The sequence below is a fragment of the Heteronotia binoei genome, chromosome 15 (genome assembly GCF_032191835.1).
Source record: "Heteronotia binoei isolate CCM8104 ecotype False Entrance Well chromosome 15, APGP_CSIRO_Hbin_v1, whole genome shotgun sequence".
NCBI classification, from domain to species: domain Eukaryota; kingdom Metazoa; phylum Chordata; class Lepidosauria; order Squamata; family Gekkonidae; genus Heteronotia; species Heteronotia binoei.
The window spans coordinates 49,801,320-49,873,408 of NC_083237.1; positions in this window are offsets into that span (position 1 = coordinate 49,801,320).

The window sequence follows — 72,089 nt, forward strand, 5'->3', positions numbered from 1 at the left end:
CCTCACAGGGTGTCTGTTGTGGGGGAGGAAGTTAAAGGAGATTGTGAGCCGCTCTGAGATTCGGAGTGGAGGGCGGGATATAAATCCAATATCATCTTCTTCTTCTTCTTCTCGGTAGAAGCATGTAGCCTACTGTGCAGCAAATGAGACTCTTAACACCATAAAGAAACATAGCTTCACCACCAGACCTACAGAGCAGCTGCAAAGTCAGTTGGACATACATGGACACATGAAGATGCCTTATACCGAACCAGGCTTTGGGTCCATCAAAGTCAGTATTGTCTACTCAGACTGGCAGTGTCTTTCCAGGATTTCAAGCAGAAGGTCTTTCACATCACCTCTTACCTGACCCTTTGAATCAGAGATGCTGAGGATTGAACCTGGCGTCTTCTGTATGTCAGGCAGATGCTCTACCATTGAGCCATGGGCCCCTCATTTGAAGGTATCGAGAGAAAAACAGACCAGCTATTTAGCTCATTGTGGCCATCGTACAATGCAAGTTCGACTACAGAAAGCATTCACCATGAAATTCATGGCATCTTTAGGTCAATCATGATTCTGAGATGTACAACCTTGGATTTCCACCGACTGTGATCTTCATCCCTTCCATCGTAGTATTTTTTTAACAGATTAAAAACAACAGCAACAGCATTCCCCAAAGCAGATTAAAGTAGAACTATTTAGTGACAGCCACTAGCTTTATTGAGCATTAGTCTGATATGGAAGGGGTTATTTATCTGTCTGTGTTTTGAAAATGGTGTTGCAACTATAAAGGCATCATCAAGAGAAGGAGTTTATTTCTCTCTAGACTTCTCCGGCTGCCAAATGGTACTTCAAAAAAAGCTCCACTGAGCTGAATAAACACCACTAAAGGGGGAGATTAGAAGACCCTTTAAAACGACTCTTGGGAAACTTTTTTCAAGCTAATCTGTCTGCACCCTTGACATAATATAAAGATCCCAAAATAATTTGAGTGCTGCGAAGTCATAAATGCGGCCGGTCTTGGCTTTTAAATTAACAAGAATGTTATTTACTTCTGGGTGATGGGATACAGTACAGCAATTGCCAAGCCATTTCCATTAATTTAAGTGCAGGTTCTTGTTATTAAAAAGGGGGGGGGGGAGGAATCTTACTGGCCTTTATCCAGGGAACCACGGGAGCATCAGAAGACGTCCCTCTGCACCTGTGGATGATCCCTGCACAGTGCATGGAGATTCTTTTTGGCAAGGCAGTGGATTAGCATGCAACAGTTAGCTTGTTCTAACAAGCATGTACACGGACGCACACAGCACTTCGCAAGCTGTGAGTCATGGCCTTAAAGCGGGGTGCAAATGGGTGGGCCAGGTCCCCAACACCACTGGTGGGAGATTGGGGGAGGGGGGAGTGAAGTTGCGAGATCCAGGTTGGGAAACTGCTGGAGATTTGAGGGTGGAACCTGGGGAGGGCAGGGACCTCAGTGGGGTACAACACCATAGAATCCACCTTCCAAAAAAGCCATTTTCTCCAGGGGAACTGATCTCTGTAGTCTGGAGATGAGCTGTAATTCCAGGGGATCCCCAGGTCACACCTGGAGGTTGGCATCCCTTGTGGCAAAGCCTCTGCAAATGGGTCTTGGACTTTTGCTGGATTTTTTTTTATCTCTCTCTCTCTGTGTATGTGCACATGAGTCCCTGGAAGTCACAGCTGACTTCTGGCAGCCCCTACTGCAACTTGGACATTTCAGATGTTGCTTGCCTGCCTCTGCATCCAGGCCCTGGTATTCCAAGAAGTACTTACCAGGGTCAACCCTGTTTAGCTTTCAAGATCTGATGAGATCAGGCTTACCTGGGCTATCTAGGGCAGGACAGGCTTTTGTAGTGTTAATAACTTATTTGATCATGTTCTTGTTTTTAAAAAGTGGGCCACTGTACCAATAAATTTGGACTTGGGCATCCCCATAACAATGAAAACAACAACAAAAAGTTGGAACTCTGCTGTCTCTAGAGAGCCAGCATGGTATAGTGGTGTTGGACTAGGATCATGGAAAGCCAGGTTCGAATCCCCGCTCTTGCCATGGAAGCTTGCTGGGTGACCTTGGGCTGATCACACCCTCTCAGCCTCACCTACCTCACAGGGTTGTTGTAAGAATAAAACGGGAGAGAGGAGAATGAGGTAAGCTGCTATAGCTCTCCATTGGGGAGAATGGATAGGAATAAAGTAAATAAACCGAATAAATGCAATGTGTATGTTGAGGGTCTCCAATCTTAACAAAAACAACTCTGTGGTCTCAGGGCAATCTCCAGCAAATTGTTTCCTATAAATTGATTTTTTTTATCATTTATTTATTTATTTGCGTCCTTCACTTATATCCCATTTTCTTTCTCAATGGGGAGCCAAAGCAGTTTACAACACCATTCTCCCCTCCCCCATTTTACCTCCACAGCAACAACTCTGCAAGGTCAGTTAGGCTGAGAGCTTGAGATTGGCCCAAGAGGTCACCCAGCAAGCATTCATGGCAGAGTGGGGATCTGAACCCAATAGGGTTGCCAGGTTCAACTCAGGAAACATCTGGACTCCATATTCTGGAGACTTTGGGGGTGAAGCCAGGAGCAAGGCTGTGACAAGGAGTTCTGGACACATTCCTTTTAAATGCCTTCCTTTCTTTGGAAATAATGGAGGATAGGGGAACCTTCTTTTGGGGCTCATAGAATTGAACCCCTGGTCCAACCTTTTTGAAACTTGCAGGTGTTTTTGAGGAGAGGCACCAGATGCTATGTTGAAAATTTGGTGCTTCTACCTCAAAACAGACCCCCCCCCCGAGACCCAGAAATCAATTCTCCATAATAATAATGCCCAGTTGACTTTTCCCTTCCCCCCCTGCTTTCTGATAACCCTGAAGCAGGGGGAAGGCCTCCAAACTGGGAGGGTCCCCTGTCCCCAACTGGGGATTATCAATACAGAAACCACTGTGTTAAAGCATTGCAAAAACTCATGCTATATGATTCACTGCACATTTATCATAATACACTCATTACATTTCCTAAATTCCTGTTTTCTTGTATCATTCAAAGTTCATGAAAATAATTATCCACTCCGGATGCTTGAAAATAAACAATAAGGTATTAATCCCTGCTGTATCTGTATATTCTTTCTCAGACGCAGGAGATACTGTAAGGAAATAAATTCTCTTTCCAGGCAGAAATCCTCTGATCCAACCGGTGCGGTGACACAAAACTGGCTGTAGTTGTGTTTCATTCCAACTTCCACTTGGCCGCATCTATTAACTGGGAACCAGCGCTTAAGGCAACAGCTGTCATTCCCAGCAGCTTGTCAATTTCAATTAGCACAAAGAGGTTTGGGAGAATGCTATAGCATGAGTTTTTGCAAAGGTTTAACACAGTGATTTCTGTATTGATAATTATCTATACGCTGTGGTTTCCTGTGTGTGCTGACTTTCCCAACTGGGGATTGGCAACCCTAAAACCCAACACTCTCAGCTCCTAGTCCAATGTACTAACCCTGTGCATGAAAATGCTGCCTATTTGCTACAATCTACAGAGTTACCCCTTTTTTGTTCTATTGAAGTCAATTGACTTTGAAGGGCGGAACTGGTTGGAAGATGAGGATGTAGCCACAGACTGCAGGGAGTGGGGGGGGGGGGGGAGAGTTTACCAGAGAGTTACGAAGTTACATAGACAAGCAGACTGTGACTTTCTTTCCTGTTTACTCTCCTTGCCTCTATCCCTTTGATGTGAAGACTGATAACACTGAGAAATTGCCTTCCTTCCTTCCACTCTCTCTCTCCCTCTCTCACACATGGAAGAAGAAGAGGAGGAGGAGTTAGATTTATATCCCACCCTTCACTTGGAGTCTCAGAGTGTCTTACCATCCCTTCCTCTCCCCTGTGAGATAGGTGGGACTGAGAGAGAAAGCTCTGAGAGTACTGCTCTTGAAAGAACAGCTCTTTCAAGAACTGTGACTGACCCAAAGGTCACCCAGCTGCCTGCATATGGAGGACTGGGGAATCAGATTAGAGTCCACCAGATTAAAATCCACCAGTTTTAACAACTACACCAAACTGGCTGTCTTCTTTGGCATGATGGAGGCAGGATGCCTCTCAGCATTTGGACCCATTCAAGGTGGTTAGATTAGATTTTAGCTCTAAACTCTACTATCTAGAATGCAGTTGCTCAATAAAAGGAGGATTATTAGTCTGGAAACTGACTAGTGGCTCTGTTTTACTTTGTACCTCTGCCAGCACTCTGAGAACAAAAAGATCTCTGTTGAATTTAGTTCTTGCATCTGCTATATGAGATTGAAAACACAGGCCTACGGCATAAGGCTGTTGTAAGGCTTACTAACAGGTGCATTAAAGGCCTTGAACATTTTAAACAGGAGTCTCCAGGGCCATGGCACCCACTGACACCTTTCCTTGTACCTACCCAGGTGTTTTTAGAAAGGGGGGGGGTGAATGGGGCTTTTGACCAGCAGGGCTTCTGAGTGGCCATTGAAGATCTTATTGGCCAGGCACATTTTTTAAAAAAGAAGAAGGAAAAGAAGAAGACATTAAATTTATACCCCACCATTCACTTTGAGTCAGAGTGGCTTACAATCTTCTTTGCCTTCCTTCCCCACAACAGACACCCTGTGAGGTAGGTGGGGCAGAGAGACCTCTTGCAGAAGCTGCTCTTTCGAGGACAGCTCTACAAGAGCTATGGCTGACCCAAGGCCATTCTAGCAGCTTTAAGTGGAGGAGTGGGGAATCAAACCCTATTCTCCCAGATAAGAGTCTACGCACTTAACCAGTACACCAAACTGGCTCTCTATGCTAAATGGCTTTGGCAGCTATAGTCACCACCGCACAAGGCTCTTCTCTGTGTTTGTATAAGAAAACATTTCAAAATGTTACATTCATTTTAAAAGAACATAAGAGAAGCCATGTTGGATCAGGCCAATGACCCATCCAGTCCAACACTCTGTGTCACATAGTGGCCAAAACATAGGTGCCATTGGAAAGTCTACTAGCAGTGCCAGAACTCCAGAAGCCCTCCCACTGTTCCCCCCAAGCACCAAGAATACAGAGCATCACTGCCCCAGACAGAGTGTTCCATCTATCCCTTGTTGCTAATAGCTACTCTGTTTCATCTGTTTATCTAACCCCTCTTGAAGCTGTATATGCTTGTAGCTGCCACCACTTCCTGTGACAGTGAATTCCGCATGTTAATTTGGGTGAAGACAAACTTCCTTTACTCTGTTCTAAGCCTGCTGCTTATTAATTTCATTGAGTGCCCACAAGTTTTTGTACTGTGAGAAAGGGAGAAAAGTTCTTTCTCTTCCTTCTTATCCCATGCATAATTTTGTAAACCTCTATCATGTCACCCTTCTAAGGTTGGAATTCTAGCAGGAGCTCCTTTGCATATTAGGCTACACACCCCTGATTTAGGCAATCCTCCAAGAGCTTACAAAAAATAGCCTTGTAAGCTCTTGGAGGATTGGCTACATCAGGCATGTGTAGCCTAATATGCAAAGGAGCTCCTGCTAGAATTCCACCCCTGCACCCTTCTATTGCCATTTCTCCAACCTCTTTCACCTTTCTTCATAGAGAAGGTGTTCCAGCCCCTTAATCATTTTAGTTGTATTTTTTTAAGCGGAGCTTCTGCCCCAATAGCAACGTATTTAGTGAGCACTCTTTTGGTGAATTGGATAGGTGAAACAGGTGATCACAGAAATACTCTCAGCAATTCTTGACATGCCAGCACCCGGGGAAATGGTGGCAGGAATCATGGAGATTGCTAGGAAGTGATAACCTTGAATGTCTGTTCAAACAAGAACTTGATCATTATTCACTTTATTCCTGAGGACAACTGAAACCATATTTTGTAGCGGGGGGAAAAATTGTGCGAGATGGGACCTGAAAGTATTCTTCCTCCTTATTGAAAGTCTGGAAACTTCAGAAAGAAAGCTCAAGCTGGATTGTTTGGAGAAAGCCTGCTAGACTAGAGAAGTCAAATTGATCTTAGGGCTCCCTCTACTGTTGGCTTGTTGTGACACAAACAAAGTCAAGTTGGTTCCACAATATCACTACAAGATCAGAAATACATCTGCTGCCTTAATATAGCAGGGGAAACAAAGAGAATCCCAGAGACTATCAGATGCCAATGCACCCTTACAATGTCATGGGAAATGAACTAAACAATTAGAAGTCTTGCAACTATTTTTAACAGACAGTGTCAAGTCTATATTCTGCCACACAAGCTAAGAGTTTCCTCAGTAATCTGTGAGCAGCTGTTGGCCAAAGTTATCAGCCAGTTCCACCTGTTATGCAACATGGGGGGTGGGGGGGGGGTAGAAACTACCACATGTTTAGTTGAGGCTGCGGGCATGCATTTTTTTTTATCAGGCCTCCTCTCCAGTGACCTCAGATCTGAATGACCACCTAGAAGGGACCCAATTGGTTGTTTATCGGTTGAGGTGCCAGTTAGCTGTTATTGTTCTGGTTATTTTAGATGAATTTTAACTTGTTAATCTAATTTGAATATTGTGGATTTTTATGATGGAGTCCACTCTGAGCCTGCTTGTGGAGAGGGCAGAATACAAATCAATCAATCAATCAATCAATCAATCAATCAATCAATCAATCAAATAAATAAAATGAAGTAGAATATTTGTAAGGACCAGACACATTGCCTAGTCTAGTCTGCATGCTGTTATTTGGCCATCACAATAAATTGGTCATGGCACTAAAACTGTGGGTCTCTTTGCTCACTCTTTCCAGCCCTATATTTTAACTACTGTTCTTCTGTGCTGTAGTTTGTTTCTGGTTTTAATTATTTTATGATGTTTGTTGTATTTTTATAATGCTTGCTTTTACTGTTCGCTGTCCTGATGGCCACGATGGGAGACAACAGCAAGGCACAAATATGATTTATTTTTTTGGATTTATTAGACCACCATTCCCTGCAGGCAGGGCTCAGAGCAACTTATAACAAAAACAAGTACAATAAATAGTTTGAATGCTAAAACCTACATTAAAACACATAAAGCATAGCAGATTAAACAGTGCAGGGCCAGAACTCCAGAAGCCAGTTTCCAAGATAATGGACAAAGATTTCGACTTCCACAGGCCTGCTAGGAGGTTACATCTAGATTAGATTACTGCATGCTCTGCTTACATCTAGATTAGAATACTGCAGTGCATTCTACGGGGGGGGGGGGGGGGGGGGGGGCGGGCCTGCAGCCATAATGTTGACTGGAGTGGGCCATAAGGACCATGCCATCCCAGTCTTGGTCCCAGTCAACATTGGCTCCCAGTTTGTTTCCAGGCACGATTTAAGGTTCTGGTTTTGACCTTCAAAGCCTTATATGGTTTGGGATCAAAATTCCCGAAAGCAGGGCTTTTTTGTAGAAAAAGCCCAGCAGGAACTAAGTTGCATATTAGGCCACACCCCCTGACGTCAAGTCAGCCAGAATGGCATTCCTGTGTGTTCTTGCTCAAAAAAAGCCCTGCCCAAAAGACCATCTACTCACTTATTAATGTGCCCAACCACTACAGTCATCTTTGGAGGCCAGGCTTCAGGTGGCCCTATCTTCTGACATTTATCAGGTGGCAATGCGGGACACGACCTTCGCATTCATGGCACCAAAGGTCTGGAACTCTCTCCTCAAAGAGATTCACTTGTCCCCCTCTGTTGCTGTCGTTGTGTAGGTGTTAACAAATGTTTTTTGCCGGTACACTTCAGGCACTACTCCTTAAGCAATGGTGGAAGAAAAATTCTGGGAGTGGTATTGAAACAGGATTTGGCACAAGATCTTCATGTCCCCCTAAACCTTGTTTCTCCATAATCTCTTTCTCCACAGGTCTCTTTCTATCTTCATTTGTTGGTGGAAAATGCCATCAAGTCACAGCTGACTTACTGCGACCCTGTAGGGTTTTCAAAACAAGAGACATTCAGAGATGGTTTGCCATTGCCTGCCTCCATGTTACAACCAGTGGTGGGATTCAGCAGGTTCGCACCAGTTCTATGGAACCGTTACCTAATGCGCTATCGGTTCTATAGAACCGTTTGTTGGTCGGGCACCCTCGGATCAACGGGGACTTTCCCCTCTAAGTGCCTAAAACTCACCAGTTTCTTTTCCCCACCAGACTGCAAAAAAGCCCAAGCGAACAAGTTAGACGCGCGCCCTGCCAGGAATTGCGTCTCACTCCCTCCAGCCCCTTCCAGCTTCACCACTCCCACGTGTGATTAAAACCCAGGCGCCGAGGAAAAAGCAGCTCAAGCTAACCACTGCGGCGCCTTCTGGGACTCGTAGTCCTTGCGCTCGGTAGCGCAGCAGGCAGGAGGCTTGAAAGACTACCAGACCCGGCATGCCCCTCGGCAAAGAAGGGCTCCGTTCGCTCGTGCGCGCTCGCGGAGTCAGGAAGCCCTGCCCACTTTCATTCCTGGAAGGATGAGTAGGCGAAGGTCTGTGGGCTGCAAACGCTTGTGGGGGCGTCGGGCTTGTTTGGTTTTTTTGCAAATGGCAGTCAAATTAGGTGACAGATTTTTCTTTTTGCAGAGAGATAAATATTGGAGCGTGTTGCCATGTATGCAAAACAAGGCTTGATAGCCGGGCTTTTCCCCAGCCAACGGTTGATCTGTTCAGATGGGTTCTGTGGCATGCGTTTGGGTGCCCCAACTGTAGTAGCTTTCAGGTGATGGTAAAAAAAACCCTCTGCCTGGACATGTGAGTCCTCCACCCGTGTTTGCTCAAGCTTGTATAACCAGCTTTGGTTGGCACACTGCTTTTTTAGGGAGGCCAGCCTTTTAAGCTCACATTGCCAGAGTGACACTTCATTCTGCAAAGCCGGGGTGTCAAACATCTGACCTGGGGGCCGAATCAGGCCCTCGGAGGGCTCCTATCAGGCCCCTGAGCAACTGACTGTCATCTGCTTCCTTCTTTCTCCTTTCTGTAAAACAGCTTGCTTTGCAAGGCTCCCTCAATTGCACAGGAACTGCAGAGCAAAACTTCTATTTTCTCCATTGGCTGAGGCTCCTCCCTTGGGGAGGAAGGAGGAGGAATAGCTTGCTTTGCCAGGATCCCTCAATCGCACAGCAGAGATACTGAGTGAAGCCTCTCTTCCTTCTATTTGCTGAGGCTCCCCCCCCCGGTCCCCTGGGGAAGGAAGGAAAGAGCCAGAGCTTCCTTTGCCCAGTTCCCTGGATCCCGTGGGAGAAATACAAAGAAAGCACCTTTAAGACCAACAAGTGCTAATGCTTTTAGCATGTTTTAAGTTTTTTAGGAAATATATTTGTGTTTGTGTCCTTTATAAAGTTTGTATCTTTGCTACCTAATCTTTAAATAGGAACACACATGGCCCAGCCTGACATGGCCCAGCCAGACAAGGTCTCCTTTATGTCAGATTCGGCCCTCATAACAAATGAGTTTGACACTTCCATAGCAGTCTGTACACTGGTTGTAACGGGCTTGAACCTCCCACCCCCACCCCGCTTCAGGTTCCACTGCAAGATTCTCTAGTTTGATTTTGGTTCTCTGGCTTGACACATTGGCTTGTGGTTCCTCTGGGATTACTGAGTTCTGTAAAAGTTCTGCTGAACTCGCTGTCTGTCAGTGATTTCTACTTGCAGACATGGGGGGGGGGGGTTGCCCTGGATGCAGCTTGCAGGGTTTTCTGTCCCCCCTTCCACTGGAAATAATGTTCAGAGGCCCATAAAATTGGACTCACTCCTTGGTCCAATCAACTTGAAACTTGGGGGTTATTTAAAGCAGGGGTCCCCAACCCCCAGGCCATGGATCGGTCCCGGTCCGTGGTGTGTTAGCATCCAGGCTGCACAGGGACAGCACTCTTGGCTTCCTGGGTCACAGATCTGGGAAGCTGAGAGCGGTGGGATGGATCAGCGGCGTGTGCTCTCCTCCAAGCCCTGCTTCCCAGGCATAGAGGAGAGCAGGCTTGCTCCACCACCCCTTTTGCCCACCCACACAGCCTCACTCCAAAGACGGTGGTGGACGAAAGAGGCAGTGTGGCCTCACTCTGAGGCTGCCTCCCCTTCCAGGGGAGGTGGCCAGAAGCAGCCCCAGTCTCCCCCGTATTTAAAGACCCCCATGGGGGCAGGGACATGGGAGCAGGGTGGCCTGGGGCAGCAAGAACCCCTGCACCACTCCCCACAGTCCGTGGAAAAATTGTCTGCTACAAAACTGGTCCCTGGTGCCAAAAAGGTTGGGAGCCACTGATTGAAAGGACAGGCACCAGCAGCTTCCCTGCGATTGTGGTGCTTGTGCCTCTAAAAGCCAGTTTGGTGTAGTGGTTAAGTGTGTGGACTCTTATCTGGGAGAACTGGGTTTGATTCCCCACTCCTCCACTTGCACCTGCTGAAATGGTCTTCGGTCAGCCATAGCTCTGACAGAGGTTGTCCTTGAACGGGCAGCTGCTGGGAGAGCCCTCTCCAGCCCCACCCACCTCGCAGGGTGTTTTTTGTGGGGGAGGAAGGGAAAAGAGATTGTGAGCCCCTCTGAGACTCTTCGGAGTGGAGGGCGGGATATAAATCCAATATCTTCTTCTTCTTCTAAAAACAACTCCCCCGGCCACCTGGAAATCTTTCAAAACAACTGTTCGATTTCCCCAGCCATTCCCCATACAGAATAATGGTCCTGAAAAAACTGGAAATGGGGGGGGGGGGGCCTCCAAATCCAATTACCATACAGGTATCTGGAATTCAGGAATATTGGAATTACCAATATATTCCCAGTCCAATATACCTGAACCTGAAAAGGTACTTTTTTGGCACGTCCCACCCAGGACCCTGGGAATTATATTGTTATGGACAGTTGTTGGTATTTATGGCGAGAAAATGGTTGGATCCAACACTGAAGAGGGAAAAAATCAAACATTACTAAGGACATAGGTGTATTAACAGCAGTTAGTGACTAGTTTACCAGGTTTCTATCCTGTTTATCCTTTCTATCAAGAGCCAGTTTGTTGTGGTGGTGAAGTGTGTGGACTCTTGTCTGGAAGAACTGGGTTTTATTCCCCACTCCTCCACTTGCAGCTGCTGGAATGGCCTTGGATCAGCTATAGTTCTTGCAGAGGTTGTCTTTGAAAGAGCAGCTTCTGGAAGAGCTCTCTCAGCTCCACCTACCTCACAGGGAGTCAGTTGTGGGGGAAGAAGATAATGGAAATTGTAAGCCACTCTGAGACTGATTCAGAGAGAAGAGTGGGGTATAAATCTATGGTCTTCTTTTTCTTCTTCTTCTTCTCTTCCTCAAAATTGTTCAAAGCAATTGTTCAAATTGTTCAAAGTTAGGAGCAATCGTGTTTTATTTAATTGGCCAGAAGAAGAAGCCAAGATTTGTTGCAATCAGAATTCTGGACTGGGAAGACTGAAGGTCAGATTCCTGCAAAACTCACAGGCTGATTTCAATCAGTCACTATCAGTGCAATCCTAAAGCCATTTCCCTATGCAGCCCAGTTGCATAGACCTGCGTGAGAATCTGAGTTAGATCTCCTAAGGATGGTGCTGTGTCTGTCAGCCCCACCTACTGCACAAGGTTGTGCGGATTTAAAGGGGAAGGCTAGTAAACCATGTATAACATCATGAGTACCTGAATACAAAGATGGGCTACATCAGGGGTAGGGAAATGGCTAAGAAGTTGAATGCATTTTTTGCCTTCACTGTGGAAGACGAGAAGTGTTTGCCCGCTCCAGAACCACTAATTTTGGAAGGGGTGTTGAAAGACCTGAGTCAGATTGAGGTGACAAGAGAGGAGGTCCTACAACTGATAGACAAATTAAAAACTAATAAGTCACTAGGTCCGGATGGCATACATCCGAGAGTTCTGAAAGAACTCAAAGTTGAACTTGTTGATCTTCTGACAAAAATATGTAATCTTTCATTGAAATCTGCCTCCGTTCCTGAAAACTGGAAGGTAGCAAATGTCACCCCCATCTTTAAAAAGGGTTCCAGAGGATTTCCGGGAAATTACAGGCCAGTGAGTCTGACTTCAATACCGGGAAAGTTGTTAGAAACCATTATCAAGGACAGAATGAGCAGGCACATTGATGAACACGGGTTATTGAGGAAGACTCAGGATGGGTTCTGTAAGGGAAGATCTTGCCTCACTAACCTGTTACAGTTCTTTGAGGGGGTGGACCAAGGGGACCCAATAGATGTTGTTTACCTTGACTTCCAGAAAGCTTTTGATAAAGTTCCTCATCAAAGGCTCCTTAGAAAGCTTGAGAGTCATGGAGTAAAAGGACAGGTCCTCTTGTGGATCAAAAACTGGCTGAGTAATAGGAAACAGAGAGTGAGTATAAATGGGCAGTCTTTGCAGTGGAGGACGGTAGTGCCTCTCCCCAAAATACCCTCCCAGTTTCAAAAAGATTGGACCAGGGGGTCCAATTCTATGAGCCCCAAAAGAAGGTGCCGTTATCCTTCATTATTTCCTATGAAAGGAAGGCATTGAAAAGGTGTGCCATCCCTTTAAATGTGAGGGCCAGAACTCCCAATATGGAAATATCTTCAATAAATCTTTCTTTAAACATAATCTAGTTGTCTTTACCTCTTTTACTGTTCTTATTGCAGTATTTAATGCGTGAATTATTAAACTACCTTTCGGTATATCTTTTGATATAGTTAAAATGGTCATTAGGACATAGAACCTGTTGTTAATTTATTTGAATCCCACCACTGGTTACAACCATGATGTTCCTTCAAGATATCCCATCCATTTATTAACCAGGGCCAGCCCTGCTTCACTTCTGAGATTTGGTGAGATTGGTCTAGCCTGGACAATCAAGGTAAGATTCTTCAATTAGTTGGTCCTGCTAACTAGACAGATCATGAAGAGACCTCAGGTGTCTCTTGGGTGGTAAGTTTGGGTGAGTAGCAGCATGGTAGATGGACACGACCTGACCTGCGCAAATTCTTTTGTATGCAGGGGTGGAATTCTAGCAGGAGCTCCTTTGCATATTAGGCCACACATCCCTGATGTAGCCAATCCTCCAAGAGCCTACAAGGCTCTTTTTTGTAAGTAAGGATTAGCTACATCAGGGGTGTGTGGCCTAATATGCAAAATAGCTCCTGCTAGAATTACATCCCTGCTTGTATGTGACCCACTGAAATGAAAGCAGATTCCTTTCACTTCAGTCATATTTCTGCAGAAGAATTGTCCTTCATGTTGATCAGTGGGCAGAAATGCCATTGGATTTTTCTCTTCAAGTACTAAGACACCTTGAGCCCTTGTCCATAATTCTTCAAGTGACCAAACTATCACAATATGCATTCCTTTTGACGGTTGTTTCCTGGTTGCCATTGCGTTCCAATGGGACAACCCATTAGAAGCACTGATTCCTTATTCAAGGCAATATCTTTTGACCTTCAAGGTCAAATGACTTAAATCTCAACTCCCTCAAGGGATAAATAGTTGTGTTTAGGACTTGTGGGTCATTTTTTACTTGTTCCCTTTCACAGCAGCTATGCTAAGGAAGCTGCACTGACCTCCCCCTTGAAATGGGGATGTTTCCCTACAGCCAAAGCTGGAGAAGCTAGAGACTGCACCTGTCAAAGGGAGTCCCAAAGTCCATGGGAGGGAAAGGGTCAGTAGTATTAGCCTTGCAAAAATGTTGGAATACAAGCTATGTACATTCCAGCCATTATGGGGTTAACTGTTTGTTTACCTGATAGAGGAAGTGATGCATTGTGACCTAAACCCAAATGTGGGCTGATTCTTATTTTACCCGTGAAAGATGTGATCACAACATTGGTCAGAGAGGATGTTAGGTGTGAAACACTTTGATCTTGTATGCAAGCTCAATTGCTCTTGTTCCTGGTGAAATGCTTTTTGGGGAGAAGAACAGTTGAGAACAAAGGATGTAGCCATGTAGTCAGACATAGTTAGACTAGCTGGTAAGCTAAATTGTTTTTCTGTTTTATCCCAAGTACCCTATCCTGATGTTTTCTAGTAAACTTTATTTCTTTTGATAAGCTCAAGCCTGGACTCCAATTATTACCATTCCTAGCCTCAAATTAACATGTATTTCCCAACAAATTGGTAGCAGAGGTGGATGGTTCCAACAAATGGTTGCAATGGAGCATGGTTTATATTGGAGTTTGGCATATTGGAAAGTGATTTTTTAAAAGTCAGAACAGGCAGACAGAGAAAAGTATTTTAAAGTGACCAGAAGCTGTTTGAAAAGGGCCGTATTTTTCGCTATCGGAAGGACCAGAGGAACAAAAGACCCACCGGGAGCCTAATTCCATTGCTTGAGGCCGCTGAGCGAAGATCTGCATTTCAAATAGAAGCTGGAACCACTGCATTCCTTGACCTGCTTTCTCCTGCCAACCTGGGAAGCCTGAATTCAACAATGTCTGACACAGAAGGGGAAAATCCCTCAACATCAACTGATGAAAGGAACGACGCCCAAGGAAACGCAATGGAACGTTTCGTGAGTAATGACGTAATCAATGTGAAAATTCCATGCTTAAATGCAAGCAATTTTAGATTCTGGTCAATGAAAATGAAACTGCTCCTTCGTGAGAAAAATTGCAATGAAGCAATTTTCAATGAAAATAAGAATGAAATCCCAGATTTTGATATTGAAGATAATCGTGCAAAATTATTAATTCTGAGTGCCATATCAGAACAAGATAACATTTTAGTCCTGGACTGTGGCACAAGTGCAGAAATGTTTAAATTCTTAGGAAAGCAATCATTTATGCCTTCTATGACTCAGAAAATATTTCTCAGAGAGAGACTGCACAGTTTTAAGATGAATGAAACAGATTCAATGGCTACCCATCTGAATAAGATAATGGAAGTAGTTTCAGAGCTTAAAAGAATTGGCGCCACAGTGGAAGATGAAGAAGTGATAGCTGCTTTATTTAATTCTCTTCCTAAAAACTATAAAAGTACTGCATCCTTATTGAGGATGAGAGACAAACAGGAACTTGACTACATTTTGGAATACTTGAAAGATGAGGCCAGGAGGAGGGAACTTTTTGAAACTGAGAATAAGATGTCTGTACTTAGAGTGCATCCTGGGAAAAATGAAATTTTATGTCATTTTTGTGGTTTACGAGGACATTATCAGTTTTCTTGTAGAAAGAAATTAAAACAAAAATCAAAGTACAAATGCTTCTACTGGAGCAGCAACACCCAATGGGCAAGTGAAGAATAGCAACCAAGAAAAATGTGATTTTAAACCAGCAAAGCCAGCAACCAAGGCTAAGCAAATGTCTGAAAGGAATCCCACATATACAATTACTGAATCAAATGCAAATCTTGAGAATCATTGGATGATAGATTCTGGAACTTATTTTCATGTTTGTAAAGATAAGAAATCTTTTGTGGAATTGGATGAGGACAGCTGTTCTAAATTAGAGCAAGCCAATGGACAAATTCTCAAAATGGAAGAAAGTGGGACTGTAATCTTAAACGTTATGGATGAAAGTCAAGAAATTAAAAAGGTTACACTAACAGAGTGTGCATATGCCCCTGAGGCAGTCAGCAACCTAGTTTCAACAAAGAGAATTATCAGAAGAGATCATGAGATTGTACTCGGAAAAGAAAATGGAAGTATTATTGATCCTGAATCTGGAACTGAACTTATGCTTGATGTAGTCTTCATTATCTAAAACTTGTTGATGATAATGTTGATGATGATGATATGCAAAATTATGCTGAAAATATTTCTGATGTAACAAATGTTATTGGGCCAGTGTATAATACAATGCAATCTGTATGTCAGCATAACTCATGTCTTCTTAAATGGCACATAACTATGGGACACCGTAGTGTGCAAAGTGTGCAAAAATTGTTGAAAGAATGTAATATTGATGTTATTGATTGTGATCAAATGCAATCTGGTTGTGATATATGTTTAAAGGCAAAAGGTACCGCCCCAAGAATACGGGCAAAAATACCGTACACAATTAAAAATTTCTAGAGATGGTATTCTCAGATACTGCAGGGACAATCAAAGAATCGGCTGGTGCAAGCAAGTACTTTTTAACATTTATAGAAGCTAAGTCAAGATATGTCTACGTTTACTTGATTAAAAGCAAAGATCAAGTTTTTGACAAATTTAAATCCTATGTTGCTGCTGTGAGAAATAAATTTGGCAAAGTCCCAGAAGTATTGTTCACAAACAATGGAACTGAATACAGTAGCAGTGAGTTCCAAAGGTTTATGGAACAACAAGGCATTCAACATAAAACTACTACACCCTATTCACCACAGCAGAACGGTGCAGCTGAGAGACTGAACCAAACAATTATGAAAATGGCCAGATCAATGCTAATGCAATCTGGACTGCCAGATTACATGTGGGGTGAAGCCATAAATACTGCAGTTTATTTGCATAAAGAATTCCATCCAAAGTGACTAATAAATCGCCGTTTAAGATTTGGTATGGCAAACGACCCGGTTTGAAACATTTAAGACCTTTTGGTTGCAAAGCATACGCGTTTGTACCAAAGGAGAAAAGGGGAAAACTAGACCCCAGAGCAGAACTTGGTATACTTGTAGGCTATGCTAATGGTGGAAGAGGATACAGAATCCTAGACCCTAATGCACGTACTTTCAAAGAATGCAATGTCGTATATATAGATGGCAACAGTGTTTTGCAAGCTCCTATAAAAGCTGAATTCACAGTACAGAATCCTGTAGAGAATGTTACCTTTAGTGAATTTGCTATTTGGCAACCTGCAGAGACCACCTGTGAGCAGGCAGGTCCACCTTCACAAGAAAGCACTGAATCAGAAGGGGAAGTAGGAAGTCCAAGAGAAGCAGAGACAACCACAGTTACTGTGAGAAAGTCAGTAAGGAGCAACAAAGGCGTACCACCACCAAGACTTGGAATTTGTGCAACAGTACAACCTGTCAAAGAACCCTCAACTTGGAAAGAAATAAATCAGCTACCTGATCCAGAAAGAAAGTAATGGATGGATGCAATGAATGATGAAATGAAGTCTTTACATGAAAAGCAAGCTTGGACACTTGCAAACTTACCTCCTGAAAGAACAGCTATTGATTGTAAATGGATACTCAAAGTAAAATACAATCCTGATGCACGTGTGGATCGATACAAAGCACGTTTAGTAGCAAAAGGATACAAGAAAGAACAAGGAATTGACTATACAGAGACTTTTGCACCTGTGATAAGTCATGTTGCGTTCAGAATACTTCTAACAATTGCAACCTCCAAAGGCATGCAAGTTGAACACGTGGACATTAAAACAGCTTTCCTCAATGGAGACTTAACAGAGGAAATCTACATGGAACAACCTGAAGGATTTGACGAAGTTGGAAAGAAAAAAACTTGTGTGTAAACTTCAAAAGGGAATTTATGGATTAAAACAAGCCGCAAGAGGTTGGTCAGATAAGCTGACAGAACTACTAAAGAAGCAAGGATTTCCACAAGGGAAATCAGAATCCTGTTTGTTTACAAGACTAAAAAATGGACAATACCAGTACATATTGACTTACGTTGACGATCTGATTTTACGTTGCTACAACAAGGAGGACATCAAAGAAATTGCTGATGAGCTAAATAAAGATGTGGAGGTCAAACAACTGGGGGACATAAAACATTACCTTGGAATACAAATTGAAAGAGCTGAAGATGGAAGTTTTGTGCTGAACCAAAAAACACAAAATCATGGACTTTATTGAATCCATGGGAATAAAGAAACATGGAAACATTAGTACACCACTTGATCCAGCATACTTAACTTTGCAAGAAGGAAAATCGCTTGAAAACAATTGTGAATATAGAGAAGCAATTGGAAAACTACTGTGCTTAAGCAGAATCTCGAGACCAGATATTTCTACTGCTGTTGGAATCTTGAGTAGAAAGACAAGTTCACCATATTATCATGATTGGAATGCCATAAAGAGGCTGGCAAGATACCTGTTTAAAACTGATGATTACAAATTACTAATTTCAGCAGTAGTCTACAAGGACGCCAGCTTTGGGAGAAATGAAGGAGATGGAAAATCAACAAGTGGAAATGTATTCTTCTATGGAGATAGTGTGATTGACTGGAACACTAAGAAACAAAAGATTGTAGCTCAATTTACTGCTGAAGCTGAATGTGTGTCTGCTCAAAGGGTATGCAATGAACTGGAATGGATTATTTTTCTTCTTAAGGAATTTGGAATAGAGGAACCTAAACCAGTACTCATGTATGAAGACAGCCAAGCATGCATAAGCATATGCAAAGCTGAGAACATAAAACTAGACAACAAACATATTGTCATCAAGTGTTTACTTGTGCAAGAGATGATTAAAGAAGGACTGATTGAATTACAATACTGCCCTAGTGAAGAAATGATCACTGACATCATGATGAAGCCACTTGACAGACTGAAGTTTGAACGACTATGTGAAAGTATGAACTTGATTGAAATTGCTAATGACCGAAATGTTGCATAACTTGAGAAGGGGTTTGTTGGAATACAAGCTATGTACATTCCAGCCATTATAGGGTTAACTGTTTGTTTACCTGATAGAGGAAGTGATGCATTGTGACCTAAACCCAAATGTGGGCTGATTCTTATTTTACCCTCGAAAGATGTGATCACAACATTGGTCAGAGAGGATGTTAGGTGTGAAACGCTTTGATCTTGTATGCAAGCTCAATTGCTCTTGTTCCTGGCGAAATGCTTTTTGGGGAGAACAGTTGAGAACAAAGGATGTAGCCATGTAGTCAGACATAGTTAGACTAGCTGGTAAGCTAAATTGTTTTTCTGTTTTATCCCAAGTACCCTATCCTGATGTTTTCTAGTAAACTTTATTTCTTTTGATAAACTCAAGCCTGGACTCCAATTATTACCATTCCTAGCCTCAAATTAACATGTATTTCCTAACAAAACATTCAAAGCATGAGTGTCTTGTTAGCAGATGCATTGGAGAAACTCAGGCACAAATTCCCAGCATTAGCCACCACACAAGGAGCGCATCAAAAACCACTGCCTACTCTGGAAAAGATTATACTGCCCAAAAGAATGTGCATGATTCAGCTGCTTCAGAAAGATGTAGCGTAAAATATTCATAGATCTGACAGACTTGCTCTTAACAAAACAGCACTTAGCTAAATAAGTAAATTGACCAAATGTCTTATGCAGTTTCTAATTCATTATTTTTTGGGCAATAAAATGTATGAGAAGAAGAAGAAGAAGAAGAAGAAGAAGAAGAAGAAGAAGAAGAAGAAGAAGAAGAAGAAGAAGAAGAAGAAGAAGAAGAAGAAGAAGAAGAAGAAGAAGAAGAAGAAGAAGAAGAAGAAGAAGAAGAAGAAGAAGAAGAAGAAGAAGAAATCTCTCTGGCTTCTCCTCCCACCCCCAGTTCTTCTTAACAGTTTTGGATGGCCACCATCCTTTACTCCAAAGGCTCCACCCCATAATATATGAGAAAGATTTCCTTTTGTGGCTGAGCAAATAGTTTTTAAAAGGCCTGAGTTTCCCTCAGACTGCTCTACTAGGTAGAATGAGGACGGTGAGAATGTACCCCTTACCTTTAGATGTACTGGAAATGGAATAAGTATCACAAAAGTCGTACAGAAGTTAATCTTGGAACTCAAAATCTGACATGCACTTCCTCACAATTTAAAGTCTTTTCTCTCCAACACCCCTCCCCCGCCCCGGCTTCAGCCAACAAGCCTTGTGTTTATACAACAGAGACAGTAAAATGAAGGAGGGTTAAAGAGGTGGCCAAGTTTAGCTCTAGCTTTAGTGCCTTGGAGTGAGGGAGGGGGGAAAGTTTTCTCCAGAGATGTGTGAGACTTTGACAATGCAGAGGGTGCACTGTGGTGGGGAGGGAGCCCATAAAACCTTTTGAGGGGAAAGTCTGGTGACCAAGAAGAGAGGAACTTCAGATCTCTTCTCTTTAAAGTCTTGTTGTTTTGTCTGGGTGAGCAGATTGGTTTTGTGTGTTTGTGAATGAGTTTCCGGTCTTTTCTTTTCTTTCTTCCCCCTCAAACCAGCTAATTTGAATTTTGGGGGGGGGGGGGGTGTTTTTAAAAAGAGCAACACTTTTATGGAACCTTTCTCTCTCTGTGTGTAGAGGGAGGTATGCATTCTCCTTTACTTGTTTTCTTCTTAAAATGGAAAGGATCAACCAGTCAGTCACTCTTGTCTTAGAGCCGCCCTCGCCTTTTGGAGCCATAGCCTTCTTCGCCACCATTCCCAAAGCTGCACCGCCAGACGTCTAGCTGATGAAATCCTTGCCTTTTGAGCTAATCCGGGTATTAATTCTATAGTCCACCTCTCCCTGCCAAGTAAGTCCCACTCAACAGTGGAATGAACTTCACGAACAGGCAACTTGGAACCTTCTCTCCGGTTTCATCCTGTCCAGGTTTGAATGAAAAATAATGCTGAAACTCTTACTGCAGCTGCGTTGTCTGAAAGGCTTTATTCTCTCGCCTCGGTTGCTTCCCTGGTGAAGGGCTAGCGAAGGAGGGAACGATTCTGTGCATAAAATTGGGAAATTGTCTAAGTTGCTGGGTGCAAAAAGTAACATTGTGTCTGTCTGTCTCGCTCAACATCTGCCAACCAAATTTGGGGAGGGTTTGCTTGCTTCGTTTCCCCCCACTTTTTTTTTTTTTTTTAAGCAGAAGGGTGGGTGCCTAGAGATGGAAAGCATTTGGTAAAAGAGGGACGGAGGTCTGCATATGTACAGGGAAGTCTCAAGAAACGATGCCCGTAGTTTAACGATTGTGCAAATGTACTTAATTGCAGGACCAGAAAATTATTATTCTTGTATAGATGTCTTGTGGGAGCATCGGGATAACTCGGTGTCTTCTGTCTGGTTTCTACCGGGGCTTGGCTTCTAGGAGCCAAAATAATCGTGAAAGAAGAAAAGTAGGCCATCTACGTGCCAAAGTGGGAAAAGATCGAATGAATGCCGGAGTGCTAATAATCCTCCAGTGGGTCTTGTCCAGATTCTGGTTCAGGAATTGTTCCAACTATGCAACTTTGTGGGCGTGGGGATTTAGATCAATGTTGAGAGACTCACTCAACGCATTACTCCCCTTTCTGTAGCTTCTAACGCAATCCAGCAATGCCCCAGGTGCGCCATCCTCTGTAGCTTAGTTTGGCTGGATCTTATATACTTTCATAGTACTCAGTGAAGTCTTTTAAGGGTAAATGAGCCGCCCTCCTTACAATGTAAGATGCCGACCAAAGTCAGTTCCCATAGCGAACCAACAGGTCGCAAAGTTCCGCTGATGAAGTTCATGGCATCTGGTAAGTGTGTGAAGGTGGCACGGTGGAAGACGAATTGCCTCCTGGTTTGGAAAGGCACAATAAAAACCCACCGATTTCACGCAGCACGAAGGATCAGGTTTTGCGCTTTTTGCCTTGCGCACACATTTGCGGGTGCCAGATGTGTGAGAGAAGAGAAATTTTAGAAATAAGCGCCATCCCTCCAAGGAGGATGCAAAAGTCCTCTCGGTTTTTACGCTTTAACTTGAATCGCCCCGCTGAGTTCAATGGAGCTTTACTTCCAAGTAAGTATGCAGGGGAGGACAATAAGCAGGAGCTATTGCTTGACTCTCCCACTGAAAGCAATGGGACCAGAAAGTGCTTAACCCGTAACTGGATCATGTCCTCAGGATAGACGTCTTCAGTGAAAGCTTGCTGAATGGTAAAGACAGTTAGGAAATACCAGTGGAGCTAAAGGAAGTTTTAAAAAGGCAAAGCTCGGGAAAAGAAACGAAAACCCATACTACTCTGAACTGAAAGTGGGTATTTAATCCAACTAATTTTCATACCACCAATTTATCTCGTTTTAATGGGCTCGATTTTAAAAAAATATTAGCCATTCAGTTCCCGTATAGAATCGACGACCATCGCCCCCCCCCCCCCACATCGCCCCCCTTGATACAGGGTGGAAATTATGCGTTTTCTCAACGTGTGGGACTTTTTAAAAAATAGAACCAATGGACACAATCCATCATTAAGCTTTCCTACGCAGGCCACTTAATTTTATTAAAAACCTTTGTATTCCGCCCTTTCATGAGCCTAAGGCGGTTTACAGTTGCTATTAGGACGCCCAGTCCCGCCCAAGTAAAATGTTTGTAAATCCCATTGTTTTAAAAGGATTCTCTGTATTTAGAACTGAACTCCGGCTAGATACAAGAATAGTATTGATATCTTTCTGTCTCTCCGGCCTCGTCTCGTTTTCTGATCCATGAGGATCAAAAGTACATCGCAGAACCTAGCTTCTTTTCTAGAGTCTTTTGGGCAAATTCTCAAGACCTTAATATAAGCTCTGACTTCCTTAAACCTGGCCCTGATTCAATCCTTCCTCCATTTGACTTTCTCATCCAGAACCTCTTCCCTGACTGTAGGTAGGCTGGTGGACAAAAGAAACTCCACACACGCTCAGAGGCATCCCTCTTGTTTTAAAACTGAGCAAATGTACAGAACAACAAGGTCGGTGGTCAGTCCCAATTCGTTTTAACCCAGCCTTCCTGTTTACACGGAGGAAACAGATTCAGCCAAAGTGTTGATGGAGAGGTGATGAGGGAGAAAAGTCCAACCACAACCGAGTTCCCTTGGCGCTCATGAACTTTATGAACTGGGGAACCTAGAAAAAATCCACCAAGGTAAGATCGTTGCTGGTCCTGTGCACGTGTAGGAGGAAGCCAGTCTCACTGTGTCGTCTACTTCCCCCTAGGATGAGTTTGGGAAATGAGAAAGGGGGGGGGGGGTCATTGACCATGGGAAGAGTGAGTCGTCTCAGAAGAACCAGCTGGATTAAGAAGAAAGGGCGGAGAAGGGAGAAATTAGTGTTTTCTCTGCTGCCAAGAATGCCTCATCCAGTCAAAGCACATTGACCACTTACTTACTTGGCGTTTTACAGAATTTACTTCTTGGGTAGTGACGTTTAGGATGGTAGCTTTAGATGATTTAGGGCTGAGTTTACTTAGGACAAAGTGCTGCTGAATTCAATCCGTGGACTTTCGAGTAAACGTGCTGAGGTTTGTAATGAAAGTTTGCACCTCTAAGAACGCATACCCAGGTGGAGCTAAATTCTGGTAAACAGGGGCCCAGCCCCGTACTCTCTGGAAAATAAATTCCAATTAATTAAATAGGACTTAACTTGGAAATAAGTGAGCAGGGGACCGAAGACTTATTCTGCCTCCGTAAGATTTCAGCATTCCAGTCTTTTGAATCCCTTCTGCAGTTTCTGATTGGGGGTCCGGAACTCTGCTGTGTGAGTTCAGTTGGAATGAATGGGCACAGTCCTTCTCTTGCTTAGCTCTATTACGTTTCAGCGGCAGTTGCTGGAGCAGAGACAGTCATTCCATCTTGCGCGTGAACCAAATGGGGGTCCCTCTCTCTCTCTCTCTCTCTCTCTCTGCTGCCTCTTCTAGAGGAATTCCCTTTTGTCCTCAGCAACAGAAGTCTGGCACTGGAAAAAAAAATCTCCCATCAGATGCTTAAAGTTATTAAAGGTCTCATGGATCCTAAAGGTATCATTCTATTTTATAATGAAGGCCGAAATCCTAAAAAAACCCCACTTCCTTTGCAATACTTTGCAAATATGTTTATGATTGGAGGGTGGGGTAGGGGGTGGATGAACGCAAACCCAGCGCTGTTCAAACCAAAGAGGAATTTATGCCACTGAGCGTTGTTACGCAGGAGGGAACCTTGAATTTAGAAACTTTCCTTCCAGTCGGGGAAAGAAAGACTTTTAGTGCTGCAGCTAAAAATAGCTGGTTTGCTTTTAAATGGCGTCATCTCTCCACCGCCAAATAAAGCAAAAACAGTCTTGCGAATGCCTGCGTCCCGTGATTTCAGTTCGCCTTTGAACTCTCTATGGTTTTGACCTTTGGTTGTTCTTCCTATTAAGTCAGGCGTCTCCGAATCACTCACAATACGATCCCAATAAAAGTCCCTACAGTCTAAACCCACTAATTTCAGTGTTTAGACTGGAGAATTTGGAATTGCACTGTTAATCTGTAGTATGTAGTAGGCCAACCAGCCACCCTTGGGCTGCCATCACACACACTAAATAACGCACTTTCAATGCCAGTTCACACAGCAAAATCCAGTTGGAAAGTGCATTGAAAGTGGACTAAACCAGAAAAAGTATCACCATCGCTTTTCGCCTTAGAAGAATCGGTTGCTGGGGATTTTACGACCGCCGGTGGTGGGTTTCAAGACAAAACAGTGACGAAACTGAAGACAAGCCCCGCTGGAACTCGCGCGGGAGAACTTCCCTTTGGATAGTCGATCTGAGATTCCCCCATCCATTTCCAGCCTGGAGTTGAAGTTGGACTTGGGCGGGGAAGTCTACAAATTCTGAGGCCCAAGTAAGGAGCAGCAGGCCTGGTTCAAGCCACACCGCCTCCCGAGAAGGAAAAAAAAATACAAACAGAGGGAATCTGTAGTGATATTGGACAACTGACTGCCCATTATCTGCCTTCTAACTCTACCCTCCCACTAAAACTTACCAACCAGGCTATGACATAGTAATATACACTTTACAGTTTTCATACTTGGGCAAACTTTTCTCTGATACTTCAAGCCCGGTTTTTTTTTGTTGTTGTTTTGCTTCCCGAACAAGAGCTCTGGTGGACAGGAAAATTTACTCAGTTCGTTCTGGTGCTTTAGAAGATCGTAATAAAGGGATTTTACCCAATCGCGAGAGATCAAAACGGGAAGCCCTGTTGGTCCGTCCGTAGCAATAGAAAAGAGTAAGCGTCTAGTATCACCTTAAAAACTAACAAAATTTGTGGGAAGGGCGGAGTTTTCCTGAGTCACTGCTCGCTTCTTCCCTCTTGCTCTTTATTTAATGGTAGTGCGGTTCCCTTTGGAACTGAATGTGATCCTCTCCACCCCTCGCACTTCAGTCGAGGCAGGCTTGGAGGGCTCTTGGTTTAGCCCAAGACAGCTATATGAAAGGCCAACTCACCAAGTGTTTACAATTGGAGACCTGGCTAGATATCTGAAAGGAATTTTGGATTGCAAACTTGCTAATCCCAACAGTAAGTCTTCTAGACATTGGAGGGGGTCATTTCGTTCCCCATCTCCAGTGGAATCCTGGTGCAGCAAACCTTCCTGCTAAATCGTGCCGCGCCTATGTCAAAGCAAGTCCGCAACTGAACTGGCTTACCAAAGTTTGCTTAGAATCAGAGTAATGCTTCTCAAAGTTTTTCTCATTGGCCTGCTGGGACGTTTTGCAGAAGTCCCGTCCTGTCTGCTAAAGGCAAGTCGGTGGTGAATGGACTCCAGTGTATCTGCTTGACTGTAGATCAACCCTGCTATTCTCTGAAACTCTCTTTCACGATTATGAAAATGGTTTTCTCAAAAACTGTAGTCAGTAGAAGGAAAACCAGACCAAGCTCTGGAACTGTGATCTCCGTGACTCTGAGAAACTCCCCAAAGGATTACTATTCCTGGAGTTTCTGAATAGGGCAGCCATATTTTTGACCTGGTGACAAGGAAGCCTTTATAAAGAGCGCCCCAAATCTCCTTACACGCATTTGTGGATGCTGCTACAGGTGTCTGTGTATCTGGGCGCGCACAGTCCTCAGGTAGGTTCTCTTTGGTATCATTGGGGGATTACGTGCTTTTCGGGACAACCCTAAAAACATTGTCTTGGGAGTAACGCTAAGTGGCTAACCCTCAGTGGGAAGATGTGTAGATAAAAAAAAAAAAAATTCTCTCCTTGGGACCTTCTGGGGCATGTCAATGTGTGCTGCTGAAGAGAACACCCCTCTGAATTTTGTGCATTTCAGGAATTAAGAGCCGTGTTTTAAGCTCTCCAGTTAGGCCGAAGTCTTCTTCCCACTTAGGTGCGGATATTGATGGCGATGGTGATCTAGTTCAGCCTTTCCGCCGAACAAAGGAACAAGGGGATGGAAACAAGGTGCGGGGACTTCGTTAATTAAATTGCAGATAACTAGCTCTCGCTGCGAGGGCGAGGGCTATAAAAGCCCCCTAGAGACATACGAGTGTTTGTGCGTGCTTATGTGTGTGTGTGTGTGTGTATTCATTGTTGCGTCTCCAGAGGGCTTTTTAGAACTTAGATCCTCCCAGGTTTCTGTGTATACAAGCAACCGAACATCACATGCCGAAAGAGAGAGAGAGAGAGAGTTTATACGTTGGTAAAATACAGCAGTAGTTAATCTGGACTTTTTAGACAAACGTTAGGCAAAACCCAATGGAAGTCAAGACAGGCACTCGGTACTGTCATCTGGTGGTCGAAGGATGTGGCATTAGGCCCTTGAAAGCACAACCCCGTCTCCCAAGGCCAGGTGGGACCGTCTTTCTGCTCACCCAAAGCACAGAACACCACAGTATAGCTGCGACTTCGGCCTCTTGGGAAGCAAACTCCCCTCTTGGTTTTTACTAACGTTCTACATTCCTGTAACTGTATCCTCTCCTCTGCGGGTCTATGATTCATCTGGCCAAGAAGCTCGCCTGTCTCCTCCCACCTTCAAGGCCAGAGAGCAGAAGGGCTCGGAAGCCTGCTCGTCTGAAGCCGGAGGGGTCTCTTCTCCAACTCACGGTGTTATTCTTTGGTCGCCTTTTTTTTTTTTTGCGGGAGATTTCAGAAGGGAGTCCGGTTGGTGCCCTCTAAGCTTCGATTGCGCAGACGGAAGAGTGGCTTCCTGTCTTTCCAAACAGGCTGAGGATCCCCCACCCCACCCTTACTACCAAATCCCCCCATAGCTAGACTTCTCCCTATAACCAGCCCCCAACCCTTTGCAGAGGCGAAACGGGAAACCACAGCAGTGACTACCCGGGATTCGTATCAGGACGGTGTGAATCTTTTAGTCTCGTGTATTATTATCACGCTCCCTTTCCCTGCTGCAAGGGCTTCTCGGTGCTGGTCCTTTTCGGTGGCTGAAGACGCGCTCTGTGTCGGAGGGGAGGGAGGAGTGGTCAAAAGGAGAGTGAAGGGCCAACTGCAGATGTCTGCGCCGAAGATTTCTTTCTTTCTTTCCTTTAAAAAAAACCCCCCTCCGTTAACCACTAAAGTTTGCCATTAAAATTGACACCAGGGGATGTCCGTAGAAGCCATGTCCATCTGGGATTGGCTAGCCCGCCGGAAGTGGCTCGGCGGACGCATTTTCCAACAGATAAGTCCATTGCGAGAGCCCCTCGCCCGTCAATATTCTCTCCCTCTCGCACACCCCCCACGCAACAGAGAATCGCCTCGATGTATTTCTCTCCCCCCCCAGGCTCTCGCTTGGAGGGTTGGTTTTTCTTTGCAACATTTCTTCTATTCTCCCCTCTCCCCACCCCCTACTAATAACTGGCTTTTTAAAAGTCTCTCCCCCCCTCCCCTTTCAACTTGAGGCTGGTGGCGGTGGCGGTTCTATGGGGGGCAGGAACATGGAGAGCCACCACTCCGAGCTGCGCTTCCTTCCTCCTCCTTTCCACCACCCTGGCTGGAGAAGTCACCCTCACCATGAATTCCTCACGACCAAGATCACTTCTTCTTGCTTGTACGCGTCGAGGCGCAAAGAGCAGGGGCCGCCTTGCTTGGAGTTCGAAGCGGGCAAGTTCCTTCCTCCCCCGAGCCTCCAGCCCGACGTTGCTCCTCACCCTGAGCTGCGGATGAAAGAGCCGACCTTCTCCCGCCGCCAGAGCGCACCTCCGCCGCAGCCCAACTTGGCCTCCTCCGGCGCCCTTCGACAGCCTTCTTTGACCATCTTTCCGCCGCCACCTTGCGAAGAATTAACTTCCGCCGCTCGGAACGCGAATCTACTCGGACGCGGTAGCCCTGAGCCTTCGGACTTCGCGGAGAAAAGGAACTACGAGGTGTCTATCCTGCTGAAACCGAACTACGGACCAGGCGGGAGCAAAGGAAGACAAGAAGACGAGGAAGAGGAGGAGGAGGAGGAAGAAGAAGAAGAAGAGGAAGAGAAAGATTTCTTTCCCAAAGCTCCATCACTAGATCTATCTCAACGCGATAAAACTCCACAAGGTGGGTAACCTAAGGGGGTGGGAATTCTTTCTTTCTCGCAATAGGAAGACACCGCAGGGGGATGTGATGAAAATGTGATGGTCTAAAGAGATATTTCATTTCAGATGGAAAGGCAAAGCATCTCTTATTTCTACATATGCTGATTCTTTTGAGTTCATATATCTTTTTTAAAAAATCTATATTGGGAGGGTGAAGAGATAATACAGAAATAAGAGGGTTGTGGGAGGAGAGAGGATTCCTTTTCTTAGAAAGCTAGAGAGAAAGTTGGGTTTCTCACAGGTAACAAGTGGTTGGACCGAGAAAATGAGTGCGCGTGTGTTGGCCTTCGATGTCGACCCTGCAGAGAGGCTTAAAATAACTCCTACATAAAGTAGGCCAATTTAAAAAACCGAGTTGCAGTAATTTGATACACGCTTCATTAACGAGCAGAAATGAGAAGGAGAGAAAGCGACATTCGTTCCTCCAGGATGGAAAAAGCAACCGAATTCCTGTGGGCACCCGATTTAAACCCCCCCTCCCCCCAGGTTACGGAGTGTCCTGGTGAATTGCGGGCCCCGGCTCGGTTACATCTGGGCTCATTCTGCTATACGAGCAGGGCGCAAAAGGCCTCCTTTGCCCCGAGGGATTATCTAATGTGCTACTATGCCCAGAGAGATTATCTGATTTGCAAACCCCATTGAAATGAATGGGAACAGTGCAAAAAAAGAAAAGAAAAAGTAAAGTGTTTGGGCTTCTTTGGATTATTATTGTTGTTGTTATTTATTATTATTATTATTATTATTATTATTATTATTATTATTATTATTATTATTATTATTATTATTATTATTATTATTATTATTATTATTATTATTATTATTGTGCTTCTTTTGCACGCCTTGGGAATCTGTTCCTCCCTGAGTCTTCCGCGTCAGGCACCCCCTTTTTTAAAACGGCCTTCTATGTTCCCTCTCTCCTGTCCTGCTTGGAAGGCCCATGGCGCCTAGTCCTTCGCTGCAAGCGGAGAAGGGGAGGCGATTCTTCTTTTTAAGAAAGCCAATTGTAGCTAAATATAAACAGAGAGTGGGGTGGAATAAGGTGATGGCTATCCACGAGGGGGAATCGGGTCAGACACCGTAAAGGAAGCGACCAAAGGAAAGGCATTGCTCCTACCCCAAGCTCAAGTGAAGGAACGACCTTCCCGTTGAGTTGAAAAGCCATGGCCCAAGTGTAGAGAGGGGAAACGTCGGATCGCGCCGGTTCAAAATCAAAGAGAGCTCCTAACTGCTGCGCGGCGCTCTAGTAGGAACCTCCGTCGTCGTCTTCTTCTCCCTGGACGCCCCTAAATGCAATTTTCGTACAGTTGTAGAACCAATAAGAAAGCGTAAATTGGAATTCCCTTTGGGATATACTATTTTTTCCCTAGGAGGAAGGGGAGTGTGGAAAGTTAGTAGCCATAGCGGTCTCTCCTGATTATTTTACAAACCAGACCTTAATGGGCACTGTGCTACAGAAGGCAAACAAATCCGACAATACAATCTCCTGATAAATAAGAGTTGATACGCTGGTTCACCTATCCCCTTTCGTCCTTTTTTTTTTTTACGGCGCCCATTTACACTGCCCTTTTTAGCCCTGATTTCCTAGAACCGTCTGTCCATTGCTTTTTTTTTCCCCAACCGACTTTTTTTCGAAAATTAAAAATGGTTCCCGTGCAGAATTACACTATCTGGCATTGCACCGGGTTAGAGAAAGCTTTGGGCATGATCCAGAAAAAGCTAACCACGTCCAGCATCCCACTGGTTTCTACGGGAGGGGTTTAAACATTCCCCCCCACCCTGGAATCAACCAGTCTTGGCGTGGATGGAACATGGAGGTCCAGGCAGAAGGAAGAAACGGGGAATTGAAGAGAACGGGCTTATCTTTCTCTACTTTCTTTTTTTGTAAACGGGAAGTTCTCCTGCTCACCCAAAGAACAGAAGCTGCGCAAAAAAAGGAGAAACAAAAACAGTTCGGCTGTTATTGAAGCGACAAAAATGGTATTAGGTTGTCACCCTGTCTGCACTTATTTGGAAATAAGTCCCATTATCTGAGTGGGATTTTCGTCTCCAACTAAGTAGTCTGGGGGCTGCAAATTTCTGGTCTGCTTCGCTCCCTACAGCAAGAGGATGTCCGAAAGAGAGCATAGAACTGAGAGGGTTATTGTGGGGAAACCAACTGTAGCATATCCACCTTCTCAATGTCTTGATTCCGACTTTTGTTCATTCATTCAGTTCCTCATTCCGCGTTGAACCGAAACCAACATATCCTGAGGATTCTATTTTTAAAGAGAATGGGGAGGGGGGAAATCGACATTAATAAATCCGCACAAACGGAACCCGGCCCAGCCCAAGTTAAGCAAAGTGCAATTGATTTCCGGGGAAATAATTTCAGCCCTTACTTCACTCACCTCCTGAAACTCCATCGGTGCTTCGCTTGGACTGGATCGTGCCCGCGCCTTGTTTAAAACGCCATGCTCGAGAGAGAGAAATGCAGTCTGCAAAGATAGGTGCTTGTACTCAAGCGAGATTAGACGACTAACAATGCAAACTCCTAACCAGAGCTACCCCCTTCTAAACCCATTGAAAGTTAATGGACTTCGAAAGGCCTAACCCGGTTTAGGATTGCACTTTCAGAAACCTTTGATCTTGACTGCCCCCGCGAGCACCTCTCCCCCCCCCCCTCACCCCTTTGCCCTCGCAGGAAAGAAACATAGAAGTTAGTTATTCATTACCGTGCGCCAAACGCTGGCTGGTTTTCAGTCTCTAGGAGTCGTAATGTGTAACCCAAACCTCCAGTCTTAAAGCATTTCTGTTTAAGACCTTTCTCCTGCGGGCATCTCCCGCCTTCGTCTAAGACCCCTTTTTTTAAACTCACCGGTATTATTCCAAATGTTTAACAAGCCCGAAATAACCTTGGAATGCTCCGAGAGGTTCTGCTCGGTTGGATACAAACAAAAACCCCCTTTTTTGCAAGCAGAAGTCCTCTTGCGACCTAAACAGACTGGAAATAAGTTCTTCCGTTATGGCTCCTCGAAGCGATCTGTGACTCAACCATCCCTTGAAATAAAAAGAGAGAGAGCGCGAAGGGGTGGGGGAGAAATCCAATTTAGGGACGCTTAAAATGCGCCCGTGCAGATGGAGACCTCATTGAGTCCGTCCAACGACTCTCTCGAAAACGGTTTTGGGGGGCAATTTATGGGCCTGGAGAAGCACTTCAGGAAGTGCTCTTGCTTATTCCCTACCTGCTGTTAAATGGCGTTTCTTTTTTTAAAAGATAAGGGTTTTGCCCTTAACCATTTTGCGGAGCAAAAAAACCCCCACCACAACAGACAACAAACAAATAACCCTTCCCTTGCTAATTAAAGAAAGGCTTAATTGCTCGAATCACTAACTTCGAAGCAGATGCGGAAACTAATTCAGCAGGGTGGCAAGAAAGAAAGAAAGAAAAAAGAGAGAAAGAAAGAGAGAGAGAGAAAGAAACCATGAACTTTGGTAGAAGTATAGTTCCCTCCACTTTTTTTTTGGTTGGTCTTTCTAAGACCTTGACACATGTTGAATGAATGGAAGGGGGTGTCGATGCAGAAACTCAGATTCTGTTTTGAGCCCTTATAGCACCTGATCCTCCCCCCCCCAACCCCCACCCAGATGCTGAAAAGAAGAAAGGATGAGAAATGAACCCTCTGTTTTTAAAGAAACAGATGATAGACACATGCATTTTTTAAAAATCGGTTTCAAAATAATTTTGTGGAGGCTCACCTTGTATACTCTTTTGAGGTTCTCTGATTTCAATGAAAGGAAGAGAGCCAAACTTTCCTTCTGAAATCAGGGGCACCATCTAGCTGAAGGTGGTTTCAAAGGAAGAGATGGAACAAATTCCATTCTGCCATTGAAAATCAAGGATTTTAGGGCAGTCCTAAACAGAGACACGCCCTTCCTAAACCTACTGATTGCAATGGATTTTGACAGGTGTAGCTACCTTCAGGATTGCACTGTTTCTGGTCTGATACTACCTGGATCGCTATCTACATATTATGAATCCTCTTTCTTGATGGTATTATGTACTTCATACCTTTCCAGGTAATGCTTTATGCATCTTTGTGCTTCCTAAAAGGACACCTCATATTTCTCATATCAGATCACACAAGTTATCTCTTCCCTCTCTCCCCCTTTCCTTTCCAGAATCTTGCCCATCCCTTTCAAAGCACATAGATTCCAAAATAATTCCAGTAGAAACACTTCCAGGTAATAAGTACGTTTAGCATTGATGTCTAGGGCAATCCTAGGCGTGACATAACAACTTATGTCTGTCGTGGCAGGGCAGAGGTTAAAAATAGGCCGCGTGATCTGGTGGAAACAGGAGACTGGGTTTGGTCTACCTTTCAAGGTGCAGGACTATATAGAAGGATTCCAGTCTATACCCATTCCTTTGAATCCTCTACACAGGACTGCAGAATTAGTACCGTGAACTGAAAGTTCCAGCCCTGGCATACAGGTCTGGTTATGAAAGGAACCATTCAGTATTTTTCTGTACAGGTGTGCCTTACGAAGTTAGGAGTGATCCCCTTGTCGCTGGCGTCTTGGATTTACCAATAACTAGAATCCAATAAATAATGTGATGGGGGAGTCGTTCTTCTCCGTTGGTTTGCTGTGATTCTGAATCATGTGTCGTCCTAGCGCATGATCTCGGATTGAGCTACACTTCTCTCTCTCTTTGCAAAGATTGCAAAGAACTTCACATGGGAGAGCTAAAGTTGAGAAAATAAAAATAATCATTCTTCAAATAATTTAAACACTCCGGTCCCAGTTACTGGGAAGAAACTTCTTGTTAATTAGACCCCTAAACATTTTTCCTCCCCCCCCCTTTATTTATATTTCAACGTTGCACATTTAGCATTTTAATACCCGTAACGTATCCCCTTTCGCCGACTAGAAACGCTCCTTTCTTCCTTACTGAATCACGTTTTAACCAAAGCTGATACGAGACACAGCCGAATACAGGACCGCGGACTTATAATTTTTTCAAAATTGTTTCAAAACGCAGACCTCTGCTTGACCAGACGGCGCCGCCTAGAGGTCATTCGGAATGTTAACTCCAGGCTGCTTTTGCAAACAATCAGAACCAACAATTGGGAGAAGAGCTATGGGTCAGCCTCCTGAATTAATATCTCCGTTATCATTACGACACCCGCGTCAATATGACAAGCAGGTGGCGATTATAACCCTATTGACTTCCCCGAGATTTCCCAGTTTAGAAGCTGACTGCAGTTCGCAGAGAGAAGGAAATTGAACGCGAGGTGGTGGGCGACGCTAAGGAAACCTTCCTTCATTTTTACGAAGCTGGTTGTCATGGATGTCACGGTTTTAATCTCCCCCTTATATCCTTTATTTTCTTCTCAACTAAGAAGTTAACCAATATGTCCCCCTAATTTTTGTTAATGTCCTGCAATGGGTTGTGCATTAGTTTATTTTATTTTTAAAAAAAACATTAAGTCAGCTATAATTGCCCTGCTGATATATTTTGCCAAACAGAACTCACGCAGTCATTTTATTCTGCTTTTAACAACATAAGTGCCACCTCTATGCGGCACATTTCCTTCTTTAAGAAGAAGGTGGAGGAATAAACTAGCGTCTCTTAAAGAAGGAGACAGTAGAATAACCCCAGCGGCTATTTTCTTGATAAATAGTAGCAGCCTTTATGCCATCTGCTTTAATAATATTAGCAAGAAAACAAAAAGCCTGGAACCGATTACTTTGCAAAATGAAGAAGCTTTTTTTAATTTGCAAGGAACGGAAAGTCACAAGGACATCTGCAAGTCTAGTGGCATCCATTTTAAGGGGTTGATTGGCAGTTTGGTAGCTTTCTGTAGGGCAGGTATGAGATCCTAAACCCTCACCCACAAATGAGTGCTATTTTAAAAAACAGAATCAGCAGGACTTTAGTAAGATTGCTGAGGTTTCTAGGTCTTAGCTGTGGCAAATAGTTAAGAGCATTTTGTTTTGCTGTATTGCATCTCTTCAAAGACAGTTTCTGTTCTAAAAGGGGCATGTATAAGATTCCACTGTCTACATGTGCCAACTGCAGGCTTTCTATTGAATTCCACCTATGTGGTACACTGATCGTGGCCAAAGGGCAGTGAAGCTATAGTCATAAAGATGAAACTTCTAGAAACTTATCTTTTAGCTCACACAGCGTTTATATCCTGCCTTTGTTCCATTTTGAAACTTAACACAGTGCACATAGTTTGAGTCCAGTGACATCTTTAAGAACAACAAAGTTTAATTTTGTGTATAAGCTTTTGTGTGTGCGCACACATCTTCAGATACATAGGGTCAAACATGGAGTTCCTATGAGGGATTCTATCAAACACAGATTGGCTTGGGTCAAGCAAGGACACCAGAGGTGGCCAAAGAGTGGCTTGGAAGCCACATGTGGCTCTTTCACACATATTGTGCAGTTGGTGAAGCCCCTACTGCCCCAATGGCTAGATTGGAGAAGGCATTTGTCTCTTTAAATCACTTTGCCAAGTCAGCCAGTGGCTTGGAGAATACATTTAAAGCTACTTTCTTTCCACCTCTCCTCCCCCTCCTCATCTCTTTCCTTCCTTCCTTGCTTCCTTCCAACACCTGATGTTCATCTGACATTTATTCTATGTATATTCTCTCTCTCTCTCTCTCTCTCTCTCTCTCTCTCTCTCTCTCTCTCTCTCTCTCTCTGTGTATATATATATATATATATCACATATCAAGCATCTCTTTAAATCACTTTGCCAAGTCAGTCAGTGGCTTGGAGAATGCATTTAAAGCGGCTTTCTTTCCACCTCTCCTCCCCCTCCTCCTCTTCCTTCTTTCCTTCATTCCAACACCTGATGTTCATGTCTTGTGGCTCTCAGACATCTGACATTTATTCTATGTATATTTATTCTTCCTCTCAATATATATATACAGATATATATATATATCTGTATATATATCTGTATATATATCTGTATATATATATATATATATATATATATATATATATATATATATATATATATATATATATATATATATATATATATATATATATATATATATATATATACACAGAGAGACAGTGCATTCAAGTAGCTGACTTTGGACATGTCACCAGGAACTTCTCCTGCATAAGCCAAGAGTTTGCTATTGGAATCCTTCAGAGTTTTAGGTAGGCAAATAAAAATGGTTTTCTTTCGATGTTATATTGCCTTCTTAATGATATGCTAGGTTTACATAGTTCTATTATTACAGTTTCTTATTCAAATTATCTTTTTGTGTGCTCATATTTTCAACAAATTGTTCAAAGTGGGATTTCTTGCTAGTGGATGTAGTGATGGCAGTGAGCACAGATGGTTTTAAAAGGGGATTATCAAATCAAATCAAATCAAATTTTATTCTTATATCCCGCCCTCCCCCGCCAAAAGGCGGGCTCAGGGCGGCTCACAGACATGGCGCGCCATGATTTAGTTAAAACAGATAAACAATACTTTAAATATGGTACAGTTACATAAATTAATTAAAATAAATAAAAATAGGTGCTATAAATTCTATCAATCCCAGTTACATCGTATCATACATCAGTTTCAATTATACAAAAGATGGCTAAAGTTGCAATAATTTAATCAGTTCGGTCTGGTCCTAATTCAAATGCGAGCTGAAAAAGAGAGGTTTTGCAAGCCCTGCGGAACTGGTTCAGGTCCCGCAGGGCTCGCACCCCCTCTGGAAGTTGGTTCCACCAACGAGGGGCCATTAGACAGCCTCATGGAGAAGAAGTACATTAATGACAGCTACTAGCCATGGTGATTCCACATCTAGAATAGGCAGGGCTTTTTTTTGTTGAAAAAGCCCAGCAGGAACTTATTTGCATATTAGGCCACACCCCTGTCATTCCACAGTGCTTTTTGTAGAAAAAGCCCTGCAGGGACTCATTTGCATATTAGGCCACACCCCTGATGCCAAACCAGCCGGAACTGTGTTCCTGTGCGTTCCTGCTTTTAAAAAAGCCCTGAGAATAGGTAAATCTCCAAACACCAGTGCTAGGACGCAACATTAAGGGAAGGCCTCTGTGCTTGTTTATTATCCCTCCATGGCAACTGGTTGACCAGAGTGTGAAAAAGAGTGCTGAACAATAGACCATTGGCCTGAACTAACCTGGAACCTCTTGTGTCCTGGAGTATTTTAATGGGTCAGATCTAGTCAAATATTTTGCTCAATATCACCCAGTGCCCCTCTCTTATAAACACCTCAATCTCACATGGCTTCTGTCCATAGAAGTTCCACGGTCCCCAGTGGAGCCTTTTTGTTGCTTAAAGGAGGACCTTTTCTTCACCAGGAAGAAAAAAAGCAGGTTTGATCTATCCCAATATTTTGGATTGCACACCCTTCTGTGTATAAACAATAGCTGTCAAGCGCTAAATGCTGTGAGAAAGAAACCATCAAAGGACAGCAAATACCTATGTAATGAAAGATCAGATACTAGAATCAAAGTCTGAAACATTATTCAGTTTTGAATATGGTTCTTGAATGCCGGTTATATATCATAATGACACTTCAGGCATCTGACTAAGTAAGTTCTGGTTCGTGAAAGCTTTTGCCGTCATGAATCCGCAAGGTTTCAAAGCATTCCAAACCTCTTTATTGTTTTGATGGCAGGAGATCAATAGCACATAGACTGCAGTGGACGGTGGCAGACTGAATCTAAAAATATTGGTTGCCAGGAGACATAGGGGGCCCATCCACAACTATAAGGCTATCATTTAATTTTTGTAAGAAATAAATAAAAATTTTCAAAAGATACATAAGTGGAAAAAAGGTACAATTAAAACTTTTGTGAACTAAATATACATTTTAGTAATTACTGTGTACATATATTGTACATATTACTGGCAGTATGCAGTAGATACTAAACATAAATACAAATTTCATTTTCTCCAGGGGAGCTGATCTCTGCCTGCTGGAGATCAGTTGTAGTAGCAGGAGCTCCCCAGGCCCCACCTGGAGGCTGGCAACCCTAAATACAACGTAAATTTTAGTTGCATTACAGTAATAATACTGGAACTTCTATTATATTTTCAAGCTACTAAAAGATCATTAAGATTTTTAACATATTGGCTAATGTTTAAGGGGACCCACTTCATCAGGAGCCCACAGGGCCCACATGCCATTGGGCAAGCTGACACCCTGGCCAGTCTGCCACAGGCAGTGGATTTAAAGGGTGTAATTCTGCTTAGGATTTGACTGTGGAATGGCTACCCCTTCAAAATGAATATTTAGTGATCTTGAATGTCAACATAACTTTTTTTTATGTTTTTGTTCGTGTTTTCATCTGGAAGTCATGGCAACCTCTGGTGACTGACCCCTACTGGGGGCCTGGAAGACAGAGAGGTGGCGGAATAAAGTCTGCCCCTGCTTCTGGAATTCCTTGGAGGTCTCCCATCCAAGTACTTGCCAGAGTCGACCCTGCTTAGCTCCTGAGATCTGATGAGATTGGGCTTGCCTGGGCTATCCAGCTCAAGGCTCAAAATAGCATTTTAGAAGAATTTGGGGGAAGGGGATCAAATTAATTTCACCTTTCATAATTCCACAAGACAAATCTCATGTATAAAAGCATTATAAAAACAATTATTAATCGTAGAAATATGGTGATGGAGAAAAGTGCCATGAAGTTGCATCTGACTTACAGTCATTTTGTAGGGTTTTCAAGGCAAGAGATGAACAGAGGTGGTTTTGCTATTGCCTGCCTCTGTGTAGCAACCCTGACCTTCTTTAGTGGTTTCCCATCCAAATACTAACCAGACCCTGCTTAGCATGAAATCAGATTTGGGTATTCATAATAACTTTGGGCATCTGACTATGCAGGTTCTGGTTCATGAAAGCTTTTGCCACCATGAACTTATAAGGTCCCCCCCCCCCCGTTTTGTATGTTTAATGTGTGTGTGTGTGCATGCACCTGGAAGCCATGGTGACTTCTGACGATCCCTACTGAGGCATGAAGGACATTCAGAGAAGTAGCTTGATACAGCCTGCCTCTGCCTCCTGCTCCTGGTATTCCTTAGAGGGCTCCCATCCAGGTACTTGCCAGGGTCAGCCCTGCTTACCTGCCTCGATCTGATGAGATCAGGCTTTGCCTGGGCTATCCAGATCAAGGCAAACTTGTAAGGTTTTAAAGGTCTCCAAACCACTTTATTTGTTTTGACTGCAATGATGCTGCAGTCTTGCCCACACTGAGCCTCAGACCAAGCAAGTCAGGGCTCTGATAATATACCACTGGTATTGTTAACTCCTCCTCTATAATGATAGAGCCACAGGATTCTATTTCTACATACAATACTTCATTGGAATAAAAGATAATGTTCACTACATCTTATTACTATCTGCACTTTGCAGTGGCATTGGGGAGGGAGGTTTGATATGGGCCCCAGCCCTGGTCACAAACTGGTCAGAGAAACAAAATAGGCAACATGTCTAATTCAATTAATGTTACTAAAATAATATGCCTTTTCAGTATGAAATAATTAAGTTGTGTTATCAAGAATGAGGTATGAAAAGCCAACCTTTAGCTTGTTCTGAGGCTCAGTGTGGGCAGCGTACCAAGTGCAGCGGCATCACTGCAGCTTTGCAATAGCTCTATACTAAAATCTAGCTATTGAGTATTGCTAGTGGATTCATAGTAGGGTTGTATTAGACAACAGCTGTCAGCATTATTTTTTGTTTGGCAGCTTCTGGACAGTCTCACTGTGCAATCCTATACAGAGTTACTCCAACCAGTGTGCTTAAGCTAGAGGAACTTTGTACAAAATCAGTCAATCATGGAGGAATCTTAGCAGCATTTTGACTACATCCATTCTTTTTTTTTGGGGGGGGGGGATTGGTATTTTTTGTATTGTGTGTGTGTGTGCACCTAGAAGTCATGGTGTCTGATCCCTACTGGTGTCTGGTGTCTGATCCCTTCTGGGGGGCCTGGATATTCAGAAAGGTGGATGAATAAAGCCTGTCCCTGTCCTCCTGACTGCTGGTATTCCAAGGAGGACTTCTATCCAAGTACTTGCCAGGGTTGACCCTGCTTAGCTTCTGAGATCTGATGAGATTGGGCTTGCCTGGGCTATCCAGGTCAGGGTGACTTACAGCCATTCTTAAATTGCTGATTCTCTAGGGCAGGTAAACCAGCTTTTTCTGTTGCTGGAAAAGATGTTGTCATTAACCACCCCAAAAGTCTAGGCTGAGAATGGTGGGGGCTGCATGTAAAGCAACCTCAATATGTGAGAGGAGCTGTAGTATAAAGGGAAACTGGGTGCAATTAAGTGAAAAAGCTGGTTGGATCCAACACAATATTAGGAAATCTCCCAGGCATAATAACTAATAATTATGGGTGATCTGCAACCCTTATTATTCTTATTTCATTGAATAAATTGTGACTGTAACTCCCTCAAAGAACCCCTCTGAAAAGATAACAAAACAGAAAGTCACCAGCTAAATGGACAGCTTTGGTCATGTATACATGAATGCACACATGAGCACATAAAGCTGCTTTATGCTGAGCTGCGCCATTGATCTGTCCAGGTTAGTATTGTCTACTCTGAGCAGCAGCAGCTCTTTATTGCCTCCATGAAACATCTTTCATATCACATACTCCCTGATCCTTAACAAAAACAAAAATCTGGAGAGGCCAAGGATTAAACCTGTCACTTTCTGCATGTAAAATGGATGCTGTACTACTGAGCAGTGCCAGTAGTACTACTGAGCAGTGCCCTGTGGAGGCCCTGGGCAGTCAAAATCTTGGGGGCCTCTTTGCAAATTATGTTAGAGTCGGAGCACCTGCCCCACTGCCCACAGCCCCTCTGCAGCCTGCAGGCACCTTCTTAAAAGCCCCTTTTACTAAGATGTGGGAGAGAGGCAAACTTGGCAACAACGCCAGCAGCAGCTGCACCAGGCAAGTCAGGCAAAGAGCAGCTCAGTTGCTGGCTGCGTATGCTGGGAGGGCTGCAAGCAGGGGGAAACGGGGGGAAAGCCAGCCCTGGGCCACTAAAGGCATGGGGGCCCATAGGCCAGTGCCTACTTGGCCTAATGGTTAATCCAGCTATGGTTGCCAATCCCCAGGTGGGGGAAGGGGATCCCTCAGTTTGGAGGCCCTCCCCCTGCTTCAGGGTCATCAGAAAGCGGGGGAGGGGAGAGAAATGTCTGTGGGAACTCTATTATTCCCTATGGAGACATTTCCATAGGAAATAATGGAGAATTGATCCGTGGGTATCTGGGGCTCCGGGGAGGCTGTTTTTTGAGGTAGAGGCACCAATTTTTCAGTATAGCATCCAGTGCCTCTCCCCAAAATACCCCCAACATTTCAAAAGCAGTGGACCAGAGGGTTCAATTCTATGGGGCCCGAAAGAAGATGCCCCTATGCTTCATTATTTCCTATGGAAGGAAGGCATTTAAAAAGGCGTGTGGTCCCTTTAAATGTGATGGTCAGAACTCCCTTTGGAGTTCAATTATGCTTGTCACAGCCTTGTTCCTGGCTCTGCACCCCCCCCCCCATGTCTCCTGGCTCCACCACCAAAGTCCCCAGATTTCTTGAATTGAACTTGGTAATCCTAAAACCAGCTCTGCTACTGAGCCACAGTTCCTGCCTCCTATGATGCTATACAGTAGTATATTTAGCACTGGCAATAATTGGAGGCAGGGATTCCTCAAAAAAAATTGCATGTGGAATGAATCTATGGCACCCTTTCTCTTGGCATGAGAGCATCCTCCTATGTTCCACAGACACGGGAGGTAGAACTTCTGGTTATAACGATCACTGGTCTAGTGGTCAAGAGCGAAGGACTCTAATCTGGAGAACTGTGTTCGGTTCCACTCTCCTTCATATGAAACCAGCTGGGTGACCTTGGGTCAGTCACAGTTCTTTCAGCGCTCTGTCAGCCCCCCTGAATAAGTCTAGCTCATGCATAACGCTAAAAAAGAGAGAACTAGAACTTAAGGCTGCCAGACAATCTTTGGATCTTCTGGCTATATTACATGTACCATGCAGTAATTAATTGACCCTGGCTACACACCCAAGTGAAACTGCATGCAACCCCTAAAGTAGGTGTTACGTTGCCTTCAGCATCGTCATCATTCTGATTTATCTCACATACATAAACAAATATCTCATGTGTAATTGAATACCACTCTTGTTCATTTACTTAGCGGAGTACTTCTGGGCTGTTGCTGATGCAGAAAAGCTAGATTGTCTCTCATTTCTAAGATCTTGTACTTGAGTTGAGACATGCACATATGTATGTTTTCTGTTTTGTTTCTTGCCATCAGGTTGCAGTTTACGTATTGCAATCCCACACAGTTTTCAAAGTAAAGAAACATTCAGAAGTGCCACTGAGTGGTGACCCTGATATTCCCATCCAAATACTGGTGGTCTCCCATCCAAATTCTGACCATGGCTGACCCTGCTTAGCTAGCTTCTGAGATCTGATGACATTGACCTAGCCTGTATGTTCTACAGGGGATTTATTTACTTCATTTCAACCCAGTGAGAACTCAAAGTGGCTTACAGCATCCCCCTCTCCTCCATTTTATCCTCACAACAACTCTATGAGGTAGGTTAGGCTAAGTGTATATTTGTGTCCCAGAGTCACCCAGCAAACTTCCGTGGCAGAACGAAGATTTGAATCTGGTTCTCCGAGATCCTAATTTGACATTCTAACCACTTTACCACATTGGGTCTCAATGACCCTGAGTTAGAAGAATTCTGGCATTAGTTGTGCTTCTCAGGAAGTATGTTTTATGTATAATATTCTTGGTTGCAAAGTGGTAAATAGCCAAATAAAACCAAGGTTCAGTGGCTCCTCAAAGACTAATACCTTTTATTTCAATATGTGCTTTCTTTCTCTCTTTTTGGGGAATATTTTTGTATTTGTTTTGTCTGTGTGCACACCTGTAAGTCATGCAACTTCTGGTGACTGACCTCTGCTGTGGGCCTGGAGGATATTCAGAGAGATGGCTGAATAAAGCATGTCCCATCTCCCGACCACTGATATTCCAAGGAGATCTCCCGTCCAGGTAGTCACCAGAGTCAACCCTGCTTAAAGCCTGATGAGATTGAGCATGCCTGGGCTTTCCAGGTCAGGGCAATATATGCTTTCATGAGTCACAGCTCACCTTCTCTGGTATGATACCTGCCTATGTGCTCATTTAGTGGTCAGACTTTCACAATCATTCAGGTATTTTCACATCAGATGGAAAAATGGAATTTAGCATGCTCAACATTCAACATGCCATGATTTCTAAAAGGTAAAGGTAGTTACCCCTGTGCAAGCACCAAGTCATTACCAACCCATGGGATGACTTTTACAGGGTGGTTTGCATTTGCCATTGCCTTCCCCAGTTGTCTACACTTCCCGCCCCAGCAAACTGGGTACTCATTTTACTGACCTGGGAAGGATGGAAGGCTGAGTCAACTTTGAGCCAGCTACCTGAACCCAGCTTCCACCAGGATTGTACTCAGGTTGTGAGCAGAGCTAGAACTTCAGTACTGCAGCTTACCACTCTGCACCACAGGGCTATCTCTTAAAAACAAAAGATTTCCCCAACTCATTCCCAAAACTTGGGACATGGTATCTGCTCCATAACAGACAGAACTCAAATACAGAGGTGCTGATAAAACTTGCAGAGTTCCCTGTTCTAGAATCATCTGTTATGCTTCTCACAAATTAGGAAGGGGGAATTGGGGAAATTGTGACAAAGGAGGGAACCATTTTGAGACTTAAGCAGTACCAAAGTCTAACAACATGCTTTTTTAAGGCCTTAGAAAAAATGACATATTTCAGGAACAGCTTGAAGAATGTGATTTGCATATACAGTATGTCACAGAAGTGAGTACAACCCCTCACATTTTGTAAATATTTAAGTATATCTTTTCATGTGACAACACTGAAGAAATGACACTTGGCTACAATGTAAAGAAGTGAGTCTACAGCTTGTATAACAGTGCAAATGTGCTGTCCCCTCAGAATTGTGCAACACACAGCCATTAATGTCTAAACTGCTGGCAACAAAAGTGAGTACACCCCTAAGTGATAATGCCCAAATGGGGCCCAAAGTGTCAATATTTTGTGTGGCCACCATTATTTTCCAGCACTGCCTTAACCCTCTTGGGCATAGAGTTCACCAGAGCTTCACAGGTTGCCACTGGAGTCCTCTTCCACTCCTCCATGATGACATCACGTAGCTGGTGGATGTTAGAGACCTTGCACACCTCCACCTTCCATTTCAGGATGCCCCACAGATTCTCAATAGGGTTTAGGTCTGGAGACATGCTTGCCCAGCCCATCACCTTTACCTTCAGCTTCTTTAGCAAGGCAGTGGTCATTTTGGAGGTGTGTTTGGGGTTGTTATGTTGGAATACTGCCCTGCGGCCCAGTCTCCGAAGGGAGGGGATCATGCTCTGCTTCACTATGTCACAGTACATGTTGGCATTCATGGTTCCTTCAATGAACTGTAGCTCTCCAGTGCCAGCAGCACTCATGCAGCCCCAGACCATGACATTCCCACCACCATGCTTGACTGTAGGCAAGACATGCTTGTCTTTGTACTCCTCACCTGGTTGCCGCCACACACACTTTACACCATCTGAACCAAATAAGTTTATCTTGGTCTCATCGGACCACAGGACATGGTTCCAGAAATCCATGCCTTTAGTCTGCTTGTCTGCAGCAAACCATTTGCGGGCTTTCTTGTGCATCATCTTTAGAAGAGGCTTCCTTCTGGGACGACAGCCCTGCAGACCGATTTGATGCAGGGTGCGGCGTATGGTCTGAGCACTGACAGACTGACCCCCCACCCCTTCAACCTCTGTAGCAATCCTGGCAGCACTCATACATCTATTTCCCAAAGCCAACCTCTGGATATGACGCTGAGCATGGGCATTCAACTTCTTTGATCAACCATGGCGAGGCCTGTTCTGAATGGAACCTGTCCTGTTAGACTGCTGTATGGTCTTGGCCACCATGCTGCAGTTCAGTTTCAGGGTCTTGGCAATCTTCTTATAGCCTAGGCCATCTTTATGTAGAGCAACAATTCATTTTTTCAGATCCTCAGAGAGTTCATTGCCATGAGGTGCCATGTGGAACTTCCAGTGACCAGTATGAGGGAGTGAGAGTGATAACCTGCTCCCCCTTCACACCTGATACCTTATACCACTAACGAGTCACATGACACCAGGAAGGGAAAACAGCTACTTGGGCCCCATTTGGACATTATCACTTAGGGGTGTACTCACTTTTGTCGCCAGCAATTTAGACATTAATGGCTGTGCGTTGCATAATTTTGAGGGGACAGCACATTTACACTGCTATACAAGCTGTAGACCAGGGGTCCTCAAACTTTTTAAATAGGGGGCCAGTTCACTGTCCCTCAGACTGTTGGAGGGCCAGACTGCCGTTACTGTACAAGGCCGCGGGCCATCAGTTCTCCATCTTCTGCATCTCTCTTCCTTCCCCACACCACACACCCCGGCCTGGGAACTCACCTCACCTCGGTATCACCTCACACTCTGTCTCCGCCGCCTCAGCCCAGTGCCGGAAGTGTGCGTTGCTAACGCGAGTTTAGGTCGAACGTCACTTCCGGTGTGATTTTGCCGTAACCCGGCGGGCCGCATAAACATCCTCAGTGGGCCGCATCTGGCCCGCGGGCCGCAGTTTGAGGACCCCTGCTGTAGACTCACTACTTTACATTGTAGCCAAGTGTCATTTCTTCAGTGTTGTCCCATGAAAAGATATACTTAAATATTTACAAAATGTGAGGGGGTGTACTCACTTCTGTGACATACTGTAGGTTACCTGTCTCATCTTGTGTGTTTGTGAAAGTATTTGGCACTATCTAACTCACTCATGGGGAGGGAAGGCAGCATGGTATAGACCTGATCTCACCAGTCCTCAGACACTAAGCAGGGTCAATACTTGGATGGGAAACCACCAAGGAAAGCTCTGCAGAGGAAGACAACAGCAAACCACCTCTGCTTAATCACTAGCCTTGAAAGCCCCTCGCTGGGGTCACTGTAAGTCAGCTGCAAATTGATGGCAGTTTACACACACACCATTAACTCATGGGGGTATCAACCAAAGGTGCAAGTAAGCAGGTACAGGCTGACACAGAGCACCAGTAACAATGTGGCCACTGGCCAGAATGGTTATTTTTAGTTTCTGCTTTGAGCTGTTGAGAGAGGCAGTACCAGTAAGAAAGTTAAGCTTCTAATAAGTCTTGGCCTGACCCTACATTGCATCCCAAATTCACCTGTGAGATAGGGTCTTCATCCCATCTTGTGATCAACCTGGTCTTGCATGCTTCACTGATATATATGATTTTTGTTTGTTTGTTTTCCTAGAGTAAGCATTCCTAGAGTAAGATATGTAGTGAGGTCACTGGGATTTGCATCCAAAAGGTAGGACGTGATTGCTAGCTTTGAAGTTCACCCAACAAAGGCCCATTATTTTCAAGTGTTACATTTATGCCTTAAGTCTAATATCTTTTCCATATTCCCCCCCTCCCCGGGTGATGTTTATCTTAACTTGGAGAACTGACTTCACAGAGAAATTCTTCACAAGGGGAAATTACATGGTTTCCTTTGTCTACGACTTTGGCTCCAGAGATCTGTCATGAGATGGAAAAAAATACTTGAACATGAGTGTCATGCTGCCGCCACCATGAAAGCTACCCTACAGAATTATCTGGGTAGCTGGTGCATTGTACAACTACCCAGACACAATTTGCAGCAACAATAAAACAGTTTGTTACCCAACTTTCACACATAATTTTAGTCAGGGCTTTTTTTTTTGTAGAAAACAGGAACTCATTTGCATATTAAGTCACAGCCCCTGATGTCACCATTGTTTTGTGCAGGGCCTTTTTTTGTAGAAAAAGCCCAGCAGGAATTCATTTGCATATCAAGCCACACACCTCGATGCCAAGCCAGGTGAAATTTTGTTCCTGTGCGTTCCTGCTAAAAAAAAAAAAGCCTTGATTTTAGTGCAGAATATTTAACACAAGCCTCTAATTTGCAATGCAAATACAAATGTTTGGAGGTGTCACCTGAAAAGCTCGTTTATTTCTAAGGTGCTACCAGACTAAAATCTGACACCTACTTTAGAAATAAGCAAACTTGGGAGTTTTCATGTCAAAGCACTTTAATCTTCCAAGAACGGATTGCATTAATGAAACCTCTCTTTCTATTGAACATATATGAACATATGAAGCTGCCTTATACTGAATCAGACCTTTGGTCCATCAAAGTCAGTATTGTCTTCTCAGACTGGCAGTGGCTCTCCAGGGTCTCAAGCTGAGGTTTTTCACACCTATTTGCCTGGACCCTTTTTTGGAGATGCCAGGGATTGAACCTGGGACCTTCTGCTTCCCAAGCAGATGCTCTACCACTGAGCCACCGTCCCTCCCCTCCTTCCTTTTCTCACCAAGAGCATGGAGACTCCATTAGCTATAGTTGTTAACAGTGGTTGATACTCAGTGAATTTATTTAAATCTTTTAAAAAGAAGAAGCCGGAGTGGTCACTACTGCCTCTTGTAAGCAATTGGTGACCGAGACCTGGGTTCAAGAGGGAGAGACGACGGCACTCTCCCAGATGACTCCCCCAGGTTACTCGGTCTTCCACCAGTCGCGGATTAGCGGGCGGGGGGGCGGGGTGGCGATTTTCATACGGGAGGCTTACTCCTTCCGGGCCCTCCCGGCCCCAAAGATTGACGGTATTGAGTGTGTCGGCCTTGCGTGGGAAGTCGGGGAGAGGTTGGCGATCTGGCTGGTGTACCATCCGCCTAACGCACCGGCCAGCACCTTACCATCCCTGATGGAGGCGGTGTCCGGCTGGGCGTTGGAGTACCCGGGGCTCGTAGTCCTGGGCGACTTCAATGTCCATGCCGATGACGCGGCTTCCATTCGGGCGATGGACCTAGTGTCTTCCATGGCGACACTGGGACTCTCCCAATTTGTCACGACTCCCACGCACCAGGCTGGGCACACATTAGATCTGATCTTTGCGGCCGGGATTAAAGTGAACGAAATCGCAACGGAGGCGATACCATGGTCGGATCACTTGGCCCTCAAGGCCCGTATGGAGACGCTACCTCAACCCTGTAAGGGCGGAGAGCCTATTTTGGCTCGCCCGCGGAGCCTGATGGACCCGGAACGGTTCCAAATGGCTCTTCGGGATCCTTGGCCCCCTTGCGATTCCCTTGATGCCCTGGTTGATGCCTGGCAAGACCGGCTATCTGGGGCAATCAACGAGATCGCACCCCGACGTCCTCTGCGCCCTCGTTCAAGGCTGGCTCCCTGGTATACCTCGGAGCTACGCCGGTTGAAACAAGGACTCCGACGACTAGAGAGGCAGTGGCGGCGCACTCGTGGCGAAGCGGCGAGAACATCCTACAGAACGTTTATGAGGTCGTATGAGATGGCAGTCAAGGCCGCGAAGAAGAAGTACTTCGCGGCCAAGATTGCGTCTGCAAACTCGCGCCCGGCGCAATTGTTTAAAATAATTGGACATTTAACTACGCTGCCCCAGGGCAGACCAAACGCTAGTGAATCAGAAATAGGCTGTGAGGCTTTTGCGAGATTTTTTGCAGACAAAATCACGTCACTCCGCCAAGACCTGCCCATCACCTTAGACACAGTACATGAGCCCGAGGCCCCACGCCTGTCTTCTGATTTAACTCTGGATCATTTCGACCCGCTCAGCCTGGAGGAAGTTGACGGAATCCTCTCCTCTGCGCGCCCTACAACTTGTGATCTGGACCCATGCCCCTCCTGGCTAATTAAATCCTGCCTGAGGGAGCTAGATTGTCCTCTACGGGACATCATAAATAGATCCCTCTCGGAGGGGCGTTTTCCATCATCTCTGAAAGAGGCTTTGGTCCGACCCCTCTTGAAAAAAAGTACAGCAGACCCGGCCGAATTGGCAAACTACCGACCGGTCTCCAATTTACCATTTTTAGGTAAAATAATAGAGAGGGCAGTGGCGTTGCAGTTGCAGAGCTTTCTGGATGACGCTTCCATCCTAGACCCTTGCCAGTCCGGCTTTCGCCCGGGCTATGGGACGGAGACAGTACTGGTCGCCCTGGTAGATGATCTCCAACGGCATCTGGATCGGGGTGGTGTGGCGGTGCTGATGCTGCTAGATCTGTCGGCCGCGTTCGACACGGTCGACCATCGGCTACTGACCTGCCGCCTCGCCGACATAGGGGTGAGGGGGTCTGCCTTACAGTGGCTCTCCTCCTTCCTCGAGGATCGGGGACAAAGGGTGGCTATTGGGGGCGAGCGGTCCCGGAGGCACACACTGGACTGTGGAGTGCCCCAGGGGGCAGTTCTCTCACCAATGTTATTCAATATCTACATGCGCCCTCTTGCCCAGATTGCCAGGGGATACGGACTTGGGTGCCATCAATACGCAGATGACACCCAACTCTATCTGCTGATGGACGGCCGGCCTGACTGCGTCCCTGAGAATTTAGACCGGGCCTTGCAGGATATGGCAACTTGGTTGAGGAGGAGCGGGCTGAAATTGAATCCAGCGAAGACAGAAGTCCTTTGTCTGGGTCGGGGCGCTCGGGAAGGGGAAATACCTCTTCCGGTCTTCGACGGGGTGCCGCTGAAAGCGACGCACCGGGTTAGGAGTCTGGGAGTTTTACTGGAGCCTTCATTATCAATGGAGGCCCAGATTGCAGCCACCGCCAAGTCAGCCTTTTTCCATCTAAGGCGGGCAAGGCAGTTGGCTCCCTTCCTAGAGCGCCAAGATCTGGCAACGGTACTTCATGCAACGGTCACCTCGAGACTGGATTACTGTAATGCCTCTACATGGGGCTGCCTCTGTACCGAACCCGGAAGCTGCAGCTGGTGCAGAATGCGGCGGCTAGACTGTTGCTGGGGCTTCCTAAATGGGAGCACATACAGCCTGGACTGCGCGAGCTGCACTGGCTGCCAGTTACATACCGGGTTCGTTACAAAGTGCTGGTCATTACCTTTAAAGCCCTATATGGTCGAGGACCTGTCTACCTTAGGGACCGTCTCTCCCCATATGAACCCCAGAGAGCACTGAGGTCAGCCGGAAAAAACTTGTTGACTACTCCCGGACCGAGAGAGGTGAAGCTGCAATGTACCCGTAACCGGGCCTTCTCCTCTGTAGCCCCGAGCCTATGGAACCAACTTCCAGAGGAAATGCGGGCCCTGCGGGACCTTGAACAATTCCGCAGGGCCTGCAAGACCTTCCTCTTCCGACTAGCTTTCGCTGACGAAGGAAGAAATTGTTAATGATAACCGCCATCCTAAAGAACAGTATTAGCACTTTTATTAACTTAATTAACTAATTTTAAACCTAATCAGAATTTTAATGCTTAAATGTAATTTTGTGTTTTTTGCTTTTTGTATAATTGAAATTTGTATGATGTTGTTAGCCGCCCTGAGCCTGCCTCGGCGGGGAGGGCGGGATACAAATAAAATTATCTATCTATCTATCTATCTATCTATCTATCTGGTCACACACCTGTTCTAGTATTATTCTTGTAGCAAAACCAAATCCAAAATGAAAAATTAATTTCTTGCAAAGGATTTGAGTTGTTTAATTTGTAATTTTCCTCAGTATGTTTCTAAACCAGATCTTCATGTATTTGGCTCTCTTATCCTAATTATCATCACTTGAAGATTTGTCTTATTCAGGACTTTTTTTCCTAGAAAAAGAGGTGCCAGAACTCTCAAGAGGGAAATGAAGGAGAAATGCATGAGTACCACCCCCCATGAGCTTTTAAACATTTTTTTGATCCTTTTGTTTCCTCTAAGAGGTTCCGGAACTTTGTTCCGGGGGGGGGGGGAGTCCCTATCTTATTGATTTCAAAAGAGCTTATCCCCAAGTATTTCTGTTTGGGTTGGATTCCTTTCCTCCATAATGTTTCATAAAATATGATGCCTTTCTGCATTAATCCATTCATGATCAAAAGCCAACCAAAACATCACAAAATAGCATACAGGTCTTGGAGTCTTCCAGTATTCTGCATCAAGCTGGATGTTGGGGGTGGGGAGAGATCTTGGAGAGGGGGAATCTTACAAGTCATGATGTTAAAGTGGTGGTAGGGGGTAGGCTGTGATAGTATTTGTAGCAAATATGGTAACCACAATTTGAAAATGTATATGTAGGCAGTAAACATTGTTCAAAAGTTATCTGCTCAATCTCAATCCCTGATGCATGGCTGTTGATTGTGAGAGTTGAAGACTGAAAAGCAGCGTGTTTAAGATGATCTTCACAATATGATATAGCTCATTGCAAGACCCAGGTTCAAATTCCCACTCTCTCATAGAAGCTTGCTGGGTGATTTTGGTCCAGCCACTCTTTCTCAGTTACCTCACAGAGGGGTTCTTCTCCTTCTCCTTTTTGTATTTGTGAGTGTGCACATGTGCCTGGAAGTCATGGATGACTTCTGGCAATCCCTAGTGGGGCTTGGATGTTCAGAGAGGTGGCTTGCTATTTTCTGCCTCTGCCTCCCAGACCTGGTATTCCTTGAAGGTCTTCCATCCAAATACTTGCTGGGACTGGCCCTACTTAGCTTCCAAGATCTGATGAGACCAGGCTTGCCTGGGCTATCCAGGTCAGGGCCTACCTCACAGAGTTCTTGTGAGGATTATATATAAAAGGGGAGGATGTTAGTTTGGTTCCCCATGGAGGAGTAATGAAGAAAATAAACAGGAACACTCTCTCTGTGAATCAATGAAGTAAACGAACAGGAATATTCTCTCTATGAATCATTCTATCTGAAGGTGAGCCCATTCCATGTTCCAAGTAACACCACTGCTTTAAAAACAATCTATTGTGTTCTTATTCATTTTTAAATAGTGAAGTGTGGAATCAGGGTCCTTTTTGCAATACTCCCTCTAAGCTGTGGAATCTTATAAGCAAAAATTCTGCTTTGTGAGCTACTGGCAATAAAGATGGGGGTGAACAATTTGGCTACTGCGTAAATTAGTTTGCTCTGGGGCCATTTTTCCTGACCTAAGACAAAAATGGGTGAGCCAGAGGCTAAAAAACTGTCAGCTAGCTCACACTAACTCAGCTCAGAGGGAACACTGTTTATTGGTTAATTCTTTTAATCTGCAGAAGCAAAAGCAGGAAGGTAGAGTCTAGTTAGTCTTAAAGACTACGATAAAGGGTTTTTGTTTTTTTAGTTAGAGCCCACTTCATTAGATGCATGAAAGTGAAACTTCGGTTTCTGGTATTCAGACAAACAAAAGAACCACTATCTTAGCTTACAGCATCAAAAAAAAAAAAAAAAGATATGTGATCATACAGCAATGGTCATGTTTTGGACAAAATTCTTCCAGAAGTTCTGTGCTGGTATAAAGCAAGCCCATTGAGATGAATAAGAGTGCTCTTGAGGGAAGTTCAATGGGGTTTGTGCAGGAAAACATCCTGATAGATTGCACTCTAGCCAATTTAATGTGACTTGAGCTTTCATGGGCAATAACCTGCTTCATCAAGATATATATGCCCATGGACTCAAGTTTCTCCCTTGGGCACTTGGAAACATGGGGAAACAAGTCAGAAGTGAACTACTGATTTCAAGAAATATGCACCTGCAGATAACAGAAATGCAGGAAATACAACCTGATGGCAGGGTTATCTTATATATATATATATATATATATATATATATATATATATATATATATATATATATATATATATATATATATATATAAAATAGTAATTATGTGCCATTAAGTTGCACTGACTCATGGTGCCTCCCGGACCATCGGGGTTTTCAAGGCAAAAGATGAGCAGAGGTGGTTTTGCCGTTGCCCTCCTCTGCCTGCTTTTCCTTTGTGATCTCCCATCCAAGTAAGCACTAAACAGGGCTGGCCCTCCGAGACTCTGATAAGCTTGGTGTAGTCAAGGTATTATCACATCCCAGTGTTTTAGTGGCAGACTTTTTATGGGGTGGTTTGTCATTGCCTTCCTCAAACATATGCACTTTACCCCCAGCAAGCTGGGTAACTCATTTTACTGACCTCAGAAAGATGGAAGGCTGAGTCAACCTTGAGTCGGCTACCTGAACCCAGCTTCTGCCAGGATGGAACTCAGGTCCTGAGTAGAGCTTGGACTTCAGCAGGGCTTTTTCTGAGCAGGAACACACAGGAATGCAGTTCTGGCTGGCTTGGCATCAGGGGGTGTGGCCTAATAAGCAAATGAGTTTGTGCTGGGCTTTTTCTACAAAAAAAAAGACTTCAGTATTGCAGCTTACCACTCTGTGCCATGGAGAACATGTAAACATTTCTTCTTAAGACCTTGAAATGTGAATACATCAATTACTAGTGATAGTGGCTATGCTGGATTAAAATGGGGGGAGGGGATGCTTTTTCTAGTAACAGAATCCCACCCCGAACCTTTGCATTTTTATATTTAATTTTATATCCCACTTTACAGTTATGTACCCACCAGGGCTTTCTTTGTAGCAGGAACTCCTTTGTCTATTAAGCCACACACCCCTGATGTAGCCAATCCTCCAAGAGCTCACAGGGCTTTTAGTACAGGGCCTACTGTCAGCTCCAGGAGGATTGGCTACATCAGGGATGTGTGGCCTAATATGCTAACGAGTTCCTGCTACAAAAAAAAGCCCACAAAAAAGCCACACACATCAGCAACCCCCACACACACCGCCCAAGGCAGCTTACATCATCATTCTCCTGGCCTCCATTTTATTCTCATAACAACAACCCTGTGAAGTAGGTTAGAGAGTGACTGATCCAAGACTACTCAGTGGGATTCCATGGCAGAAGGGGGATTTGAACCTGAGTCTTCCAGGTCATGCAATCCAGTGACAGAGAGAGCTGAATCTCTAAGCCAGGGGTGTCAAACATGCAGCCTCGGGGGCAGGGACCGAATCGGGCCCCTGGAGGGCTCCTATCAGGTCCCCAAGCAACTGGCTGTCATCTGCTTCCTTCTCCCTCTCTCTTGCTTCCTTCTGCATAACAGCTTGCTTTGCAAGGCTTGCTCAACTGCACAGGAGCTACAGAGCCAAGCCTTTACTCCTTCTATTGGCTGAGGCTCCTCCCCTTCCTGGTTCCCTGGAGAGGGAGAGAAAGAGGTTCCTTTGCCCAGTTCCTTGGATTGCAGAGGAGAGATACAAAGAAAGGACCCTTTAAGACCAAATGCTGTTTTAAGCATGTTTTATTTTTTAAAAATATATATATATTTCAGTTGCGATTGTCTATGTCCTCTATAAAGTTTATATATCTGCTACCTAATCTTAAATAGTAACACACATGCGATGGCATGACAAGGTCTCATTTATGTCAGATTTGGCCTTCATAACAAGATGAGTTTGACACCCCGGCTCTAAGCTCTGCCCTGATTCCCTGTGTTGCAATCAGTGTCTAATCAGCTCTTGAGGGAATTTCAAGGAACACGTGCGGTGGGGTTTTGTTTAACCCACATCAAAAAGTGGTTCCCTCTTTCCCAACACTTGTCTCTAAAAAGGGAGGTTTCCAGGGTAAAGGGTACTGCTCTTGAGCAACAGCACCTTTCTCCCTTCATTTTCCTTTCTTCTTTTTGAAAAACTAGTTTGTTCATTAATTCAGTGTATTTATTTTCATTTAATTCATTTGTGGGAGCAATCTTTTGGGAGCCATTCTCCAACGTCAACCTCACTGACACAGTGAATATCCCTTCAGACTTTTCTGTCTTAATATTTCAAATGATTACAATTTGCATACCAATAGCATCCACCCCGAAATCCCTTGTCCTGGGAGAGCAAAGGCTGTGGATGGAATCCATACTGGGTGACAGGCTAACTGCCCCCTTGAATTAAGGCTCTCTGGTGGAGACCCAATTTGGTGTAGTGGTTAAGTGCCTGGACTCTTATCTGGGAGAACCAGGTTTGATTCCCCACTCCTCAACTTGCAGCTGCTGGAATGGCATTGGGTCAGCCATTGCTCTAGCAGAGGTTGCCCTTGAAAGGGCAGCTGCTGCGAGAGCTCTCTCAGCCCCACCTACCTCACAGGGTGTCTGTTGTGGGAGAGGAAGGTAAAGAAGATTGTAAGCCACTCTGCGATTCCAAAATCCAGTATCTTGAGGGAGTCCTGTTCGTCCCAATGCTGCCACAGAGCCTCATACAAACGTTGCTTGGTCCCCATACCCGAGTTCTGAGCGCTCTTGAGAACCAGAGACATCCCCAGACCGGTGGTACCCATTACCTCCCCAAAACTGCGGGAACCAGAACCGGTTCCTTTTACAGAAGTAGAAACACTCACGGGCTAGAATGGGCTACTGGAGAACTCATGGCGTAGGCCTGATCTGAAAGCCAACGCTAGATGGTGTGGTGATGGAATCCTCAGGTCTCAGCTGACTTAAGGGCGGCCTCACAGGGTTTTGAAGGCAAGAAGCGTTCAGAGGTGGTTTGGTCCTTGACTGCCTCCGCGTCACCCCCCTGGTATTCCTTGGAGGTCTCCCATCCAACTACTAAGCAGGGTTGGTTGACCCCGCTTAGCTTCCGAGATCTGAGGAGAGAGGACTAGCCCGGGCAACGTTCTGGGCCAGTTTCTGTCTCCTCTCTGTTCTTCCAGCGCTTACAAAACGGTGCATTAAAAATCTGGCGATCTCCCCCACCCCACGTTGCTTTCAGCTTCAGGAACCCCAAAGAGCGCGCTGTTTTTCAAAGTCAACGGCGTTTTTAGTGTCTCCCCCTGGTGCGTTTGTCCCGCTCTTCATAAAAAAGTCCGGCAGGACAGATCCGTTTTGAGAAAGCTGGGCAGAGGAAATCATTTGAATAGCAGTTTGGGGAAATGGCCTGGGGTTGCGCGCGAGGGTGTTTTAATTTGGCCTTTGAAAAGGGTCCTTTTGTGGCGTTGGTTTCCTAGCAACGCTTTTCTATTAAGGGAAGGAGGTGGGGGGGGGAGAAAAAAAAGTTGCGGGGCCAGCATCTGTGGGGCCGGACAAAATGGCCGCTCTGGGCTTCTTGCTTAGCCTTTTGACACGGGGGAGCGAACTAGAAACTGCTTGGTGAATTAGGTAGTTTCACGTTGTTGGGCCTTGGTTTGGAACACGCAAGAACATCAAACTACCTGATTTACTTACAGTTGACTCGACTTGAGGGCTAGTTGGCTGGTTTGTTCCCACTTTTGCATTGGGGGGGGGGTCTTTTAAGGGTGGGGTGGTGGAGAATTCTTCTCTTTCCTAATGATCATCTCGACAGCCGTTCCAAAGCGCTGGAAGGTGCTGTACAAATCTTATTTCATGCCGGGCTCCTGGGCGAGCCGAGAGAAAAGGACCTTTTATTGGATTTATAGCCCAGCGGAAACCGCAGAGCAAATCTTGCAGTAAATGGGACGGCTACCAAATCCCACCTCGGCCCTCTCTTTTTATTTACAACAGACGCTTTTTTACAAAAAAAAAAAAAAAAAGGAACTACCGGTATTTTTTTTTTCCGGAATCAGGGCCTGTTCATTAAAATCACTACCCTACACCAGTGGATTTTTTTTTTGAGGGGGGGAGTGTGCTGAAAAGGGAGCCCTTTCCAGCAAAGCCCTGTTCAAGAATCCTGGAACCACTTCCTGGTGTAAACAGAAAGTGCTAGCAAAAATGAGAGTCAGGGCAGAACTCCGCGAGAAGTTCTCCTGCCCCCTTCTGCGCAAGAGAACCTCCCACTTAGATGAGCCACTGCTGTTTAATTCTCCAAAGCAGACCCTGTTTGAAGAAGAGGGGTTTCTTTTAAAGCGGTAGTCCTGCCGCAGTCCAACACTCACTCACTTGAGAGCAGGGTTGCCAAAGGCCTGGAGAGAGAAAAAAAATGACCTTTAATAGAGGCCTAAGGAGTTACCGTACTTACCACAATGTTCCCTCTAAGCTGTGGAATCTTGCGAGCAAAAATTCTACTTTGTGGACTACTGACATTAAAGTTGTGCTCTGCTGCATAAATTATTGTGCTCTGGGGTCATCCTTCCTGAGATAAGACAAAAATGTGTGAGCTGGAGGCTAGAAAACTGTGAGCTAGCTCACACTAACTCAGCTTAGAGGGAACACTGGAGATGTACGTTTATCTCCATTCCTTGGAAAGTTTCAGCTGCCCATTTCCACATATTGCGCCTCAGTGCAAGGAAATATGCCTCTCTGTTAGTTCTCCCCCCTTCTTGGGCTGTGTCCCCCCCCCCCGCCGCAATCCAGCAATTGTATGCACCCTTACTTCTGAGTAAGGGTGTATGGGTGCCTATGATCATGCGGGGTGACAGAATTTTTGTGACCGGCATTATCTCGAGCCTGGCGCATGAATTTCGGAGAAGAGTGGGTGCCACTGGAATTATCCTTGAAACAAAAACAAAAAACGGGGGGGGGGGGAGGAAATCTACTCATCCTGAAGCGCAGTGCCATCTGGTCCTCCCCCTCCCATACCCCCTTGGCAAAAAGTTATGTATTCCGTATCTATGATCTATTAGGAGACTCTCCAGTCGCATCATAAAGACGAGAAGTGCTCTAAGGACTAACTTGTTTATTGTGGCTTTGGCAGGCGATAGCCTTCTTTATCAGCCGCCGGAAGTGCTGCTTTAGAAGTGTCCCAGCCATCACGGTGTGTTTTGCACACCCGCACCCACCCCTTTTATAGGAGTCTTTTGTTAGCTCGGGATATCCAGTAGGACATCCCAGCTCACAGGCATGAATGCAGCCAGAAGGTCTCTTGCGCAAGGCTCCTTGGAAGGAAGGGGGAGGGACGATTCACGGCCTTTGCCTAGCTCTGCATTCCAGCAGGAGCTGGAGAACTTCCAGTGGACCGCTGTCTCTTGGCTCCAGATAAACCGGCTCCAGAGAAGCTGCGCTAAAGAGAGCGACGAGCCTCGCTTCAGATTTCTTGGGGACTCTTGGCTTCTTGCTGTTGCACAGTAAATAACTTTGTTGTTGTTTTTTTTCTTTCTGGAGCGGGTCTCAAGAGCCTTCACGTCCAAGAAAACGAGGCGTGTTTGAGCTGGCAACCCCCAGATTCACACACCACCCGGCCGGTGCCGGCACACGATTTCCAACACCTTCAGTGCTTCTGGTTCATATTTCTATGGCTTTACTAGAGACGCTTTTATAGGAATTTGCCGGACAGTTCAAAAAACAAAAACAAAACCCGAGACTATTCCAGTTAATTCTGGCAAGGTATCAATATTTAGATCTATGAATATTTAAAAGACTGGGACCCAAGTCCCTGGGAAGTTCTCTTGCCTCTAGACCCATCAGACAAGAATGTTTTTTTCCTTAAAAATGTCAGAGAAGGTGTCTCCAAAAGAGCCATCTCAACATTACCATCCTAAGCAGGTCTGCTCAGGATCTTAGGAGTGAGGCTTACTCTCAACAAACTGTTCTTAGGATCGTACTTTAATCCAGCATCCTGTCTCTCACGGTGAATGCTATATGCCTCTAGGAACCCACAAACTGGAACGCATTAGCCCCCCCCCCCCTGCGCTGCGCTGCTGTCCTTCAGCAAAAGTGTTCAAAGGCACCTTCATTCCGATGTGTCTTGCGCAGGAGAACTTCACGATGGGATTTTAGTTTTAATGTACAACAGAAGTGAAATAAAATAAAACAGAACTGCTGCGCAGACTTAGGGAGAGGGAGAACTTCCAGTTCTTTTGCTTCTGGAATACGAACTGGCCATCAAAAGACATCAAAAGTCTAATGGGGGGGGGGAGGATTGAAGGCAATCATAGAAAGTATCAGATTGCCAGACTCGGCACCCTGCCCACCACATTGAAACCCCTGAATCCAAATTCATTGGGAATACTAGAAACAAAGTCAAAACAGAACAGAGTGAAATTCGGGAGAGCAAAAAAGCGAGCTGAAAAAGTGAAATTTGCTTTGGAACATCTATCCACACCCCCCCCCCCCAAAAACCCAACTAGACCCCCCCCCCAAGGCTAAATCATGACTTCCAGCACTCCACCAGCATTTCTTTTTACTTGTCAAAACTGCACTCGTCTCTACTAAGATGTTTCATGGTTTCTAGAGGGACTTTGCTTACTCCTGACTTCAGTTCTCCAATACCCACTATTATTCACACAAATTAAAATCTAGCCTTCCCTCCTCCCAAAACTCATTATTCTTGTGATAGTCCTTCCCAAACTGGAATTGAATTTGACCAAGGATCAGCTCTGGAATCTCTTTCGATATCTCCTGTGCCTTCACCTACTTCAGGATTATTCGGCGCCTCCCCACCTCTATGCACCACGCCTAGGCGAGCAAGCTCCTTTTCCCTTTGCAAGTCTGTCTACCGCGCAATGCCCCACCTAGGATTTGAAAACAAGACAAAGGATTTTAGAACAAGAAGGGCCCCGGGCAGGACTCGCATTGCAATTTGGGGGCACTTGAGTTGGAGTTGTCCCACCTAAACCAACTGAATGGAGGCGCAAGTGAGTGGAGGGATCGGTCAGAACAGTTAAGATTCGAGTCCAGTAGCACAGTAAACACCAACGAGAGTTTAAAGGGACAAGTTTTCGAGGATCAAAAGCTCCTTACAGTCTACTGGACTCAGATCCAGCTGTTCTACTGCAAGCCTACCGGGCTGCCCTCTGAAACTATCGGTCAGGAGTTTCTCCAGTGCCATCTCCGTTCAAAGGAATGAGCTCTTGATCAACTCCCGTTTGCAGAACAAAATAGGAGTCAATTGCACCTTCATGACTAACTTAATTTGCATTCAGCATTGCATCTTGCAGACTTTGGACAAATTTGGACAAAGATCTGAGTGTATCTTTTTGGGAGATAATGGAAATGAAACGTTCCTCCAAGAAAGGGGTTAAGTATTTAGGTCAGTAGTCTATGAACTACAGTATTTTATTATGTTGTTTCTTCTTGGAGCAGGACTCTTGAGAGGCGGCATATTGCATTTTTCTAATAGATACTTCAGCCTAGGGTGGTGGAAGTCCAAAAGCGCTGTTACCTCTATGCTGGTAGGACCCAGTTGCTAGAACAGGGAGGAAGGGAATTGGGTTTAAGTTGCTTTTTGGACCCAAACAAGACGCCAATAGTTCAGTAGGTTCAAGCGTTTTGGTATAACTTGGGTCGAGGACCTGGGATGTATAGACAAAACTGTGTGTGTGAGACTGTGTGTGTCTCGCCTGACCCTTATTCTGCAGGACAGACCCTGTTTCTGAAGGTCTGCAAGTACCGAGAAGATTTATATCAAGAAGAGACTTCCCCACTGGAGATAGCAAAATCTTATGCAGTTTGTCGCTATGGGCTTCGGAGGATTCCATTCCACCGGTGCCTTTTAGAGCGCTTCTGAAGCTCTTTACATTCTCATTCACGGGTAAAACAGAAAAGCAGGTAATGATCGATTGAGAGCAACGCAAGCGAGAAACGACGGATTTTACCATCACGCTTCAAGTTCTGGTGCTTCCGGCGCAATCCTCTGCAGAGTTACACCTTTCTAAATCTATTGACCTCAATGGATTTAGGATGGTGTCATTGAGCTCCGGTGTGTGGTGTGGTTGAGCTACTAAGTTGCGAGTGCGAAACCTGTAGGCTAGATTCTTCTCCCTTAATCACGTTCATACCCGGCACAAAACGCGCAAAGACACTTTTTTAGTCTCCCCTGTAGAACGCCCAGGATGCCTTAATAGGGGTGGACCTGCGGCGCAATAGATTCGGATACACCCTCAGTGTGTAAATAATGCACTTTCAATCCACTTTCAATGCACTTTTCAACTGGATCTCACTGTGTGAGCTGGCAAAATCCAGTTGGAAAGTGCATTGGAAGTCGATTGAAAGTGCATTATTTAGTGTGTGTGATCGCAGCCATTGGGTGTCTTGCTCTGGCATAGCTCTCGATCCTTGGAAGGAAATTCGCCCAGGAGAACGTCTCCCTGGATCGGGCCCTCTGTATTAAACCCTGGGGGGGGGGGAAGCCTCACTGACACTCATGGAATTTAAGTCCACCTTCAGTATCCACCTAAGCAGAATCACACCTCAAAGTCAGAGGTCTCCGAAGGATGTTAATTCCTTGGGGGTTATTTATTCGTGTCAGAGGTTAGCCGTGTTGATCTGAAATCGGACAGTCAGATTCGAGTGCAGTAGTACCTTACAGACCAGCACCATTTTCGGGGTATAAGCTTTTACTTTATTTATAGCCCGACTTTCTAGCTGAGACCCAAGAAGGATCACAAAACAAAAGACCCATTCAGTTGGAGAAGCATAGGATTGCGCTGTCAGTCATCAGTTTCAGTGGGATTTGCATGCAGGTTAATGTGTCTTATCACCGAGTTCATAAAACGACGACAGGGGTTTTGCAAGGAAGAAAAAAAGCCGAGCGCGTTTTCAGAGCATTCTCTGCGATTAATAGGCCTTAATAACCAGAGATATAAGGGACTCCTGAGGAATCCTGGCAGGTCGTCTGAAACCACTGATGGTGGGGGAGGCGGCTGTCCTCCCTCAACGATTCCCCTGCGAGTTGCGCCGGAGAGACCTTTGCTCTGACGCATTAAGGCGCAATCCTTACACGCTTAGGATCCCCAACACGTGTCCTTGAAAAGTTAAGCCTATCGATTTAAAAGGAAACTGCGTTCTCAGGTCATTGGAAAGAGTTTACTTGAAAGTAAGTTCATTTGAAATCAGGAGGGTTTCTTACCCGGCATGTTTGTTCTGGATTTAGGTTTTAACTGTGAGTCGGATTGCGGTCCAACACAGGACTGGGCAGATCCCCAATACGGACCCCTTTAAAAAGAACCTTTGAACTGGGATGGAGAGTTTTGCCTCTGCCTGGTGTGAGCGGTGTTTCCTTACAGAAGAGGGAAACGAATGTCATAGGGCCTTCCCTAGGTTGGGTTCTCTCCTCTTCTCTAAGGCAAGGGAAGGAATATTTACGCTCTGCAAAACAAACGGCTAAAAAACCCAGTGCCAAAAGTCTGAGCTTTGAAAACCGGAAAGAGTTCAGAAGGAGAGGAAGACTAAAAAAGAACACCACATTTGCCGTCCACATTTGCAAGGAAAGTTGCATGCGTCGAATTGTTTCTTTCAAAAATAAAAACAAAACCCTCTTTCGGCAATGGACGCTGCTTTCAAGTCAGTTTGCAAGAACTTTGGGCTCCGAATAGCGGAAGTAAATGGCGCTCGTGCCTAACTTCTCGGGGCGTTTACGTCTCGGTCTGTGAGAGTGACTACTCGGGAACAAGTAACGGGGACCTCGACGAGCTTGGCTTCCCAAAACTACATGCTTCGTATAGGTTGATCCAGGTGGGCAGCCGTGTTGGTCTGAAGCAGTAGAACGAAGTTGGGAGTCCGGTAGCACCTTTAAGACCAATAAAGTTTTCATCAGAATATAAGCTTTCTTACAGGGAAGCCTGCCTTCTGAATAAAGCTTTGTTGGTCTTAAAGTTGCTACTGGACTCCCAACTTCGTTCTACATGCTTCATAATTGGGGCTGTAAATCTATGAATGGAGATTGGCCACAATTAACAATTCACTCCGGAACAGTCCAATTAGCCCGGGCAGGACTTTGGAGGTATAAATAGATGGTGGATTTGAATAACAACAGCAAAACCCGACATTTCCCCGGTTGCACAGATGAAGTCTAACAACAACAACAACAAAAACACAATCAAGGCTGACTCACAACCTCGTCAAGCCAGCCCAGTTCCTTTTTAAGCAAGGGAAGTTAACTCCTGGAATCTAAGTCTTCTCAGGTACTCCTGGATTCAAATGTTGCTGTCCATAACTAGAATCACTTTTTCCTCCCCAAACCACCATTGATTTCAGGAGGATTTGCCTGCGAATAGGTATCCTTAGAAGGGCCGAGACTTTAAATAGGATTTCAGGCATCAGCAACGCAGTTGAATTAAGTTTATGATCCGGTTTGTAAGGCAGGAAGGGGGAAATGGCAGGAGCTCTTGAGTATTCTAAAATAGGCTACGCCAGGCCATTTCAAACCAACTGAAACCAGGGTTTGGGGGAAGGTGGATAGGATCGGGCAGGAGGAGGCGAAGAAGAGGGAAGAGCAGAAGAAGTGGCTCTGTCCCCATTCCAGTTTTATTTCTGCCTGCCATCTATGTACATGGAGCTTTTGTTTATTTCTGTCCATTTGGAAGTAAGAAAGAGAAGACCAGTTCTTACCTGAAGCTGCCTCCACGACGCTGGCCACTAAAACGAAGGGCAACAGAAATGTTTTTGCAGAATTAAATAAATAAATAAATGTTGGTCTTCTTGCGAAATTTGAAAAACAACATCCTAATCCTTGCAGGGAGGAGAGAGATCCCGCCGCCACGCCAACGCACCGGCCTTGTGTAAAAGACAACGGGCCATAACTTTAGCAAATCCAATCCCTGAAGTTCACTATACTTCCTTTTGTTCGTCTTCTTTGGGGGCAATCTTGCTCTTTGTTCCTTCCCCGGCGTCCTGGGCCTTAATTATTTCCCCAAATGGGATACTATGTTTTTTAAAAAGACATCCTGCCCCTACCTCCCCCCCATCCCTCCCACCTTTCTGAGAGCAAGACTTACAGTCAGAACTTCCAGTGAAACAATAGTTTAGGAATCTAATACCTGTTTGGATCCGATTTGGGGCTCACACACTAACCACACCGTTTTATGGACTGTTGTTCCATCTCTCCTCATAATGGAGCTTTAAATAATGCTGGGTTCTCCTTGCTAGGCATGTATTTTGGTTGGTTTTGATTCTCTCCCTCTACCCCACCGCACCCCCCCCCCCCCACTCCCTTTTTGGATTGTAAAATGGTGAGGTTAGAGAGTCTGCACGCTGGTTTTTCAGGGCATCTCGACTGACCTTAATTTCCACCGTAGCTGGCGAATATCAAATGGACTTGTAGGCAGCAACAAAGCTATTTATTCAAGGTATGTTCACTAGGACCTGGGACTTCTGGTAGCACTTGCGTCCACCACAGTCCGCATTCCAACGGAATCGAAGTAGCTGGATCACAGAGCGACTTACTACCGCCGCTGTTACTGCGGTCACTAACCACAGCAATAATTGCAATCAGGGCTGGATTAACAATTAGGCCAAGTAGACACAGGCTATGGGCCCCCATGCCTTTAGGGGCCCCGGGCTGGCTTCCCCCCCCCTGCTTGCAGCTCTCCCAGCCTGTACGCGCAGCCAGCAACTGAGCCCCTCTTTGCCCAACTTGCCTGGTGCGGCTGCCGCTGGTGTTGTTGCCAAGTTTGCAACTCTCTGCCTCTCCCTTGAAGCTTAGTAAAAGGGGCTTTTGAGAAGGTGCCTGCAGGTTGCAGTGGGGGCCATGGGCGGTGGGGCCAGTGCTCAGACTCTGAGATAATTTGCGAGGGGCCCCTCCAAGATTTCAACTGCCTATGGGGCCTCCACAGGGTTTAATCCAGCGCTGGTTGCAATACACAGATTTCTCAGGCGGGCACCAGTGCTCCAAATTTAATTCACTGGAGGGAAACCTCACCGACTTCAGCAGAACTTCAGGGACGACTCTTCAGGATTTCCATCGGGCTTTCGCAGGAAACCTTCCCACTTTTAGTTTCTGTTCCGGGGTCTGAATCCTCTAACTGCATCCATTCAAAAGATCAATTTAAACCAGTGCCACTCATGGGGTCAGTAAAGAGGGTGGCTGTATGCACCCGCTATTTCATAACTTATTCAAACACAGAAGCCAGCCTTAGAACTACGACGAGTGCTAATTCTCAACAGAGCGATGGCTTGGATCTGTATCAGTTCCAAGAACACTGTTTTTCCTTATTTCAGAAATTATTTTCGTTGTTCCCGCAGCACTGGAGGAAATTCGATTTGGGTCGATTCCCCCTTGTCCCCAGTCCTCGGAGCATTTACTCCAGAGAAAGTCCTACTGAATAAGCAACAGCGATTAGCTTCCAGTTTTTGGAATCCAGCAAGCCATAATACTCCGGAGCAATCCTATTACCTGAAAGGGTTGACTGAAGCTTTGAATACTTAAAATGGTTAGCTTATATTGATTTTATTTACTTCGTTTCAAGGCAATATGCCACACACCCTTACTTAAGAAGAGGCCAACATTGAACAGTTGAACAGTTTGCTCTTCTTACTTCCGGAGTGAAATGGGATAGTATTGAACTTTCAAATGTGGTGTTGCCTGCAGTGTTCCCTCTAAGCTGAGTTAGTGTGAGCTAGCTCACAGGTTTTTGGCTCACACATTTTTGTCTTAGCTCAGGAAAAATGGCCCCAGAGCAAACTAAATCATGCAGTAGCTCACAACTTTAATGCCAGTAGCTCATGAAGCAGGATTTTTGCTCACAAGACTCCACAGCATAGAGGGAGTATTGGTTGCCTCCTAGCTCTGGGATTCAGAGGATTAGTGCTTCTGGATGTGGACGTTCCCCTCTGTCAGTAGCCATTTTGATAGACTTATCCCCTGAATCTATCTAATCCACCTTTAAAGCTGTTTGTTCCTGTGACCTTCACTATCTCCTCTGGCAGCAAATCCCACGTTTTAATCATTCATTATGTAAAGTGGCATTTCCTTTTGTCTGTCCTGAACCTACTGCCCATCAGCTTCATTGGATACCCTTGAGTTCTAGAATTTTGGGAGAGGGAGAAAAAGTTTTCTTTGTCAGTTCTCGCCACTCCTTGCATAATGTTATAAAACTCTATCATGCCCCCATATTAGTCTCTTTTCTAAGCTTAAAAGTCCCAGACGTTTCAGACTTTCCTCATAGGGAAGGTGTTCCAACTCCCCCCCCACCTAATCATCTTGGTTTGCCTTCCTTTGAACTTCTTCAATGTTGTTTTTGAAATATTGTATACAGTATTGCAAATGAGGCTGCACCATACATCTATACACTACAATATTGGCCATTTTATTTTCATTCTGTAGCACAGAGTTTGCCTTTTTCACTGCTTCAGCACACTGAGTTGTCACTTTCATTGAGCTATCCACTAGCACCAACTCAAGATCTTTCTCCTTCTCAGTCTCAGCAAGTTCAGACCCTGTTAGCCTATACTTGAAATTGGGATTTTTTTTCTTACCCTTACCAACAGTGAACTTCATTTGCAATGTTATTGTCCACTCACCTGGTTTGTGGAGGTGCTTCATAGTCAGCCTTAATTTTCGCCGTCCTGAATAATTTTGTATCATCTGCAAATCTGGCCACTACAATACTAACCCCTAGTTCCAGATCATTTAGGAATAAATACGACCACCCCAAAATGATCATTGTGGGACACCACTGCTTACTTTCTCCATTGTGAGAAATGCCCATTGATTCCTACTCTTTGCTTCCTGTCGTTTAACCAGAAACTTGTCCTCTCAGCCCATGACTGCTAAGTTTACTCAGGAGTCTTTGTTGAGGTACTTTGTCAAAAGCCTTTTGAAAGTCCAGGTATATAATGTCTACCAGGCCACCATTGTCTATATGCTTGTTTACTTTCTCAAAGAACTCCAAAAGGTTGGTAAGGCAGGACTTTCCTTTGCAGAAGCCATGCTCATTTTCCCTCAGCAAGTTTTGTCCCTCTATATACCTAACAATTCTATCTTTCATTACAGTTTCTACTAATTTGCCTGGGACAGATTTTAGGCTGACTGGCCTGTAATTTTCTGGTTCACCTCTGGATCCCTTTTTAAAAATTGGCATTACATTTGCTATTTTCTAGTCTTCTGATACATTGGCTGAATTTAGTGATAGGTTACATGTAGGAGTTAGTAGATCAACTATCTCACATCTGAGTTCCTCAGCATATACCATCATGACCTGCAGACTTATCATTTTTTTATTTTTTCGGTAGATCAAGAACTTCATCTCTGGTCACCTCAATTTGGCTCAGTTCTTCAGACTCTCTTTCCAAAAACAGGGGCTGTGGCATGAGTAGGTGCCCCACACTTTCTCCCTCTCTGGAAATGCTGTCTGCTAACTTAAATCTACCTGGGAGGGCGGGGGAAAGGAAAAGCTGGTTCCAAAACAACTCAAATTAAACTTCTGTAGCCTTCTCCCTTTTCCTGACTTTCCCTAGCAGTTTTTTTTCCTCTCCCACCCAGCCCCCAAGCAGGCCTCTAACTTTACAAGGGATCTCTCACTGCTTTATTAACTGCTAAGATTATAAACCTCTCTCGGAATCCTGTTTTTGAAACTAAGGGCCAGTTTCAACTCTGGAGCGCTGCCCACATGTGTAAATTGTTTTGCTTCCCTCCAGACAAGGAATTTTCTCTCCTTCCCTCCCTTCCTCCTTCTCTTTCCCTCCCTCCACTTTCATAGAAATAAAAACACACCTCCAAAACGGTAGCATTCAAAATCCTGACCTAGCACAGGAAATGGGGGGAGGGGAGAGAGAGAGAAGGTAGTTTTCTATTTTTTTTTAAAAAAGCAAAGTGTGTGGGGGGGGTAAAAACAAAATAAGGCTTTGCAGGCAGGACTTCTCCCCCACACTAACCTCCAGACCAATGTTCCTTTCATAACCCAGAAAAGACTGGTGGGAACGAATAATTTCTAGTCTGTTTGCTACAATTTTTCATTGTTTCCTAGCTTGTTTGCTTGTTTTAAAAAATCAATGGGTTTTAGGCTGCAAAGTGCACAATAGAATTGGAGGGTGTGGGATTTGAGACTCCTAACAAGTCACAAGTCATTTCATCAGAAACCACTGAGTTTAAGCCTATTCAAACCGTTAGCTTAAGCACCTCTACGTGGGTGAAATCGAAGTTTTTGGAAGGAAGGAATATCGCATGGTTAGGCTGCAATCACTTTTCCGGGAAGAAATGCCCTTGATTGCAGTGTGTGTGGGGGGGTGGCTTCAGTGCCCCCTCCCCAAGCCTCCGGTGGCGTTATCACCCCTGTCCAAAAAGGTCGCTGTGATTTCGGTGGCTCACGAAAGCCACCGCTTCAAAATAGCCCTCCGCCAGCCGGACTGCTCCAGAATGTAAATGGATTTGGCTGGAGACTTCGGAATTGCAACCCCAGCAAATTGACTTGGAAGTCAAATCAAAAGGGACTTAACTTCCAATCAAAGGTATTTGTACGCTTCAATTAGAGTCGGCTGGGCCTTCAGCCCTATCCGATTGCAGCCGGGCTTGTTCTTTCTAAGCAGTAGACTATTTTGCAATCTCAAAATAGCCTTAAATCTTAGTGTTTCGACCTAACCCGATTGTGAAGTCTGCAAAAGGTGTTTGAAGGGGGGTGGGTGGGTGGGTTCTACCTCGCCCAGGTTTCCTAATTTACTTTACATAGAAGTTAGTCCTGCTGCTGTTCTGGAATAAGATGGTCTCGGCCATCTTGGGAAAAGAAAACTGGTTTTATCAACTATCTATGTATTGGTCAAATAATCTCTGTATAAGACTATTATCAAGAGAATCTTTCCATTGTTCTAAGAATCCACCTTTTCCTGGTGGCAATAGTTTCTGGTAAGAATTGAGTTATGCAAGAGGTGGACCTCAGGTATCATAATTCATCAAAACAGCGCAGGAATTATAATTCATTAGACCTCGTCTAATATAATTCATCAAAACAGGGTTGTGGGGGTTATGACTGGCTTGGCAAACTGTTTTAGTTTTAGAAAGTGACCTTTTAAGAAACCGACACAAATTCGGGATGTCAAACAAATATATATATATATATGAAGATGCAACCATGGCGATTGTTACTTTCTCGAAGACATTGTGTATTGCAAACCCCCTCCCCCACCAGTCCCGAAAAATATATTTTTAAACGACTCATCTGTGCGATATCCAAGAAACCAGTCCCTTTGAAGCATTCAATTGTAAGGCAGCCTTTTATATAGCTGACTGTGGAAGTTCGGTTTATTTAGTAGATGCACCAAAAGTAGTTAAAACTATCGAAGCAATTAACCTTTGAAACTGGCCCAAACCGGATGTAGTTTGAGCCTAGATCCGGAGTATGTTTTGGATCGAAAGCAAAACCCAGCCATTTGGACCTCTATTCCTGTTGATTTCGGCGTGGTGTAAACCGTTCAACATGAAGTTCTTCGACAGCAGAACTGCGTTGTGGACTGAAGACTGAAATATCTTTTGGGGGGAGTGGGGGGAGTCTTTACAAACAGCTACCCTCCCGCAGTCCTGCTATAAAAAACCCTTTAAGATGACAACGTCTGGGGATGTTCCCGTTTGGTCCTTGCAAAGAATTGGGACTGTGTTTGGTTTCTTTTCTTTAATCAAAATCCTCGGTCTGGTTCCTTTAAGGAACGATACCTCTTAAACAGTGCAAATAAACCGGCCCCCCCCCCAACAAATGCGTTTGTGAACAATAAAAGATCACTTCCTTTCCAAACAGAACTTCCAGGCACTGCAGCCTGGTATTCAGCCTCCCTCAACAGGATGTGAAAGATGACATCCACGGCCATGCAGCCTTTTAAAAGAGGAGAAGAGGCGGAAATTAATATATCCCTGGATAAAACTGCAAAACCGGGGACGGTATGTATGGCTTTTGCAGGGCTTCTTGTGTGGCTGAGGGGCACTGGGGGAATCTTGGAGGGCCCAGGGCTCTGCTTCGAGGTCGCTCTCCTGAAGTCATTTTGGTATGAATTTATCTACTCCGCAAAATTATATACTCAACCGCTGACATGCCTCATAATTATTTATACGAGGTGTCCGAGGATTCCCCCCCTCAAGAATATATTTATTACAGGTAAAACACGGACAATTTATCTTGCAAAACGCGGAACAGGTGTCTCCTTTCCATTAACGTTCAGTAAATTTCATAGCTACTTAATTCTAACAACCCCCCTCCCCTCAGAACAACAACCCAAAATGTCTGCTTATTCCTCCCACCAGCTCGTCTTTTCCTCTCTTACATCAGTTTTCTCCTGTTTTTTACCCAGTCCAAAGAAAAAGAGAGGCCCTCGCCTCGCCTCGAGTTGATATTTTATTTTTTAAAAAACCAACCATTTCTGGAAGGCCACAAAACTCAATATATGTTTGATGTTAAGGAATTTTACATCTATCCTGCTATCATCCGGATGGCCCTCTTATTAAAACCGCCTGCTCTGCTAAGGCGAAGGCCTGGAGTGATTCTTTTTTCTCTACCGGAAAGAGATGGAGAAAGGGAGAATTATATTAGGATTTTGAAAACTCCCCTAACACTTGGTTTTTAGCTTTAAAGGCATCCGGGGTCTTTCAAATGGCAACTAAAGTCTCTGTAATACTGGAGGAAGTGTGTGTGCTCACCAAAGTTCACACCTTGAAGAAAACGTTGTTGAGCTTATAGGTGCCCCTGGACTCAAAATTTGTTCCAATACTGGAGAAGTTTTGTTCTGTTTGTAAGTTAGCGAAATCTGCCAGCCCACAGACCCTCCGTAGTACTTATAAAAGCCACGTTTTATCAACGTTTCCCCAAAGAAGGAGGTTTTGTATATATTACCAAGATTGCCCCAGGAATAAACTAAGGCGGGCAGAGCCATAGCAGTTGGATGGTCAAGATCCAAACGCTGGCTTAAAAAGCAAGTCGAACTGGGATTTCTTGAAGCTCATACAAATTCTGCAATTGGTCCAAAGTTGGTAATCCAGAAGGTTGGAATTACTTTATTGGTTTTGATGGTTGTATTGTTGCAATAGAGTTTTCTAGTTGGGTAGGGGAGTGACCCTCTCAAAGTAAAGCACTTTCAAACCCCATTTATTTCAGTGGGAAAGTTAGTCAGGAAATTCACTCTCCCTCTCAAAGCAGCGGGACAAAATGTGCTCAGTTTTGAACCTATATCAAGTTCTCCCCCGGCTAAAGTGTATCAAAATAGGCATAGGAGGCAGACAGATTCCAGGTGGCGTTTCAGGTGCTGCTTGAAATTTTCAACAGAAGAAGAAGGCGACTTTGCCTATTGATATGTTTGTCTGGTTCGGCGCAATCCTATGCGGCCGGTCCGTTGAAATGAATGGGTTTAAACCGAAATGACACCTCGTAGGATCGCGCTGTAACTCTCTGTATTCATATCAGCAAGCTGCCTGCCAATACAAACGGCCTGTCTTTTGCTTCTTTCCTTTCCTCGCCTCTCACGACCACCTCAGCACGTTTACTTGGAAGTTAGCCCTGCTGGCCTCAGCGCTCTACCCATCCGTCGGCTCCAGAGGAGATTATTGTAACTGTGGTGGGGCAGTTCTGTCCCCGTTCTTATTTTTATAGCGTTTCTTTTAAATTTTATTTCAAAATCTTGACTCAAGGGGGTTAACCCCCCCCCTCCAATTTCTGTCGTCCATCGATCCACCCATCCTCCCTTCATTCCAGTGTCCATCTTCCTCCCTCTTTTTCTACCCATCCTTCATCCATCTCAGCTCTGTTTTGCTACCTACCTACATAATGCCCTCGCAGGCAACGTAGACAAGGGAACAATATCCACCATCTCCTCCCTTAAGAGAAGAGCACGTCAAGAAAAGTGCGATTCTGAAGCTGCCTCTCTTTATTTACTTTGTGATAAGAAATGCCAAGAAGAGCATCATTCAGTAGATGTCCTCCAGCTGCCCACTTTTGGAAGGTATCTGCCCTTCTAAGGGTATAGCAGAACATACCCCACCCCCTCGGCCATACTGCAAAATCCAGCCTCAGCGCCTTGCTGGGGACACCAACGGAGTCTCTCTCTTTATAGCCCGGAGGCAACCGAGGGCTGAGTCTGGTTAAAGCCTCTTCGGACACTTCCTCTTCTGCCGAAAAGAAAGGAATCCACAAGGTTTCGAGGGAGGAAAGCCCGATTTTACGAGGGGGCATCGTGGAGTCCTTGACAGAGACAAACACCTCGGTCCACAAGAGCCTTAAGCCGAAAGACATTACTGCGTCGGTACAGCTCTTTGGACTTCCACTGGACACACCCTGAGGTCCTTAACTATACTTGGCTTGGCAGTAAATGTCTCCCCCCCCCCCCGCGATAAATGGGAATAAACTAGTGTGCGACCCTGTTTTGGATTGGGATTGTACTCCGCAGCCATTGTCTTGAATAGGTCTCCTCTGGAACAAACGAACAGAGCGGGACCATCGGTTGAAAATCCAAACGTTCCGCTTAAGGAGACTGGATCTAGAGCATCTCCTCCCCCAAAAAGCTTCGGGAGAAGAGGAGGTGAAGTCAGGCTTTCTCTGAAACGTGCGAGCCCCCCCCCCCTCTTTTCTTAACATCCTCCTTTTCCACAGGCAGTAAATCCAAGGCTATAAAAATCAAAGAAAGCTAATGTAAGTTTTATTCAACTATTTAACCGTCTCAAGTCTAACGCCTTCTGTAAGGAAACAAAAGAGGATCAGTACCGGATTGGACATTTTACAACGGTAGTAAAATTAAAGTGCGTGTATACGGCGGGGAGGGAAGGAGGAGAGAGAGAGAGAGAGAGCAAGAGAGAGCGTGTTGATCTCTGAAAGGCAACCCGGTCCTCCCACAGCCCCCCCCCCCCCAAGCTTTCAAAACAAACCGGGATATTGCTCCAGAAGCCCATAGAATCAATCTATCTATCTATCTATCTATCTATCTATCTATCTATCTATCTATCTATCTATCTATCTATCTATCTATCTATCTATCTATCTATCTATCTATCTATCTATCTATCTATCTATCTATCTATCTATCTATCTATCTATCTATCTATCATTGTGCCTCTATATATCTGCACACAAACACCCATGCACTCAAAAGAACTACGCTTTCAAATCTATACTAACCCATAGAATTAATGCATGCATGCAGATGTGCATGTATATTACCGAGCCAGAATCACCTTTACACCAACACAAGTCCCGTGATGTCTTTAAATTATGTGTTCCTCATACAGGGTTTGGGGGAAAACACGATGGAAGCATAGATAACATACATGGATATATAATATACATGCAAATACACACCCGGTACAGGCAGGGATACAGAATAGGCATGCGTTCGCGTTCAAATATGTAACACTCAGAGACCTTGCAATATGCAAACCGGTGACAGTTCATGTTTAAGAAAAGCGCCCAAATTTGGCAGCAGTCCGATGCAAAAAAACAAAAACAAAAAAACAAACACCCACCTCTCTACTAGAGTTTACAATCCGGAATTTCTCCCCCCGCCACGCCTCACCCTCCACACACACACACCCCCGCTCACCCCCTTCCATGCAAGCCTTCCAGATAAAGATATTTCCTGGCCTTCTTTGAGCAAACTTAAAAGTTCACTTTACATTGTCATAATAGGCATTCAGCTAAATGCCCACTTGGAAGGGAAGCCGGTCTAGAATTGCGGTTTATG